Source organism: Chlorocebus sabaeus, chromosome 19, assembly GCF_047675955.1.
Source record: "Chlorocebus sabaeus isolate Y175 chromosome 19, mChlSab1.0.hap1, whole genome shotgun sequence".
In the NCBI taxonomy this organism is placed as follows: Eukaryota; Metazoa; Chordata; class Mammalia; order Primates; family Cercopithecidae; genus Chlorocebus; species Chlorocebus sabaeus.
The window spans coordinates 29,258,444-29,330,532 of NC_132922.1; the positions used below are offsets into that span (position 1 = coordinate 29,258,444).

The 72,089-nt window shown below is 48.3% G+C and overlaps 1 pseudogene and 1 gene segment (V, D, J or C); both read right to left on the reverse strand.

The window, feature by feature from the left end:
• Window positions 1-7,975: 7,975 nt before the first annotated feature.
• LOC119618184 (immunoglobulin lambda variable 6-57-like) lies at window positions 7,976-9,755 on the reverse strand. The segment is given in 2 exon segments: window positions 7,976-9,538; window positions 9,662-9,755. Coding segments are annotated over 2 exon segments (417 nt in total).
• Window positions 9,756-23,490: 13,735 nt separating this feature from the next.
• On the reverse strand, window positions 23,491-33,020 carry LOC119622538 (glutathione hydrolase 5 proenzyme-like; annotated as a pseudogene).
• Window positions 33,021-72,089: the final 39,069 nt, after the last annotated feature.

Sequence of the window (72,089 nt, forward strand, 5' to 3'; positions counted from 1 at the left end):
TGAGCAGAACAGCTCCAACCACAGAATACCAACAGCGTGGGGGTCCAAAACCCTGCTTTAGACTATATCAACCCAAAGATTGATTGTGAATATATTGGAAGATCAGCCATTGGATGTGGAAGAAGAAATTGGTATTTTGAAAAGAAGACTCAGGGTCCAGGTGTGGCTGGGCACAATGGCTCATGCTTGTAATCCCAGCACTTTGGGAGGCCGAGGTGGACGGATCACAAGGTCAGGAGATCGAGACCATCCTGGCTAACACGGTGAAACCCCATCTCTACTAAAAATACAAAAAAAAAAAAAAAAAAAAAAAAAACCCGGGTGTGGTGGCGGGTGCAGGTAGTCCCAGCTACTCGGGAGGCTGAGGCAGGAGAATGGCGTGAACCTGGGAGGCGGAGCTTGCAGTGAGCCGAGATCACGCCACTGCACTCCAGCCTGGGCGACAGAGCAAGCCTCTGTCTCAAAAAGAAAAGAAAAGAAAAAGAAAAAAGGAAAGAAAACTCGGAAAGTCTTGAGCAGACAAGTCCTGCTAAACCAGTCAGGAAAGGGCGACCCTCCGTGGTGGGGCCAGGCTGAGAACAGACCCATGGCAGGGAGGCTCTGGGGAGTTTCATGTGGTTTGATCATTGTTCATCTGATTTCAGTCCCAGCACAGCCAGCGATCTCCATTCCCTTTCCTCATATTCAGAATCTCCCAAGGAGCACACGGGCCTTAGGCTGGCGCTGTAACTGAGTGATTAAGAGATGAGGGTTGTTGTCTTCTGCCCTCATCAACTGTTTAGAAGTCCCCTGATCTGGGTAACAAACCACACCCTGGCAATCTCACACAGGAGCTCAAGGATCTACAGACATCCAGCTCTCTTCACCTCCCTCCATCCTGAGTGTATTTCTGCTCAGAACAGCATCTCCCCCTGGTTTCCTGTTCCTCCAGGAAGATCAGCCCTCACCAGAGAACCTGGGGTCCAGAAGGCAGGAGACCAGCAGGGAGCATGTTTAGCTACAGCTGAGGGTCACGCCCAGCAGACCAGGCTAGAAAGTGATGGCTCATGGCCTCAAAGGGCAAGAAGAGGGATGCCAGCCTGGGGCTGGGGGCAGACAGGGAAAAGCAGGTGTAGCTTTGGGTTCTTGACAGATGCAAGCCTGGGAGGAGATCACATGGCTTCCTGTGGTTGGATTCTATAGGTTCTTTTTCTTTTTCTTTTTCTTTTTTAATTGAGGGACGGAGTCTGGCTCTGTTGCCCAGGCGGGATCTCAGCTCACTGCAACCTGCACCACCCAGGTTCAAGTGATTCTTGCGCCTCAGCCTCCTGAGTAGGTGGGACTGCAGGTGCGTGCCACCACGCCTGTCTAATTTTTGTCTTTATTTTTGCATTTTTAGTAGAGATGGGGTTTTGCCATGTTGGCCACACCAGTCTTGAACTCCTGACCTCAGGTGATCCGCTCACCTCAGTCTCCCAAAGTGCTGGGATTACAGGAGTGAGCCACCACACCCAGCCAAATTTTGTAGGTTCTTAACTACTGACCCAGGCACAACTGGTGTCATCCTCCCTCTGACCATTTCATTGCTTATCCTGAAGGGCTCTGTGCCCTAAGCATGAAGTTGCTCCCTGTGGAGAGGTGACCAGGCTGAGGCTGTGCTGTCAGGAGTGCCTCAGCCATCCTTCAAGCCACAGACTCCTGACAGGGCCTCCGATCCTCAGGTGTTGGCAGCAGATATGAGACAAGAGCAAGGTCTCCTGAGGTGATGCTGGACACAGACATGACTAGAGAATGAGGGACACACAGGGAGAATGGGGGAGGCTTGGGTGTCCCCTCCTCCAGGGTCCAAGGACTGTGTCAAGACCATCCCGTGTCTAGTCATCATGGTCAGCCTCCTCCTAGGAGAGGATGCAAAGGATCTGCAGGAAGCATTTATTACTAGCCTGGGAGCCAGAGACTGCGTCTTTGAGCCTGTGAGGCAGTCACTCGCAGGTCCCACACATCTACGGCTTCTGCCTGGAGGCTTCTGTTTTGGGCCATTTCATTTTTCTCTGTCTCTGCTTTTCCTGCTAGAGATGATGTTTTTAGACCTGAGCCCAGCACTGAAAATGGGTGAGGCAGCCCAGCCTGGAAACAGGAACCTGAAAAGTATTAATAACAGAGATAGGAGAGGGTTGGGGCCCTGCTCGTTTTGTCTGGAGCTTAACTCACTTGAGGTAAAAGTTTGTGGCTGGAAGAGAGGCTGGAAAATGAGGGAGAAAGCGCAAAAAGGAGAGAGTCACTGATTGTAGGAACCCCAAATTCTAAATACAACTGAGGACGAAGCCCTGGCTGCCCCTGCACTGTGTGTGTGGGGGGGAAGACTGTACGGAGCCCAGCTTCCAACTCACTTGGTCAGATGAGGAAACTCTCTGGGAAAAACGCAAAGTCTCTACAGTCAGCACTGCTTGGGGAGGAGAGTGGCTGTGGGTGCTCAAGGAGGTGGAACTTCATTCCCCAGGCCTGGGCCCCGGAGGAGGACGGCCTGTGTGCTGTGCTGGACGGTGATGTTCAGCTTCTTCCCAAGTGGGAGCCAGCAGCTGCTAAGGAAGGGTGATGTGGAACAAAAGAGAGAGCCTGGGTCTGAGGCGTGTGGTGGTTTTAATGGATCTGGGTTTCTACTGAGACACCCCTGGTCTGATGTGACAAAATCACACCATTGTGTCCAGTGCTGTGTCTCCAAGGGCAGCAGATGGTGGTTTCTGTCCTGGGAGCTGAGCCCCTACAGGAGGCTGGACCAGCACAGGGAGATGCAGAGACCTGTGAACACAGGGGAAGGTCCACCCTGGGGTGGGCAGAGGTGGGAGAGAGGCATGCGGGGGCCTATGATTGGGTCATGTGTGAGGACAGTGAGGAAGAGGGGACCCAGGCAGGATGGGGACACCCATGACCCTCCTCCTGAGGACCCAAAGAGAAGGCAGAGCTGCCTCAAATCTTTCCATATGACAGTTCATTTTGTATGTCAAATTAGGTAGGCCACAGAACCCAGTCATATACTCAAACAGAATTCTAGATGTGTCTGTGAAGGTATTTTTTAAGATACGATTCACATTTAAAGCTTTAGACTTTGATTAGCCTTCATCAGCTTTTTGCTTTTTTTGTTGTTGTTGTTTTGTTTTGTTTTTGTTGTTTTTTGTTTTTGTTTTGAGACAGGGTCTTGCTCTGTTACTCAGGCTGGAGTGTGGGAGTGCAATCATGGCTCACTGCAGCCTCAACCTCCTAGGCTCAAACAATCCACCCGCCTCCACCTCCTGAGTAGCTGGGACCACAGGTGTACAGCCTGACATGTGGCTAATTATTTTATTTTATTTTTTGTAGAGACTGGGTTTTGTCATGTTGCCCAAGCTGGTCTCCAATTCCTGAGCTCAAGTGATCCACCCACCTCAGCCTCCCAAATTGCTGGGATTACAGGTGTGAGCCACCGCACCTGGCCAAGCTCATCATTTACAATGTGAGTCACGTCCTTTACCCAATCAGTTGACAACCTTGATAGAAATAAGATGACGACTGAGCTGTTACCTCTGAGATGACAATGAGAAACACATCACCCAGGTGGAGATGACAGAGACTTTGCTTGGGTAAGACCCCATCAGATCCATGTCACCCCAGGTCCATGTTATAGGTGACAGCACGGTTTTAGCCCAGCAACGCTGAGCCCCAGGCCGGCTGCACCCACACTCTGCCCATCAGCCCCAGAGCCGTGTGTCTTGCACGGGTCTGTGCTCTTCCCCAACTGCAGCTGTGCTCCTTGGCTCACCCTCTCTGGTTCCTCTAACTTTCCACCAGCATCCTTCACCTCCCCTTCCTCAGATACAAGGAGGTCAAGTGGACCCAGAATAGGATTCTTTCAGTACTGAAGTTTTACTTCGATTTTTTTTTTTTACCCTTTTCAAACTAAGCTTGGCTTGACCCAAATCAGTCAGCTCAGGGACAGACTGAACAAGACCCTTCACTGCAGGCTGCCTGCTGGGTGTGATGGAACCTCAGCATCCTATATACATCAGGGTAAAATTCCTCTCAGACCCTTGCAATTGTATGGTTGCATTCAGTTAGAAGTTTTAAAAATACTTTGTGTTTATTTGATGAAATATTGGATGACAGTTTTTCACATGGATATTTACTTTTTGTAATAGTAGAAATACATGTTGTTAACATTCATAAAATAACCATCATAAGCTAGCACCTGCAGAGATTGTATCTGTGCTACATTTCCCCATCTTCCTGTGCAATTCTGAGAGTCAGGATGGTACCAGATCGCACAGTAATAGCCTCATCCTCAGGCTGCAGCCCAGAGATGAGCAAAAGCTCGGCATCATCCAAGGCAATTTTGGATGCAGAGAAGTGGCTGGGGAGCCTGAAGCCCTGGTACATATTTGAGTCTGAGTAGTAGGTCAGGAGATAGCTGGGAGGGCTCACTGGCTTTGCTGATGACAGTGTATTGCATAGATACCAGTATTGAGGCTTCTGTGCGGGGCGCAGGAGTCTGGCTCGTGCTCCCAGAGGTGCAGAGAGGGAGGGCGGCTGAGTGGGAAGAGGGAACAGTCTGGGAGAGAGAACCTGGAAACACAGACACTCATGGGTTCTAAATGTCTCTGCAGTGAGAGAGGAGCACAAGGAGAAGAGGAGCCCAGGCCATGGTGGACGTAGGCTTCTGTGGCCCCACCCATGTGGACCTGGGTTGCCTCAGGCCTCTCTTATCCCTGGCTCACTGGTCCCTCAAAGAAGGGGATGCTTATGCAAATGTGTTTCCATGCAACGTCTCTCTCTCCTCCAGGTATTCAGAGTCTGAGGCCTGGGCACAAGTGAGTGCAGCAATCAGCAGGGCCCCTGTTTACTTGAAGGGAAGGACCTGGGAGGAGGCCGATGGGGCCACACAGACCACACACAGAGAGGACATAGCAGCTGAGTCCACGTCAGTGACCACAGGGCCCACCTCCCTCTGCCCACATCCATCCAGATTTGCAGCTTCTATGGGATTTCTCCATCTGTGAACACACTTTCTGGGCCCCCAGCAACTGCTCCCTGATTGCCCCTGTGGAGCGCATGAGTCTGGTCTTTGCCATTCATGTTTCACTGTGAGTCCACACATGTTTATTACAACATTTGATTGCAAGCACCGAGTTCAGCTAATATAGTTCACGTAAATGGGATCTGTGTTTTTGAGAGATTTATAATTTCAAAGTAAAGGTTCACCAGGAATCTCATCCCCTTGAGTGTGAGCAGGACCTACGACTGACTTCTAATAAATAGAATATGATGACAATGATGGAATATATGTAATTATATCACAAAAGATTGTAGCAGCTTCTTGCCAGGAAACCTCCCCTTACTGGCTTGGAGGAAGCACGTGAACACGCTGGGGAGGGCCATGTAGTAGGAACTGAGAGTGACCTCCCACCAGCAATCACCGTAAACTAAGGCCCTGGCTCTAGCAGGCCTCGAGGAACTGAGTTCTGCCAGTAACCACTGGTCTTGAATGCAGACGTTTCTCAGTCAAGCTTTAGCTGAGCCTGCAGCTCCAGTTGGCATCTTGACCGCAGCCTTGTGAGGCTGGAGCAAGAGACTCAACTAAACCACACCCAGACTCCTGACCCGCAGGAACGGTGAAGTGATAAATTTGGGTTGTTTTAAGCTGCTCGTTACACAGTAATAGATAACTAATATGCTGACTATAATCTAGTATTGTCTTATTGGTGCTTAATCTTAAGAATTTTTATTTATCCTGAATGATTTCTAACCGATAAACTATGTAATTTGCCAATTTAAAAACTCACTAGAAATCAATAACAGTGAATATAAAAGTGCCATAAGAGGAATGAATTTAGAAACTCTATTTGAGGCATTTAGAAAAACAAAAATTTAACATGTATATAAATAGAATATTATATTGAATCTTCACACACATCACCAAGATTAAATAAGTATAAATAATTTGACATATCTCCTTTATCATAATCTTTATTTTTATTTTTGGCTCTTTATTCAGAAAGCCCTTGGGGTTGGGCCAAAGCCCCCAGCCTGTATCACATAATGCTGTCACCATCTGACCAGTCCTAGGTCTCCAAGCAAACACAGAAACTCCTAACAGGTAGGAGAGTCCTTGGGGGCTTAGAGAAGGCATCTCAGGAGCCATGGGCAAGGGCCAGGCCTACTTTTTGGAGACGTGAAGTTCTTCATCCCACTGTGGTCTGCCATGTGCCTAGACTATGGCTTGCAAAGTTGGGTGTGTGCTTGAGAGACAATTTCCTCACCAGAGACCAAGGGGAGTGCCACAGCTCCTGGCGTTCTAGTGGACCTGTGAGGACAGGGCGAGAGTGGGCCTTGTTGTAGTCTACACTAAGTGATGGCTGACATAACAGCATCAGACCCCTCAATTCTTAGGGAAAAGGTGACAGAGAAATGGATCCTTCCGCTGCTGTTGTTCACAGGCTATTACAGTGAGTGACTGACAACCCAGGGAGGCAGAGGGCGGGTTTGTGTCTCAGTTTTCCATGTGTCTGGAGCACTGTGTGAGTGTTCATGCTTTTGCCCAAAGTTGAGCAGTAATAGTCAGTCTCATCCTCAGGCTGAGCTGCAGATGGTCAAGGAGGCTCTGTTGCCTGAATGAGAGCTTGAGAATGGAGCCAGAATCCCTGAGGGCTGATCGGTGCTACCATATATGAGGAGTTTGGAGGCAGCACCAGGAAACTTGCAACCAGTCAGCCCCATTGTATCCGGTGTTGCTGCTGTTCCCAGTGCAGGCGATGGTGACCATCTGACTCAGACACCCTAACACCAAGGCTTCCTGGGTCAGCCCAGGTTGTGCCCAGGACCTGGAGTAAAGAAGAGACGGACACGGGGAGGGTGATTCTGGAGTTCCAGCCAAGAGCATAGCCTGGGCACCTGGGGAAGGGCAGAGCTCCTGTGTCCTCCTTGGGCCATGTTCCTAGAATCTGAGGGGTCGGGCACCTCTGTAGGGAGTGAGAAGGGAGAGGAGGAGAGGGGTCCAAGCCATGGCAGGGCACTACTGGGCTCTACCTTCTGAGATTCTCTGCACAGACAGAACACCTCTAATTGCTTTTGTTCCTGCCCATACCTGAGGGGAGGGAAGTGGCCTTCTTGCAAATCTATTCTTCCCCTGACTGTCTCAGCCCAAGCCTGAGCCCTAAATCTGTCATTTTAGGGTGTTTATTTGAAAAATGAAAAATGGGAGGCCGGGCATGGTGGCCCAAGCCTGTAATCCCAGTACTTTGGGAGGCCGAGACGGGCAGATCACGAGGTCAGGAGATCGAGACCATCCTGGCTAACACGGTGAAACTCCGTCTCTACTAAAAAATACAAAAAACAACAACAACAACAAAAAAAAACTAGCTGGGCGAGGTGGCAGGCGCCTGTAGTCCCAGCTACTCAGGAGGCTGAGGCAGGAGAATGGCATGAACCCGGGAGGTGAAGCTTGCAGTGAGCCAAGATCGCGCCACTGGACTCCAGCCTGGGCGACCGAGCGAGACTCCGTCTCAAAAAAAAAAAAAAAAGAAAGAAAAAAGAAAAATGAAAGATGGGAAATACCTGGCCTGGCCCTCCCCAGGGACTCCAGGGAACACCAGGCAGTAGGACCCACACTAGGAGCCAGATGGCTGGTTCCCACTGAGAGCACACCCATCAGACCTCTGAAGGAACTGCTGCATGGCACCCCTTGCTGTCCCAGGCAATGATTGGCTGTGGCTCTGGTTTACTCCATCTTCATTCCAGGATGTGGGCTGGCAAACCAAATTCTCCTGAGAACCCTGATGACATCATGTCGGAGAGACAGGAGAACTTGGAAAAGCACCAGCCTGTCTCCTGCCTCCTGCTCAGAAATGACCCATGTCCTGTCTGTTTATCTCGTTGGCCAAAGCTAGTCACGTGGCCAAGCCTGAGGACAGCAGGGTGAGAAGGCATGACATGCATCTCCAACAAAGAGGGATATTGCCCGTTTTAAGTTAGAGTTTTACTTTATTCCCATTTTGAAGGTGAGGAAACAGAGGTAAAGTTATGCTAAGTAAATTGTCCAAGTCAGCACCGTCCAGTAAGATCCTCTGCCATGATGGGAATGTCCGGTGTCTGCACTCTGGCATGGGAACCACGGGGCACGTGAGTTAATGACGCAATTAAAACACAGTTGGTGGGACTGAGAAATATAATTTTTAATCTCACTCAGGTAATTTAAATTTAGACATCCACATGCAGTTAGTGGGGGTGTACTGGACACTGTAGATTCGAGGGTAAAAAAATAGAGGTGGGACCAAATTTGATCCAGCCCTATGGGAAAAGGAAGGACATCACTGTCCACTCAGCTCTGTGACTGCTCGTTTGTCGTCTCATATACTCTAAAATCTAAACTCCGAGGGTACAAGAACCTGTGTTAGATTATTATTCATCTTTGTATCCTGTGCTTGAGAAGTACTCCCTGGAAGAATAAATAAAGATAGGTCTATATATTTTCATGAACTTTCTCTAAAAATTTTAAGTATTTATGGCACATCTGGTTTGCCAAAAGTTATACTCCACAGTGGGTGAGAGAAGATTCCATTTGAATAGGTAATGGATTTTCTGACCCCATTTTGCGCAGAACATGATCCATCCACGGAGACCGTAATTTGAGTTCTAGGCACCTGTTTTCCTACCAGATGGGAAAGCAGAAGCAGAGAGCTAATGCCTCCAGCCTCACGTCCAGCTGAATGGTACAAATGGGATTCCCTGCCAAAGCCTTCTTAATAGATGCAGCTTTTCCACATTCTCCTGTTTTCAAACTAGTGTGACCCTCCCTGGGCATATAGGGAAATAGTGATTCATTATTGTTTGTCATGACAGGGAGCAGGTTGCTACTGGCGTCTGACTTGTGGACACAAAAGATGTTTCTAAATGAACTGTAATGCAGGGAGCTTCCCTCATCACAAGGGATGATCCAGCCCACAGTGTCAATAGCACTGCTGTTTAGAAACACAGTTTTGAACTACGTGTGTTCCATGAAGTAATCACAAAGGGATTAGAGGATCACCTGTCAAGTCTTGGGAGAAAATATTTGTGTTTTGGAAAGAAAATACAAGAACTATAAACAAAAGTTTAACTCCAAAGTTCAAGCAGGGACAGGAAAATTCAGCCCTCACTGGTGGGGACAGGCTGAGGGCAGATCAAGGTAGGGACATTCTGGGGAGATTTTGTCTCACTTCCCCATGAGGCTGGAGCACTGTGTGATAACCGCTGCTGTCATCAGACTGACAGTAGTAGTCAGCCTCGTCCTCAGACTTCAGCCCAGAGATGGTGAGGGAGGCAGAGTTGGAGGAGCTGTCGATGGAGCCAGAGAACCGATCAGGGACCCCAGAGGGTCTTCGGTTATCATTGTAGATCACAGTGGTGGGGGCGCTGCCCGGGCGCTGCTGGTACCAGTACACAAAGCTGCTGTCAATGCTGCCACTGCTGCGGGTGCAGGAGATGGTGACCGTCTGCCCCGGAGACCCCGACACAGAATGGGGCTGAGTGAACACAACCTCAGCCCAAGACCCTGCAAGAGGAAGCAAAACAGAGATCAGTGAGGACAGGTCAGGCTGGTTCCCAGGGAGAAGGCAGAGGTCATCATCCCAGGTGACATCCAGGAGTCCTCCCTGAATTCCCTGCGGGCAGCCACCTGTGCAGTGAGCGAGGAGGGTGAGGAGGAGTGGAGCCCAGGCCATGGTGGAGACGCTCCAGGCTCTGCTTCCTGAGCCACAGCCAGGAAGGAGCCACCAGCCCTTCTTATCTTTCACTATAATGCTCAGGGTGGGAAATCCCCATGCAAATCTTTCCCATTTTAGAGGTGGTGCAAGCCCCACCTTCGACCTCAGTACGATCTTCAGCTGAGGAAAAGAAAGACTGTAGGAAGGAGGGGACCCAGAGAGGGCACAGAAACACCTGCCAGATGCAGGGGGAAAGGGGCTCACATCTGCGGAGCTGGGGAGCTTGAGCAGGTGAGCAGGTGCTTAGGTCACAGCGCCATCTGGTGGATTCAGGAGACATGTGGACCCTGGGCCCGGGCTGGTGCTCAGGACTCATGCCCCTCCCTACTGCCTTCCTCACAATTCCAGCCTTTTCAGATTGGTTTCTTCCACTTAGCAATATGCATATAGTCTTCCTCCATGTCTTCTTGTGGCCTTAGAACGCCTTTTTCTTGCAGAATGACATCTCACTGTATGCATTATCAGGGCTTGTGTATCCCATTCACCTATTTAAGGACACATTCATTCTTTTCATGTTTTGGCAATTGTCTTCCAAGCAGCTATAAACATTTCTGTGCAGGTTCTTGTGTGATGCAAGTATCTCATGCAGGTAAATATCTAGGAATGTTGTTTCTGAATTGCATGTTAAGAATTTGTTTAACTTTGTCAGAAACTGCTAACCTGTTTTCAAAAGTGGCCACAGCATTTTTCACTTCTCACAGCAATGCATGGATTCCTGTTACTTCACATCCTGTAAAGCATCTGCTATTGTCAGTATATTGAATTTTAAGTTTTCTAATAGGAGCCTATTGTCTTGGTATTTTAATTTGCAGTACCCCAGATATATAACAAATATTTTGATATTTATTTATAATATTATTGATATAAATATAATTGTAAGTATATAACATAAATACAAATAAGATGTATATAAATCATTCATATATAATGTATATTAATATGTACATTATATAAAATAATATAAATCAAATAAATTTCCCCAGAGATAAAAATATATTTTTATGCTTCTTTAAACATCTAATTACTTTTATGCAGTCTGGATTATTTTAACATTATGTTGCAAATTTCTGACTTATGGCCTTTTTTTTTTTTTTTTTTTTTTGAGACGGAGCCTCGCACTGTCACCCAGGCTGGAGTGCAGTGGCCTCGCTGCAAGCTCCGCCTCCCGGGTTCACGCCATTCTCCTGCCTCAGCCTCCCGAGTAGCTGGGACTACAGGCGCCTGCCACCATGCCCGGCTAATTTTTTGTGTTTTTTAGTAGAGACGGGGTTTCACTGTGTGAGCCAGGATGGTCTCAATCTCCTGACCTCGTGATCCGCCCGCCTCAGCCTCCCAAAGTGCTGGGATTACAAGCGTGAACTGCCGCGCCTGGCTGATTTATGGTCTTTCTTTTAATGCTACTATGATTTGTCCTGTACTGTTGTGTGACTTTCAGCTTGATCCTTTAGAGGATTGCTTTTCATTATTCCTAACAGTTGTTCTAAGGGAGCCTATATGCTATATCTAGTTTAGCCTTCCTGACCGTTCAGCTGCTGGGTTCAATAGGCTTTTTCCACTCTGGTGGGTGAAAACCCGGAAGTCTCTGTTTCATCTGAGCTCTAGTCATTTATTGGGTTACTATCCACCAATGGAAGTTAATTCTTTGATAGCAGTTTTCTGCTTACTTTATGAAGTTTAATTATATTTACATTTCTTAAAATGCATCTGAAGGCCAGGGGACCATATGCATATATGTGGGGCCCTTTCTCTGCCTGGCTCCCTCTTCTCTCCTCTTCTGCTGCTGATATACCAATCATTTCAGCTGTAAGATTTGAAATCAGTGCCACGAGACCAGCCTGTTCTTCTTACCACTTGAGGTATAGTCTGGGAATTGCTTCAGGCAGAACACCAGGGTGATCACAGGGCTGGCCTCATTCTCACTCTATCTCCGGGATCACAGTCATGAGCGGCCTAATTTCTGGTGTTCTAAAGTGTTGTATTTTATTATTGTGTCCTTCCTCTTATGGTTTGTGGTGAGAAGACTTCTATTACCTCTTACTTTATTATTATTACCAGCTACAGTCACAGTCTGCTTTTCAGAGTCCTTTTTCCCCCTTAAATTGTAAATCTTCTAAGTCTATCCAAGCCCCAAATTTCACAGTTTTGAAAAAAAGAAAAAAAAAAAAAAAACTCTTGCAGTGAAACCCAGTTCCTTACTTGATTGCCCTGATTAATGTAATCCACCACCCACCTGATCCAAACAGTGTCGGGGTGCTGGAACTAAGTTTGATACAGAGACCCCAAAGGGACTAAGCACCTGCACAGGTGAGCACAGTTCCCAAAAATTCTTCCCTATGGGTTTCCTTGTCCCAGCCATTTTTTCCTATCCAAGGAGATGTCTGATGTCACAAAAGACAAGATTTTGCAATTTTAAGGATCATTTCCAAATTTCCGTTTGAATGATGTCACCTATATTATCATCCTAAGCAAATAACGTATTGTACTATCCAGAAGTAGATTTCCTGGGATTCCATTTTGGAAGGCCTATTTCAGCCATGGGTAAAAGTATGGTCTGTTTTCTGGTCTCTTGTCTCTGGAACAAGATATATAGAGGCTGCAAAGTCTGTCCTATTCCTATTGACATCCTCAGGCTGAGGAATAAAGTTGGGACATTCTTTTCTTAGGACTCGCTCCTGTGTCAAACCCACCTGCATTCCTCAGTCCATGAAAAATGACTGAGGTGCAGGGAAGTTTTGCCCTCCCAGTCAGGACACTAACATCAAGAGGCCACATAGACAAGTGTGGCAAAGTGGTGACCGTCTTTGTGGGGCGCTTCATGCCCCAGTTTAGATTTAGTCCTCAGAAAAGTCCCTTCTGTGATGGCAAATGAGCTCAATATTTCCATAAATGTGTCCTTGGCAGGGGTTGCCTGATGACTGGCTTTGGACCTAAAGGGCCAGGATGCTCCATCCATAAAAAAGCAGACTGAAAAGGATGTATTTTTCCACTTTCTTTTTGAATTTAGAACTCAAAAGAAGTTTCATAATAGAGACGAGCATCTAAGAGATCAGTTCTGTTGTTTCATTAATGTTCTCAAGTACTTCAAAGGGTCTGGACTTCTGAGATGTTCGACATATTCCCCTCACCAGTTTGGCAGTGACGATTTCAACCAATAAAGCTTCCACCAACATAAAGGGGGTGCCTCCTTCCCCCAGAATGGCTCAGGTGGTCCACGCTACCAAAAGCTCACATTCAAGAGAAGCCATTTTCCTCACTGGGTATCACCTACAAATGCAAACACCACAAAGTCACATGGTCTTGACACAAAATGGCCTTTATTGAGGGAAGAGTACAAGAATGGCTCCGCAAACACCACAGCTTTTCCACCCTCTCATGCACCTCACAAGGAGCAAAGTGAGCAGGGCTGGGAGCAGTGGGATGGATGTGGGTAAAGAGCCATCCCTGGAGCTGGTCAGAGGAGCAGCTGGCTTCGTGCCTGCTGGGTCCAAGTGTTCACACTGCATCCCTGCATGTCTACATGCGTGACCCCCATTGACAGTCCTGCGCATCAAGGCCTCATGTAACTTCCTTGGTTGAAACACTACACTCGTGTTGTCACACACACATGCTGGGAATTAGTGTTTGTCCACACAGACTCTGGAGCGGGCACTTGGAAGCTTGCCCCTGATTTCTCCCAGACTCCTCGTCATGGGCCTTTCTGCTGATGTTTAACATGAGTGATCACATTACAATAAACCAACAAAAACCACAACTAGGAGAACAGCTTTTATGAGTTCTGTGAGTCCCGAGGTTTGTCATGGAGCCTGTGGATGGTCTTCAAAACCCAGCACACCACGATACAGGTCCTGTTTGCCAAAACTATTTGTATCCATTTCCCATTGCTTCTGTAACTAATAGGGTGCCCTAAAACAACAGAAACGTATTTTCTTACAGATCTGTCGGTCAGAAGTTTAATGCAGAACTCAGTGGGGTAAACCCAATGTGTCTGCCGGGGTGTGTTTGTCTCTGCAGTTCCTAGATGAGACTTTTGTCTTTTCCAGCATAAAATGGACTAACACAACAGAATATTCTGAAATGTCACACAGGCCATGGAAGTAACCATAGGTGAAAGAATTGCCTTGATATATAAAAAAAATTTAAATGCTAAACTTATGTGCTGCAACTAAAGTATTGTGGGTTTTTTTGTTTTTGTTTTTGTAGAGATGGGGATCTCCTTGTGCTGCCTAGGCTGGTCTTGAACTCCTGGCCTCAAGCAACCCTCCTACAAGGGCCTCCCAAAGCATCAGGATTGAGATTACAGACATGAGCCACCATGCCCAGCAAAAGCACTGTTTAGAGATACAGTTATAGTTATATATGCCCCTATTAATAAAAAGACAGGTCTCAAATAAGTAACCTCGATTTCTACTTTAAAAATCTAGAAAAACAGAAAGGCCAATGAAATATAATGAATGCAAGCAGAAAGAAGAAAATGAAGATTTGAGTAGACATTAATTAAAGAGAACTCTAAAAACAGTAAGAAAAATATCAGAACCAAAGATGATTTAAAGATTAACAAAATTGTCAAACCTTTAATTGGTCTAATACAAAAAATGTGAGTTGAAGAAAAAAATCACTCCAATATTAAAATCAGTAAAAAGAGAAGACATTTCTAACTACCTTGTATAAAGAAGTAAAATAGTGAAAGAATAGCAGAAGCAAACTCATGTTAAAAATTAGATAACTTTGATGAAAGGGACAAATGCCTCGTAAGACACAAACTACCAAAACTAACTCAAGAACAAATGGAGAATCAGAATTGACAAGTTAGAAGATTGAATTAGTAACAATAATAATAGTAACCTCAAAGAAAAGCTGAGGCCCAGTGAGTGTCTTACGTTTAATTCTACCACACATTTAAAAAAAGAATAGTCATTAAATCTTTAAAAGTTCACTGGAGGCTGGGTGCGGTGACTCATGCCTATAATCCCAGCACTTTGGGAGCCTGAAGTGGGAGAATTGCTTGAGCCCAGGGATCTGAGACCATCCTGGGCAACGTGGGTGAAATTCGTCTCTACAAAAAATACACACAAAAATTATCCAGGCTTGGTGGCATGCACCCGTAGTCCTAGTTACTCAGACTGAGGTGGGAGGACAGCTTGAGCCCGGGAAGGGGATGTGGTAGTGAGCCGAGATCACGTCACTGCACTCGAGCCTGGGTGACAGAGCCAGACCCTGTTTCAAACAAATAAACAAAAACAAAAATCCGAAAAGTTTCACTGGGATATATATATTTAAAAAGGCAGATCATAACAATTGTTAATAAGGATATGCAGAAATATACTCAAAACATTGCAGGTGGGAATTTTTAAAAAGACAGCCACTTTAGAAAAAAGTTAGTACTTACTCAACATGTTAAAAATAGAGTTATAATGTGACTGAGGTTTCCTAGGTACATAACTCAGGGAAGTGTGTGCGTGTGCGTGTGTGTGTGTGTGTGTGTGTGTATCAAAATGTATATCATGACTGCCTAATAGCGACAAAGTGGAAACATCTTAAATATCTAATTGAGTTTATAAATGATCAAAATTAGCATATCTATATAATGGAATATTGATGAAAATTTCAGAAGAATTTAGTACTGATATTTTATACAATGTGAAAAAACCTTGAGAACAGTATGCAAACTTTAAAAAGCCAATCACAAAATAATGTATGTTAGATGACTTTATTTGTGTGAAATGTCAGTAACAGGCAGATCCATTAAGAAAAAAAGTAGATTAGTATTCATCAAAATCTGCAGGTGAAAGGAATGGGGACAGATGCTAATGTGTATTGGGTTTATTTTAGGGTGATGCAAATATTCTAAAATTAGATCTTGGTTATGATTGCCCAACACTGGGAATATTATAAGAAAACTGAACTATACATAGAGTATGAGAATTTTATGCCACAAGAAATAAATCTTAATGATAATGTAGAAAATGGCTGACAGACAAAACCCTGTTATTTAAATTTACATTTGAAATCAATTTTCTTAAAAGTTTACAAAGTGAACCTATCACTTCATGGAAAACAATCCACAATTTTATAGGCATGTCAAAATTTCAGCTCACAAGCAAAATTTAGAAAATTTGTTTCCTCACCTATGAGCTGACATCTTGCAGATATTTACATGTTTTCCTGGGTAAAAGCAATGCTCATATGAAGGAATGTGAGTTTTTAATCCTGTCTTAGAAGTTACTATGGCATTATTTGGAAGAACTGCATAACTCAATGTAACAGTATTTTTCAAATGACCAATGCGTAATATTACAAAATCATGTATGAATAAAAGATGCATTCAAATTGCAGGAAAATTCAATTGATTATAATTCAATAGAATCCAAAAAGTTTATTGATATTATTTCTGACCACATGGCAACCAATATTTAAGAACTTTCCATTTGTAAAAGTTTGGTGCAGTATTAAGAGAAATATTCAAAATTATCTGGAAAAGATATTAAGATACACTATTAGAACTATATTTCTATGTGAGGTCACCTTTTCAGTGGCCTTATGCTTACATCACAGTTCCTGGAGGGCAGGGAAAAGAGGGGACTGACCTGATAAGTGTTTGCTAATTAATTAATAGAGGCACATATTTTGTGAATATGAGTTTTGGAAAATAGAGTTTGTTTTATGAAGATATTTGGATGTACTCCATCATTTTTATGACCTCTATATTTGGCACTATCTGACGGGTGTCATTGCCTGTATATCCCTGGATGCAGAATCTCATTCTTGAGCGGTCTGCAGTGCTGGAGCAGGACTGGGCCTAACCCTTGCCCTGAGCAAGGATGTTCATCTTCATCCTTAAGGTGGAATGGAGAGCTGTTGATGGAGACTGACATGAAGGCAAAAAGACAACCAAGATTCTAAAAATATGTGGTTGTTTCAATGATTCCAGAGATATCCTGGATGCTGAGGAGTCCAAGTCACACCATTCCATCCCATGCTGTGTCTTCCAGGGCAGTAGACATTGCCCTCAGTTCTGAGGGCTGAGCCCCAGCAGGAGGCTGGACCAGCCAGGAGAGACACAGAGACCTACAAGCACAGAGCAGGGTCTACTGTGTGGTGGGCAGAGCTGGGAGAGAGACCCACAGGGGTCTCAGGAGCCTGTGCCTGGGTCATGTGTCAGGAGAGTGAGGAAGGGGGGACCCAAGGCAGGATGGGGTCACCCATAGCCTTGCTTTTTAGGACCCAAAGAGAAGGCAGAGCTGCCTCAAATCTTTTTACAATTCTGCTCAGGGAGCAAAGGACAGGATCCTTCATACAACTCCGCATTCCCATCTGATTTTTCTGGCTCTTTTCTGGATTCTGTTCTATGAAACTGTCTGTGATACATATAGGCAGATCATGAATCGTGGACCCTAGGTCCCCAGAAAGACCCTGAGAGTCAGTGACAGGAAGCACAGGTCAAGGAATAAGAGATTCCCCAACATCAAGACTATTGACTCTGCATAACCTCACAAGATCGGCCCAACACACCCCATGTGTGCAGAAACATATGCCCAGTCTGTATGCGACAGGCCAAGGCGAGGAATGGAGGTGATCTACAATATTGTGAGAATGGTTATCATAGTCACTGCATGAGAAATCATGGACGTGAGTTCCACTTTTAAGCCTTTGGAAATGGAGTTAGTGATCCTGAAATTACACTGCACTGTTTCTTAGAAAGGGCCCTCTATGTCCTGAATTCTGAGCAGTAGGTAAGAGGTCTCAGGGTCCTTCACAGGGGGTGGGGGACAATCAGAACCCTATCACCCAGGTGCACGCTGTAGGTGACAGCAGTCTGAGCCCAGCAGCAGTCAGCTTCAGACCTGCTGCACCCACACTCTGTCCATCAGCCACAGAGCAGCACATCCTGCACCGGCTCCCCCCTCTTCCCTAACTGAAGTTGTCATCCCTTGGTTCCTCCTTGTTACACGTCTGAAAAAAATGACCTTCTGGATTTTGAAACCAACATATCACTCACCCATTTCTCAGAAACAGGGCATATGAAAATTGATTAGGATTAACCCAGGGTGATGCCTTTAAAAACTTCAATTTCTTTGTCGAAATGTCTACCTTATCATTCACTGCAAACATATTCTATAGGAAGACCTTGTAGTCAACCTATTTTAAAAAATGGAATGAACTGTTATCTTAAGCACATTGATTGTTTGAAAACACAAATGGGAATACAGAAAAAATAAACTGGGAAAACATTATTCATTTATTTAATATTTCTTTTATTTCCCTTGTAATGTTTTGTTATTTTCAGGTTATAAGACATTGATTTTTTCTCATTTTATGATTAGCATTTTATATTGGTGTTATTATAAATGATATTGCTTTTCTGTTATATTAGATGGTTCATTGCAAGTCTATAGAATGCAATTCCCCCTGCATGTTGGTGTAGGATGATTAAAACCGTACTGAAGCTCTCGGGACAGAGGATTTGTGAGTCACTCCTGGACTCTGAGTGGGGTATGGATGGGATCAACTTGAATTCCGCCAACGAATCCCATGGAATGTTTTTGCTGTGGTGGTGTTGGTGGTTTTGTTTTTGTTTTTGTTTGATTGGTTTCTTGTGTTTGTTTTAATCTCTGGGCAAGAAATTTCCACCTGGGCAAGGTGAATGAAGTAAGGACGTAAGAACAACGCATCAACCTAAAGGTTAAACTTAAGAAAAAAGATAAACATGGTCAGATCTATTCTTCTGATGAAAATCAGGGGCTAACAATAAAAGTCACCCCTGAGCTCCACTTGCCAGAGCCACCAGCAGGGTAACTGAGCAAAGTCCAGATAGAGGAAGGGAGGTTTTGTTTGTTTGCTTTTGTTATTGTTGTTGTTGTTCTGAGATGGAGTCTCGCTCTGTCGCCCAGGCTGGAGTGCTGTGGCGCAGTCTCGACTCACTGCAAGCTCCGCCTCCCGGGTTCACGCCATTCTCCTGCCTCAGCCTCCCGAGTAGCTGGGACTACAGGTACCCACCACCACGCCCGGTTAATTTTTTTGTATTTTTAGTAGAGACGGGGTTTCACTGTGTGAGCCAGGATGGTCTCGATCTCCTGACCTCATGATCAACCCGCCTCAGCCTCCCAAAGTGCTGGGATTACAGGCCTGAGGCACCGCGCCCGGTGAGGAAGAGAGGTTTTTGTGTGATTTCCCCTTGGGTCTAGAACACTCTGTGAGTCTTACAGCTGTCATGTCATGTAGTACGGTAATAGTCAACCTTGTCCTCAGACTGCAGCCCCGTGATGTGTGGAATTCCTGCACTGGAAAGAGCACTGTTGGATCCTGAGGAGCAGCTGGGAACCCCAGAGCCCTGGTGCTTATCTGAGTCTTATTTGAAATTCAGGAGATGCCTGGGAGTGCTCCCTGGCTCCTGTTGGTACCACCATATCAAATAGTATTCAACTTTGAGGCCACTGCCCAGGGTGCAGGGGAGTGTGGCCCTTGCTCCCAGAGATGCAGAGAGGGAGAGAGGCTGAGTCAGCACCTGCTGGGAGAGGGGGCCTGCAGACACAGACACAGCACAGTGGGGAGCAGGGCCAGGCTGCAGCTGCTGAGGGATCTGAGCCATGGGGGGCGGATCAGGCTGGGGCCACCCTGGGCTCAGAGCCCAGTCTCCACTCATGCAGTGAGAGAGGAGCAAGAGGAGGAGAGGAGTCAGGGCCATGCTGGACACAGTTGCCTCTGAGGCCACAGACGGGGGCTGGGCTGCCCCAGGCCTCTCCTATCCCAGCCCCGCCGCGCCCACAGAGGAGGGGCTGCGCATGCAAATGAGTCCCCCATTGCCTCTGCCCCAGGTGCACTCACAGGGTTCAGGCCTTTGGACAGGGAGGCTGGCATGAGGCAAGAGTTTGCCCCATGGGTGCGGCCTAGGAGGAAGCAACTGCTGGGACCACACAGGCCCTTGTTCAGGGGACTCTGTCAGCTCCAGAGGCGACAAAGCTGCAGAGTTCTCAGAGGAAGCAGTGAGTTAGTCCGGGGCATCTGTCAGTTCAAGCTTCCCCAGCTGTGAGCACCTGTCCCGCAGAAGCCGCTAGAGAAAGTCTCACCGCACCCCCTGCCGGCCTCTGGGTGAACTTCTCCTTTCTAATGGTCTGGAATCTCCCCTTCCCTCCTCTCCCTGACTCCAGGATTCAAACACGTGAGAGGAACCCCTAAGGGGAATAATGGAGCTGTGGTCCCGAGGCAGCCGCCCCTGAAATGGGGCCTCTCTCTAGGGCTGGTGGCCCAGTAGGGAGGCCCATGTGGAATCGTGGCCCAGGAGAAAGCTTGATCTGCTGCAAACTGGGCACACAATGCCTGAGCTGAGTGCAGAGGGGCTCTCTCCACAGGGACAGCTCAGAGGAGGAGGCGCTTGCTGGGGATGCTTAGTGTGACTAGGAGTTCACCGAGAAAGAAACAGATCTTCACACAAGGGAAAACAGGCCACGGGGATGCTCAGCCCCTTCCAGGGCAAGGCATTGAGACTGTGGGCACTGGAGCGGCAGCTGCAGGTGTAGAGGTGGGTGTGTGTCCCAGGCCTCCCGCAGGGAGGATGTGCGGGACCCTCAGGTGATTCTCCTCCATCTGCTAGGGAGATGCTGTGCCTATTATCAGTTCTATGAGAGACTCAGCTCTGGGGAAGTTCCAGGACAAGTTCTAGAACTTGGGACAGGAGACCTTGCAAGGGACGTTCCTGGCCATCTGGAGGAAGATGACAGCAGAGGAATTAGGGAGGGAGTGGAGTGGTACGTGTCTCAGAGGTGGGGGACAGGGACAGGGACAACTGAACCGCAGGCTGTGGCAGAGGAGGAGATGGTCCTGAGTGTGTGGGAGGTGGAGGGTGACTTTGAGAGAGGCTGTGAAGCTACCGCTGACAGGGTTGAGGCAGGTGGAGAGAATGTCTGAGGGGCTGCAGTGGGTCTGGTTGTACTTTTGTCACATTGTGGTCATGATACAACAGTGTGGGAACATGTTAGCATAATTTAGAGACAATCAGGGCCACAGGCTTGCTTTTGTCTTCTAAAAGTGTAATACAGGTGTCACCCACCAGACAGTGGACTTGGAATAAGTCATTCATTCATTCTTTAAACACTTATTTAAGGAAAGCCTGACATTTCAGACACTGGGGATGTAACAGAGGTTTGGGGACAAGGCCCAGGCCACTAGAGCAGGAGGAGCTGGGCACAGAATGGGAATAGAGATGACCCCAGAGCATACTCCAGGATTGAAAACTTTCTAATGTCCCCTAGAAGAATTGACTCTAATTTAGAGTAAGGGTTATTCAAAGATCTTTCCCTCCCCAGCATGCAGTTCTGGCTGAAGGGGCATCTCAGTGGCTGCAGGGCCTATGAGTGGCCAAAGCTCCAAGACACCTCGGCTCTGACCTCACATGGGGGCCAGGTGGAAGAGCAGGCAGTGGGGAGAAGGGCACAGCCCCTGTCCCAGTTGAGGATACAGCAGCCATGCTGGTGATGGTAGCCATGGGGATGTCCCAGTCAGACATCCCTCCAGAAGAACCTGCAGGAGGAGCAGAGGTGACTGATGCCCTCCTTCCCATGGGCTGGATCCAGGCAATGAAGAGCCAAGGGGTGGCCATAGCCAGGTCTTCCCGCAGGAAGCAGGGATCTGCTAATGAGTACCCACTATGTAAAGATCTGCTCAGTCTGCTGAGGCTGTTTCTGACCTGCCTGTGGTCTGGGGCTCTTCATACCCCCTTCCTCCACCCTCTGCTTGCACAGGGGTCAGAACTATGAAGCGCCCTTCCTATGCCAGTTCCTTCCCCATGTGTCTTTCACCAGTATCCTTTGCCTCCCCCAAAATAACTTCTGTATGTAATCCCCTCTTGTCATCTGTTTCTCACTGGCTCCACGCTAAGAAGAAAACGCAGGAGGGAGGAAGGGAAGGAAGGGAAGGAAGGGAAGGAAGGGAAGGAAGGGAAGGAAGGGAGGAAGGAAGGAAGGAAGGAAGGAAGGAAGGAAGGAAGGAAGGAAGGAAGGAAGGAAGGAAGGAAGGAAGGAAGGAAGGAAGGAAACGAGAGAGAGAAAGAAAGAGAGAAAGAGGAAAGGAAAGGAAGAATGAAAGAAAGAAGAAAGAAAAAGAAAGAAAGAAAGAGAGAAAGAAAAATTAAGAAAGAAAAGAAAGAAAAAGAAAGAAAGAAAGAAAGGAAAAGAAAAGAAAGAGAAAGAAGGAAGGAAGGAAAGGAAGAAGGAAAGAAGGAAGGAAAGGATGAGAGGAAGGAAGGAAAGTAAGTTGGGGGATGAGGGAGACCTTCAGGAAGAACAGTTAATGGACTTCATACCTAGGTGATGGGTTGATCTGTGCAGCAAACCACCAAGGCACGTGTTTATCTATTTAATAAACCTGCACATCCTGCACATGGACCCCTGAACTTAAAATACAAGTTGGAGAAAAAAAATGAATAAATCTTGTCGGGGTTAGTGGCTCACACCTGTAATCCCAGCATTTTGGGAGGCCAAGGAGGGAGGATGGCTTGAGACCAGGAGTTCAAGACCAACCTGGGCAACATAGCAAGACCCTGTCTGTACAAGAAATTTTAAAAATTGGCCAGGTGTGATGTTGCACACCTGTAGTCCAGCTACTTGGGAGGCTGAGGCAGGAGGATGGCTTGAGCCCAGGAGGTTCAGGGTGCAGTGAGCCATGCTTGCACCACTGCACTCCAGCTGAATGACACAGCAAACCCTGTCTGAAAAAAGAGGGAAGGAAGGAAGGAAGGAAGGAAGGAAGGAAGGAAGGAAGGAAGGAAGGAAGGAAGGAAGGAAGGAAGGAAGGAAGGAAGGAAGGAAGGAAGGAAGGGAGGAAAGGAGGGAGGGAGGTAGGGAGGGAGGGAGGAAGGCTCCTTTCTCGATTTGTAAGTTGTGTGATTTTTTTTTTTTTTTTTTTTTTTTAGATGGAGTCTCGTTCTGTTGCCCAGGCTGGAGTCAGTGATGCAATCTCTGCTTATTGCCCCCTCTGCTTCTCGGGTTCCAGTGATTCTCTTGCCTCAACCTCCTGAGTATCTGGGACTACAGGCATGCGCCACCATGCCTGGCTAATTTTTTTTTGTATTTTTAGTAGTGACGAGGTTTCACCATATTGGCCAGGCTGGTCTCAAACTCCTGACCTCGTGACCCACCCACCTCTGCCTCCCAAAGTGCGGGGATTACAGGCATGAGCCACCGCGCCCGGCCGCTATCACTCTTTTAAATAGTTTTTAACAAAGGGCATCCATCAACCCAAAGATGCTCCAAGGAAGCTGAGTCTCTGTCTATGGATGGAGGGGGAGTCAGCCAGGAGAACTCACCCCCTGGAGCTGCACCATGGGCTTCTGTGGGGAATCAAAAAAATGTTTGTAGGCCAGGCATGGTGGCTCATGTCTATAATTCCAGCATTTTGGGAGGCCAAAGTGGTAAGATTGCTTGAGCTCAGGAGTTCAAGACCAGCCTAGGCAACATGGTGAGAGACCCTGTCTCTACTAAAAACAAAAAAATAAAAACTATCCAGGTGTGGTGCACACACCTATAGTCCTAGCTCCTGGGAGCCTGAGGAGGATCACTTGAGCCCAGGATGTCAAGGCTGTAGTGAGCTGTGATCACAACACTGCACTCCAGCCTGGGCAACAGAGTGAGATGCTGTCTCAAAAAAAAAAAAAAAAAAAAAAATTTATATATATACATATATATATATATATATATATATATATATATATATATATATAGTAAAAATTATCACCAATGCCCTAGTGCCCCAGAAAAAAATTACTTTGTAGACTGCCACAGGTAAAACAACCTCTTTTACAAATAAAGTTGCAAATATAAGTTACAAATCACACAAGGAGAAAGTCACCATGAGGGAGAGTCTGAGAGGCCCCAGCCAGGAAAACTCACTTCTGAAAAATGGCATCAACCACAGAACAAAGACCAAGGTGCTGAGATCCTCAGCCTGGGAGCAGCATAGGCAACACCCTGCTCTCTGTCTTAGAGGCCACAGAACTGGCCTGGGGGCCACTGACGGCCTCACTCATCAAGGTCCCCAACTCCTATGGCCCCCAAAGCTGAAGTGTACCTGGCCTAAGAATCTCAGTGACTGAGTTCCTCTCAGGTGGCTTTGAGCAGCATGGACTTGGGGAGTGGGGTCTGCCCTAGGCATCCAGCTCGGACCTCAGTCTCACCTGGCTGAAGCTGGACTGGTACTCCACACAGCCCTTGCTGTTCACATGCAGGATGGGGATCGCTCTCAGGTCAAAGCCAAGCCATAGCTTGTTCATGATGGCCTGGGGGAGAGATGAGGGATACAGGGAGAAAGGGGATACCCACTACCCTACATCAGCCCTCATATCCCCACTCCAGGGAGAGTCAGACAGTATGCTGCCCAGAGAGGAGACACTGGAGCCCAGAGCCCCCCCCGACTCACCTGGGACACAGCAGAGATGAGCTCCCCGCCAGCCCCGCCAATCACTAGCTTTGACCCCTGGGCTTTGTTGATCAAGATGGAGGGCACCATGGAGGACGGGGAACACTTTCTGGAACTGGGGGCCAGAACCCTCCGGGAGCTCCACCCACCCTGTCTCCATTCACTGCTGAGCAAACAGTGGCTTGGCGAGTGCAGTGACCCATCCAGGGGTCAGCATGCAGCCCCAGCCCAGCCCCCTCCCCCCTCTTCCCTAGTTGGGGGCCTTGTGGACCCCGGGTGGGAAGCCTTGTTCTCACCAGGTTGAGGGGGTGGTGCCGGAACCCTGGGGGCGTCACTCACATAAGTCCAGGACCTCATTGTTGAGGATGATGCCTGTCCATGGTGAATACGCCATTGCTCCAAAGCTGCAGCCGTGGAGGCAGAGCCCGGGCTAGGACCCGGGGTTCCCACCAGACACCGCCTGCCCTGCCCACCTTGCAGGACCCCCTCATTTTACAGCTGCCCCGAAGCATGCTGGAGCCACTATTCTCTCCCTGGCACCAACCAGGAGGGGTCCCCAAAGACCCACCTGTGCCCCCACATCAGGGCACCCTTCTGAGTGAGGCTGCCCATTCCCAGGTAAGTCTTGGCTCAGGGCCACCCCAGCAGCAGCCTTTCCAGCCAGAGATGTCAGGGGTGGCGGCCTCTTTTGAACTAGAGGAGGAGACAAAGGGCAAAAGCAAGGTGCTGCCCCATGGATACAAGTGAGGGGACATGGGGCTGGGGGAGTGCAGGTCTAGGAGAGGAGGAGTGAGGCCACCAGCCTTCCCCCAAGCCCCACGCACAGTGTGTTGATGGTGCTGGTGGCAGCCACGGTGCCGCCATCCTCCTTGTGCACAGACACAGGGGACGTGCCTGTCTCGTGGCCCCAGGCCCCAGCCAAGCTGTAGTGGCTGAGCTGGTGGTCCCCCCGGCCATCGATCTGTTGGCGGATGAGCTGGGCCAGGGTCTCCCCCAGCAAGTCCCGGGAGGCATTCTGGGGTGGGTGGGCAAGTGGCAGGGTCAGTGAGGGGCAAGGCGGGATCCGCAGAACCAAGGGCAGGACAAGCTCAGCCCCCATGGCGGCCACCTCCAGTCTGTCTTCTACCTTGTGGCCAGGCCTCCCTCAAGCCCAGGCTAGGTCTAGACTCTGCCCACCCTCCAGGTCCTTTGAGATATGGTGCCACTCCTGCACCTGACCCCTTTACCTGCCACCCCGGGATCCCTTTCAGTCCTGCCCTGGCCTAGAACCACATACATCTCCCTCCATCCTCCCCCTGCGAGGCCTGACCCTCCTTTCATGCTAAGTCCTGAGCCAGGGAGAAGGAGGACAGCCCCCCAGCCCAGCAACCTCAGCAACCTCACCTAGAGCTTCGGGTGGCTGTGAGGGTCCCCCAGCCTCCACCTCGGCCCCTGGCAAACTTGAGCGTCTCCACAAGGTGGTGGTACATGTTCACCCTCCCCTCAGGCCTGGCCACAGACTCTGCTGAGAAGTTGAACGCTGGAGAGGGGTCGGGGCACAGGTTGGGGTCACCCTATGTAAAGGGTTGAATGTTGCCCCCCCTCTGCAGAAGGATCCACCCACATCCTAATTCCCAAAACCTGTGGATATTACCTTATACAGCACAAGAGTGACTAATACCTTAAGTGGAAAAGTATGTTAAAGATTTTTATTTTTATTTTGAGACAGTCTCACTCTGTTGCCCAGGCTGGAGTGCAATGGCCCCGTCTCAGCTCACTGCAACCTCCACCTCCCAGGTTCCAGTGATTCTTGTGCCTCAGTCTCCTGAAACTACAGGTGTTCACCACCATGCACAACTAATTTTTTTGTATGTTTAATAGGGACGAGGTTTTGCCATGTTGTCCAGGCTGGCCTTGAACTCCTGGCCTCAAGTGATCTGCCTACTTTGGCCTCCCAAAGTGCTGGCATCACAGGTGTGAGCCACCATGCCCGGCCTTTTTTGTGGGTTTTTTTTTTTTTTTTTTTTTTTTTGAGAGGGAGTCTTGCTCTATCACCCAGGCTGGAGTGTGTGGCACGATCTTGGCTCACTGCAATCTCCACCTCCCAGATTCTCCTGCCTCAGTCTCCAGAGTAGCTAGGACTACAGGCACGTGCCACCATGCCCAGCTAATTTTTGTATTTTTAGTAGAGATGGGGTTTCACCATGTTGGCCGGGCTGGTCTCCAACTCCTGACCTCAAGTAATCCACCTGCCTTAGCCTCCCAAAATGCTGGGATTACGGGCATGAGCCACCGCACCCAGCCTAAAGTACGTTAAAGATTTTGAGGGGAGGAGATGATCCTGGATTATCTAGATGTGCCCTAAATGTGATCACAGTGTCCTTATAAGACAGACACACAGAGAGGACACAGAGCAGAGGAGAAACCAGAATGACTATGGAGACAGAGACTAGAGTGAGGCAGCCACAAGCCAAGGAAGGCTGGCAGCCTCCGGAAGTGGGAAGAGGCTGTGAAAATCGTCAAAATAGAGCTGCAGCCAGGCACGGTGGCTCACACCTGTAATCCCAGCACTTTGGGAGGCCAAGGCAGGCGGATCACCTGAGGTCAGGAGTTCGAGACCAGCCTGATCAACATGGTGAAATCCCATCTCTACAAAAATACAAAAGTTATCTGGGCATGATGGCAGGTGCCTGTAATCCCAGCTACTGGGGAGGCTGAGGCAGGAGAATCGCTTGAACCCAGGAGGCAGAGGTTGCAATGAGCCAAGATTGTGCCACTGCACTCCAGCCTGTGCAACAGAGCGAGACTCCATCTCAAAACAAAACAAAATGAAACACCTACCCCACAATCATCCTTCCAGGCTGCCCCAGCTGACAGAAGGGGACATGAAGGCTGACCCAATATTGCTGCCTGCCTGGGTCACATAGGCCTGTCCTGTCACCCACTGCTCTCAAATGGGCTCTGGACAGAACCCACCAGACACACAATTGTGAGATCCTCAATAGCCCTAGGGTGGAGGTGCTATGACCAAACCCTTTCCCTGGCTGTTCCTCCCCATGAAGATCAGGGTGACTGGGAAGATGACAGGGCAGGAACCAAGGCCCCATGACCTGTCCCTGAAGGCTAGACAGCAGACAGGAACCTCAGGGGATTTGGCCCTGCTAAGTGGCTGCATTCCACAGCAGTCAGCTGGGAGGGGTCTAAAGTGGAGAGTCACAGGGCTCCGTCCCCTGCCCTGGCCGGCTCAGCAGTTTCCTCTCTGCCTGAGAGCATATGAGACATGCAGGATTCACAGCAGCAGGTGGGCAGGAAGAATGTCTGAGTGGGCAAACGACGGCCCAGACCCCCGCAGCTGACCCCAAAAGGAAAATCTTGGGCTGGGGAAAGTAGGGAGACAGAGAGCTGCCTGAGACGGGGCACAGAAGAAGCCTGGCAGCAGCTGCGGGTTCCAGAGAGGGGAGAGAGGAGTTGAGGCACTTTATCAAAGGTCATGTCAACAGAGATAGGGCCTACAGAATGAAGGAGGCTTTTCCTGGCATGCTAAGTGTGTCACATTCTGTCCCAGTCAGCCCTCTACCCGCTGAATGCAGAGAGGGCACCTCCAGGGAAGTGGGTCTGGGGAAGCCATGTCACCGGAGGAAAGACTGCAGGGGAGCTGGCCTAGAATTCTTCTCCAGACTCCACAGCTCCTGCCCTGGGCATATAAGGTAGTGAGTTCCCTGTCCCCAGAAATGTGCAAGCCTCACTCACCCAGAGACACTGACTCTGGTGTCAGTACCACACACTTCCAACACACGTGCAAGCACATGCACACACAGACACAACTGAGCCTAATCTCGGCTGAGCTGAGCAGCTTCCCAGGATGCAGCACAGAGAGGAGTATGAGGAAGAGGTAGGCATGGCAGCCAGTCTGAAGTTTCCCTGTTAATCCTTGAACCCAGCTTGACGGCTTTTTCACCACAACCCCAGAGCCACAAGGCTGAAACTGGAGCACAGCCTCAACCCCATTCACCAGCAGGAAACTGAAGCTTAGACAAAAGGGATTTACCGAGGTCAGCTGGCCCCAGGAGGTCTCAGGTGAAGGTGAGCCCAGGACCCACCCACCCCTTACACTGCCAGCCTCCAGCATGGAGTCACTATCTCTGGGTATGAGAACGTACAGATCTCTGGGGCTTCCCCAGGCCTGTCTACACCCCTGGACCGGATGCTCACCATCCAGACCTGGAGTTGGAATCCATCTCCCATACTGTCTACCCTTGCAGTACAGAGTTGAGAATTAGAAAAAACACCCCTTCAGTAAGATTTCATAACTACGACCTGCTGGAAACCTGTCAAAAGAACTATATATATCCCTATACATAGAGCTGAGAGGTGGCAGGCGCCACCTGCAGTTGGGCAATGACCCCTTGCACAACTGGCCCTGTCCCACCCCATTCCACAGCCACACACAGAGCCCAGGAGTGGGACAAGCATGGCCCAAGGACACAGGGTCCCCCAACCCCATCACAGCTCTGGCTCTACTCCAGAGCTGACCCCTCATCCACACTCAAGGCTGCCAGATCCTCCCAGGCCTGTTTCTTCATGCTGCACTTTTCTCTCTCTCTCTCTCTTTTCTTTTTTTTTTTTTTTTTGAGTCGCCCAGGCTGGAGTGTAGTGGTGTGATCTCGGCTCACTGCAATCTCTACCTCCTGGTTCAGGTGATTCTCCTGCCTCAGCCTCCCAAGTAGCTGGGACTACAGGCGTGTACCACCATGCCCAGCTAATTTTTGTGTTTTTAGTAGAAAGGAGGTTTCACCATGTTGGCCAGGATGGTCTTGATCTCTTGACCTCATAATCCACCTACCTTGGCCTCCCAAAGTGCTGGGATTACACGCATGACCATTGCACCCGGCCCACTCTTCCCTCTTAATTCCAAGAAGCCACGGCTCTCTCAAGGGCTTCTTTGAATAAGTCAGGTGACTCCCCCTAGCCCTCCACCCACTAGCATACCTCTCTCAAACCCACTTATCAGCCAAGAAACAGAGACCGCCCCCAGCTCAGATGCAGTTGGATAAAGAACCCAGGGCTCTCCCCACCTGTAGGATCCCTCTGCAGGATGCACCCACGTGAGTCTCATCCCCTTCACCCTGAAGTGCAACTCACTCCCACCGCACAGGTGCATAAACTGAGGCTCCAAGAGGAAAAGGAACTTCTCTAGAGTGCAGAAAGCATATGGCAGAGCTGAGAATGGAACTCAGGCCTCCAGACACTCCTGGGAGTCCCCTGGCCTGAACTTCCCCACCTATGATGCCCAGCAGCTCAGAGAGGGTGAGTGGCTCCTCTGGGTCACACAGCGCTTGGGCACAGCCAGGTGTCCTCACTCACTGGCTCACTGGACTCCGGATCTGGTCATCCAGCAGCACATCAAAACCAAGCTAAGATTCCCCGCTGTGACCCAGCTCCTCTCCCCGCCTCCCCCCGGCAGCCTGGGGGTAGGCAGTGCAGTGCGAGGGAGGCTTTAAAGGCACAAGAACTGCTGCAGGTGGGACACGGGCTGGCTCCTGGTCCCATCCCTGGGGCTGTGTGATCTGGGATGACTGCAGGTCTGAGTCCGGTGGGGTCTCAAACCCTGAATGAGAGACCTCAGCTCTGAAGGCCTTGGTGGGGCTGAATGAGGCTGGGATTCAGCAGGAGGCAGATTAGACCAAAGGCTCCCTGGGAGATGGGGCCACAGAGCTGGGGTGTAGCCAGATGCCCACACCAGGAGGGGCTGGAGATGTAAGCGTCTGAGGCCCCACAAGGTCTGAGGAGCCTAGATCACCTCTACAACCCCAGGGCAGGGATGCCTCTCCTAACAGGCCCTCCCCACAACTTGCAGGGCTACAGGCGGGGGTCTAGGGGATGTCACTCCAAGGACCCTAGTCACCTGGGCTGAAGGGAGTCACATGATCCAGGAGGGTCCTTCCTCAACCCCCAATTTCAGGGTTCTGAGCAGACAGGCTGATGGAGGACCCCAGGCAGTGGAAGCAGGGGGATGAGGCCCATCCATCCATCACAGCCTCACCTGCTCTGCCCCATTCAATGAGATGGGGTGGGTGTCCGCACAGGCCTGGCAGGCCCAAGCCTCTCAGCCCTCAGATGGAGGCCCACACATGGTCAGCAGCCTGCCATAATTGTCTTAGCAAGGCACACGCTTAAATTCCTTCTTTCATTCCATCATTCATTCTCCCATCAAATCCTGGCCCCTCCAGATTCTTCTCTCAAGGAGCCCTGACCTGGCTGGGCATGAGACAGTATGGTCACCCCAGGGGGAAGAGCCCTAGGGGAGGGGCAGACACCAGAATAGGGAATCCAGCCTGAGATGGGATTGGATTTGGGGAGGATCTGCCAGGAAGAAGGAACCACCTGACCCTGAAGGCCAGGAAATGGAGCCTTTTCCAGGAAGTGAGGGCTTCAGGGGACCTCTTGACCACCCTAGGCCCTTCCTGAGCCCTGAGGTGTCAAGTCTGGAAAAGGAGGTTGCTGAACTAAGACCTTCAAGGCCAGGCCAGTCTGGACTTTGAGAGCCCTGGGAAACTGGTCAATGTGTGACCGGGTCCAGTAACCATTAACCCTGGCTCACTCATTAAGACCCTGGTGGGTGTCAATTAGCTCTTTGGCCAGTTCCAGGAGGCAGGCAGAGGGTAGGGGTCATGTGAAGAAGGGAGTGCTGATTGGGGCGCTAGGTGGAGGCTGGCTGAGCTGACTCTCTAGTATCCTTGTTTCTTGAGGAGAGATCCAGGGCCAAGCTGGCCTCCAGCCAGAGGTAGCTACTGACACAGCCTGGGGCGGGTGCTGCCCCACCATCCTAGTGACTTTCACCTCCTTATCACCTCTGTGTACTGGCACCAGCAGCCCACACTGCCTCGGGGGCCTTGGCCAGACAGGAGGAGCAAGGGGCCAGTCCAGTGCCTGGCTCAGCATCCAGCCACACAGCCCTTCTGAGAAATGGGCCCACTGTGGCCTCCAAAGCCCCGTCTGTTTCAATGGACTGGGATCTGCCCCACCTCTGTATCTGGGAAAACAAGGCACTGGTGGGGCAAGAAGGGAGCTCCTGGCATAGGAACCTGCAGCCTGAGAGGGGAAGGGACCTGTTGAAAGCCACTCGACAAGACAGTGACCCATGACACCAGGAAGGCTGTACAAACCACTTCCTGCAACTGGTGTCTCATTGCAGCCCCACCCCACTGGCAGGTCCAGGAAGCTGACCACACTGAGTACCAGGAATGACCCAGAAAGCCTCATGCCCTGAGTGGGCCATGGTGAGGGCCATGGTGGGGCGGGGTAGGGGGGCACATGGGTGGTGACATCCCAAACTGCAGTCATGAGGCTGACAATAAACAAGCAATGCGGATGGGTCCAGATGCCAGCCGTGCCTGGCCCATACTCCAGAACTGCTAGAACAACATCTCAGGGACCCCTGGGAACCAGAAACCCAATATTATCCAGGACATTTTATATCCCCTGGTGTCCTGCACCAAGGAGACACTTGGTAAACTGGCTAAATGAAACTGACTTCAAATCCAAGCATCATAGCATTTGACTCAATATTAGGATCACAGAATCTCAAGTGTTTGGTCTCTGATCTTCCATCATCCCAGAAAGGTCGGCTTACATACCTTCCCCAATGGGGAGCTCACTACCTTCAAAGACAGCGGAACTGTAGTTGGTTGGCAAGTTCTTCCCAACATTAAGCCCCAATTTGCCTCTTTGTAACACCTGCTGCAAGTGGGCCTGACCTCAGATCCTGCCTACTGTCTAAGGCCACAGAGCAGAGAATCAGGGGCCACCCCAGATCCTGTACCTGGCCACAACCTCTCTGAGCCACAAAGACCACACTGAAGGGATGGAAGGAAGACTTCAGCTCAATGAAGGGGCGGGTGCCACTCAGTTGTGATGGAGGAGGTCAGCACAGGCCAACTGTGGGCATGGGCAGAGCTCCTGTGCCCCCAGAGCCTGGCCAACACCCCCAGTGCCATCTGCAGCATTTGTTATTCTAGCACCCACCTTTGATGTGAGGACATAGGCTGGAGCATGGCCAAGTGCTTGGGCCCTTCAGAATTGTCAGCTTGTGCATGCCTGGGAGCACTCAGCAGCAGGGCTGGCCTGGCACTTGATGGACCAAGTCCAACTCCCAAACTCAGAGGCAGGATGGCAGAGGCATGGGCCCTAGAGTCCCTGGGTTCAAACTCAACCCCAGCCACTGAAAGTGTGGGTAATCTTGGTAATCTTTCCTTTCCTGGCCTCAGTTTCCTACCTGAAGAACAGGGATAACTAGAACAGTTGCTGGGTGGATTCCCTGAGATGGCCACGCGCAGACTGTAGGAGGCACCTGCTACTTTCAAGGCCTCACAGGGTCTCGCCAGGCTCCAACACCGGGCCTGTAGGAGCTTCTCTACTTTCCTGATAAGCAGCTCAGAGCAGGGGCCCAAAGGGCGCCCCTCCTGGCTGCCCTGTCCTCCCTGCCCAAGGCACCCTCCACAGGTAGTATTTATCACATCACCTGCTAATTATCTGCAGTGTCTCAAAGCTCCAAGTAGAGGTTGGAGGTGGAGGAAGACTGTCCATGCCCCAGTCCTGACACTATCCCATAGCCTGGTCTCCAGGAGAACCAACCTGCTCCTGTCTCAAGGCGTCCCTGGTGATGCCCAAGCCCACCTGTTCACACACAGCCCCCCGTGACTTCACTGATGCCAAAACTGCCCAGCACTTTCCACGCACACCATGCTCTCACCTGGACTTTTGGGGGCTCCCCTTACCTCCTCCTGCCTCGTAGCAGCACCTTCTCAAGCTCCCTTGCTTCTTGGATGCTGGGCTCAGGAATGCTCTCACTGACGAGTCTGCACCCCTGCTGGCTGTTTCAGACATGCCGGGTGGACGTGCCCAAGCCTGAGCTAAGCAGCTGCCTCCCCAGACCTCCAACGGCCAGAGAAGCCAGAGTCTAGCCCAGGGCAGCTGCCCCTGCATCCTCACTGGTCCTGTCCAGCTGCTCCCGCCTCTACACCTCACTCCCAGCTCACCTGACCGCCAGTCCCCATGGGCCACCACTCTTACCTGAAGACTCCCAATCACAGGTCTCAGCCCCACTGCTATCTCCCTACTATAACCCTGGCAATCGGCATGCAATCTGAGCACACCCCTCCCCCACTGGAAAATAAAACACTCCAGCGGCCCCCCTTGTCCTACCTTGCTGGCGCCTGTCCTTTCCTCTTTTTTTTTTTTTTTTTTTTTGGAGTGGGGCAGCTGGATATGAACTGTCCTTCCTATTGTTCCTTCCGGGTCTTTGGGACTTTGCACTGACTCCATTATCATGGAGGCACTCTCGGACACCGATCACAATGCCACCTCCTCCTGAAGCCCTCCGGCACTGCACCTCACTCTGCAGGCCGGCTGCTACTGCTGCCTCTTCCGCAGTATCCACAGTGCCCAACAATCTTCACTGAATGGATGGATGCCAGCTTTCAGGTGGCTGTTTTTACTAAAATGCATCTTCTAGGACTTTACACTGACTCCACCTAGCCACCTGACAGCTGGCATCTCTAATCTTGTAATCCCAGCACTATGGGAGGACGAGGTGGGTGGATCACTTGAGACCAGGAGTTTAAGACCAGTGTAGGCAACATAGTGAGACCCTGTCTTTAATTTTTAAATTATATTTTTGAAAAGGCCAAAGGGGGCAGTTTGGGGAGCTTCATGTGGAGGTTGACAGGAAGGTGAATAAGAACTCATCCACGGCCAGCTGCAGTGGCCCATACCTATAATCCCAGCACTTCAGGAGGGCAAGGCAGGTGGATGGCTTGAGCCCAGGAGTTCACTACTGGCCTGGGCAAGATAGACAGACCCTATCTCTACAAAAACAAAAAAAAATTACCTGGGTGTGGTGGCACATGCCTGTGGTCCCAGCTACTTGGGAGGCTGAGGGGGATGATCACTTGAGCATGGGAGGCAGAGGCTGCAGTGAGCTCAGCTAGAGCCACTGAACTCCAGCCTGGGCAACAACAAAAAAACCCAACTCATCCATGTGTCCAACTCCAGCAGGACAGAAACTTCTGTACCTGGGAGTCTTCCAGTCCTCACCTTATATTATCTCTTCATCTGACTGTTTATTTGTAGCCTTTATTTACTTTATCTTTTTTGTGATCCACCCACCTCAGCTTCCCAAAGTGCTGGGATTACAGGTGTGAGCCCCCGTGCCCAGCCTGTTTTTAAAAAATATTTTAGTTTTTACAATAACCCTTCATTGAGGTATAATTGAAACACAGTGAAGTGGACATTCCAAGCATTTACTGGATTTAAGTGTGCAATATGATACATTTTGCCACATATATACATCCATGAAGCCACTATCACAATCAAGGTAGTAAATGTACCTGTCACCCTAAAGTTTCCTCATGCCTCTTGGTAATCCCTCCCTCCTGCTTCTCCCTGCCCACCGCCATCCAAAAGCAACAATTGATCTGCTTTCTGTTTCCATAGTTTGCATTTTATAGGTTTTGAAATATATAAAATCATATAAAATATACTTTGTGTGTGTGTGTGTGTGAGGTGGGGTCTCACTCTGTCACCCACACTGGAGTGGAGTCTCAGCTCACTGCAACTTCCACCTCCCAGATTCAAGCTCTTCTCATGCTTCAGCCTCCTAGGTACCTGGGACTACAGGCGCATGCCACCATGCCCAGCTAATTTTTGTATTTTTAGTACAGATGGGGTTTCACCATGTTGGCCAGGTTCATCTTGAACTCCTGACCTCAAGTGATCTGCCTGCCTCGACCTCCCAAAGTGCTGGGATTACAGGTGTGAGACACTGCACCTGGCCAAATGTACTCTTTTCTATATGGCTTTTCACTTAGCATAATGATTTTGAGACTGACTCACGTGTACCAGTAGTTCCTTTTTATTGCGGAGTATTCTGCTGGACGGTGTGCCACAATTTATCTATTCATCTGCTGATGGACGTTTGAGTTGTTTCCAGTTTTTGGCTATTACAAATAAACTGCTATGAAAATTAATGCATAAGTTTTTACATGGACACATATTTCCTTTTCTCTTGGGTAAATACCTAGGAGTGGAATGCGGGGATCATAAGGTAGATGCATTTTTAATGTTTTAAGAAACCATCAAACTGTTTTCCAAAGTGGTGCTGCAGTTTTACATCCCCATCAGCAGTGTTTGGGAGTTCCTCTTGCTTTACATCTTCAACAGCACATAGCATGGTGAGTTTTTTAAACATTAGCCATTCTTCTGGGTGTGTAGCAGTATCTCTGTGGCTTTAATTTGGCATCTCCCTAATGACTAATGATGTTGAACATCTTTTCATGTGTGTGTTTGCCATCTGTATCTTCTTAAGTCTGTTCAATTTTTTCCCTATGTTTTATTATTGAGCTTTGCGAATTTTTTTTTTTTTTTTTTTTTTTTTTTTTTTTTTTTTGAGATGGAGTTTCACTCTTATTGCCCAGACTAGAGTGTAATGGGGTGATCTCGGCTCTCCACAACCTCTGCCTCTGGGGTTCAAGTGATTCTCCTCCCTCAGCATTCTTGAGTAGCTGGGATTAGAAGCATGCACCACCACTTATACACTGTTGGTGTGATTGCAAATTCTTTCAGCCATGGTGGGAAGCAGTTTGAAGATTTTTCAAAGAACTTAGAAAAGAACTACCATTCAACACAGCAATCCCATGACTGGGTGTATCTGCAAAGGCAGATACATCATTCTAAAAAAAAAAAGTCACTTGCACCTGTACGTTCATCACAGCACTATTCACAAGAGCAAAGACATGGAATCAACTTAGATGCTCATTAACAGTGGATTGGATAAAGAAAATGTGGTACATATACACTGTGGGATACCACTCAGCCATGAAAATGAATGAAATTATGTCCATTGCAGTATCATGGATACAGCTGGAGGTCATATCTAAAGCACATTAAGCAGAAACAGAAAACCAAATACCACATGTTCTCACTTACAAGTGGAAGCTAAGCACTGGGTACACATGAACATCAAGATGGAACAATAGACACTGGGGACAACCACAGGGGAGAGAGGGAGAGGGACAAATGCTGAAAACCTACATATTGGGTCCTATCTGGGTGCTGGGGATCATTCATACCCCAAACCTTAGCATTGCACAATATACCCATATAACAAACCTGCACATGTACCCCTTGAATCTAAAGTGAAAGTTTTTAAAAAAACCTCATGGGATTCATTGGCGCAATTAAAAGAGGTTGAGTCCATCCATGCCCCATTCAAAATCCAGAAGTGGCTCACAAATGCTCTGGTCTTAGAGTTTCATTATGGGTTTTCTGATACAACACAAACAGGCAGAAGGGAATTGTATTTAATAAACTTGAAATGAACCATCGTATATAAAATAAAACAATACCACTTGTGGCCAGGCATGGTGGCTCATGTCTGTAATCTCAGCAGCACTGTGGGAAGCTGAGGAGTCCGGCAGATCATTTGAGGTCAGGGGTTTACATGCCCACCAACAGTGTTTGAGGGTTCCCCTCTCTCCACATCCTCACCAGCATTCAATATTGCCTGTCTTTTTGACAAAGTCCTATTTTAACTGGGTTGAGATATCTCATTGTGGTTTTGATTTGTGTTTCTCTGATGATTAGTGACATTGACACACCCACCATGCCTTCGGTTGACCATAGCTCAATTATACATCTAACATTGACATGACTAAAATAGTCCCTATGAAGCCAATAGTGCCATTGGTATCATGTAGAAGGATACAAGACATGAAACACCGTGTGCCAGCAGACTGGTATCATGCCTGTGTCTTTAGCAGGAGTCCTCACGGCTGTCCACACTTCAGTCCAGGGGCTATTCTCTGGATTCTGCTCCCCAAGTGACACCTCAGGTGCAAAGGAACAAGGTCACATGGGTGGGCACAGGGCTGCCCGGCTTAGAAGCCTGTGTCCCAAAAAGGAACTGAGATTTCTTTTAACAGTCCCATGGTCAAAGTTTTCAAGAGTCCCAGCAATGGACACGCCTAGTTACAAACACCACTGCACTCAGGGAAACCCAAAGTATGGTTTACCTCTTGATTTTTTCTCCAAAGTAAACCACCAAAAAGTTGACCACAGACTTCAAAACATTTCTAACAATAGCAAAACCAACTGATGGCAGACTTCAACAATTGCAATTACTCTTCTCTAACTCTAGACGCCCCCATTGTTTACAATTCATTCATAGCTCTCCCAATTCAGATAATGATGACCAACTATGGGCCATTTTTATATGTAGTCTGGTAACCCAACACAGATGACATTCCGCCTTTTCCAGGTTTCCAAGGGAGCCAACTCAGAAAGTTAACCCAAGTTCATATTTGTTTCTAGAGAAAGATAAAAAAATTTTTTTCTAACTTTATTCGTGCATACACAATACAAGGGTACATGAAATTTCTGAGAGACCTTCAGCCTCACTGCCAAATTTTCAAGAGCTGTGACAAACCCTAATGTCAAACCAAGACTGATTTTATAGCAGAACTGCCATCACATCTGTCAGCTGGATCTGCCATGGACTTTTTTGTGTCGTATCAACTGCTTGCCCATGTCTCTGAGTTGTTGAAAGTATCATAGCCCCAAACACATTTGTTTTCCTTTCGCTTTTTTTTTTTTTTTTTTTTGGAGATGGAGTCTCACTCTATCTCCCAGGCTGGAGAGCAGTGGCACAATCTCGGCTCACTGCAACCTCCGCCTCCTGAGTTCAAGCGATTCTCCTGCCTCAGCCTCCAGAGTAGCTGGGACTACAGGCATGTGCCACCAAGCCCGGCTAATTTTTAGAGATGGGGTTTCACCAAGTTGGCCAGACTGGTCTTGAACTCCTGACCTCAGGTGATCCACCCGCCTTGGCCTCCCAAAGTGCTGGGATTATAGGCATGAGCCACTGCGCCCGGCAGGCAAACACATTTCTAGTTCATGCATACATATGCCAGGTGGGATGAACCTGCCCCAGGGCCCCCGATGGTGCTCATGGGTAGAGCAGGGTGATCCCAGGCCCAAAGATGGCAGGCTTGGATGCTGGCAGCAGGTGGTCTGGCCTGTTGTTAGGCCCCCTGCTGGTGCAAGCATGTGCCAGAAGTGGCAGGAAGGGCAGGTCTATCCCCAGGTCCCTGGCTGGAGTACTTGGGCACTTGTGGGGTAGGGGTTCTTTGGGAGGGGTTAGCCTGTCCTCAGGCCCTGTGGGAGCCTACATGGACACAGGTTGTGGTGGGTGGGCTGGGGTGATCCCCAGGTCCCTGAATGTCATCCTTGGGCACCAGGGGCAGATGGCCTGGGTCTGTTGTCAGTCCTCCCTGTGGTATGTGTCTGTACCCATGGCAACAGGTGGGCAGAGCAATTTCCAGGCTCCCGGGTGGTTTGCTTGGGTGGCAGTGGTGCTGACTGGTTGTGAGCGGGGTGAGCCTGCATTCAATAGTCAACTCAGACCCCAGATGCCATTTTCCATGCCAACTGGCCTGTCTGGACATTGTGCCATGTGGCTGGCCCCGCACTGGGCCAGGCCTCCATGAGGATAAGGAAACATGGGAGGCAGGAGGTCTGGGCCCTGCCCTGGGGAGGGAGAAGAATGGGTCACAGGCAGTGGTCATTGAGCAGAAGAGATGGAATGAGCAGAGGATGCTGCGAGGCAGTGAGTATAAGGAATCATATAGCTGAAGGTATTCATCTGACATATACCAGAAACTAATACAGAGTAAGAAAATACAAAAACCAAATAATCCAACAAAACTTGGGCAAAGAACCTATAGACATTGCTGAAAAGAAGGCAGGAAATGAACTAACAGGTAAAGGAAAAGCTTGTCCACATCACTAATCATCAAAAAAATTTAAAGCAAAGCCACACTAAGAGAGTGTCCCCATCCACATAAGATGTATGTTGCCAAAAACAAAAACAGAATTTTGAAAAGGCAATCACCAGTGTAGATTTGCAGAGAGGGAAACTCTTTGACACTACTGGTGGGAATGTAAATTGGTGTACACACTATGAGCAATAGTCGGCAGTTCATCCTTAAATGAAAAATACAACTACTATGTCATCCAGCAATCTCAGCACTGGGAAATACAAAGTACATGGATGTATTATGCTCCCTGATTAAAAATGACATAGAAGAGCTATAGTGATCCAAACAATATGGTATTGGCATTAACACAAAAATACAGAACAGACACAATGAGGGAGCCAAATACCAAACCCAAATTCATATATGATAGATACATTAAAAAAAAATACACCCAGGGAATGGGAGACTCCAGGCTGCCTTTTGCTGGGATGCTGAAGTGTCCTGGGGTCTACGGATGCCGCTCACCTGGGCTCTGGATGGTTTCTATTCCATGAGGATTTCCAGAGTTTCCGCTCAGCCACCGTCAGAGTCAGGGGGGCTCCCATGGGCCAGTGACCATCTGTCCCAGTCTTTCCTGTCTCCATGACACACTGTGTGACCTATGTATACTGCAATATGTAGGTGCGTGTATTGAAAGTGTACAGTTAAGATGACCTACAACCGATGCTACTCGAAGTCTTCCAGAGATTTTTCAGATATCCCCAGACCTAAACAAACTAGTGACATTCCATGGTTTTGCAAACCAGAACCAACAACTGCACATAAACAGCTCCTCATGCACCATCAGACACTCTCCAGACCTGCCCCAAGCTCAAATGTAACACAGGAGCATGAACCCAGGCAGTCTTCACTCCTAAGGGCCACTTAACAACCTCCATCAGTCATGCAGCCTTTGATCTGGGCCAGGCTGCCGACACACGGGGTGAATTTTGCCTCTAATGCTGAGTGTTGCTTCCCCTCACTGGGCTAACCCCCACCCTTGCATCAAGAAGGGTCCCTAGGGAAACTGCTGTTCGACATCCAGGAGCCCATGTGGAATGTTCCAGCAACCTGGATGACCTCGGCCACCTGTAGTACCAGCCTTTCCCTCTGTGGGGCTCCCTTCCTGGCTCTTGCTCATGAAGGCTGATCTAAAGTGGCCGAGACGTCCTGCTCCCTTAGCCACCCAGGTCACCCTGATGGCATCACACTGGCCAGAGGCAGATGTCTGCATTCAAGAATGAGGTATTCACAGTCCGACTTCCCTGGTGCAGGGAACAATGCCTGGCACTTCCAGACAGCCAGAACCAGGTAAGGAATCCAGCTCTGACACAACTCAAAGACTGTGTGGCAGACCTGGAGAGATTCTCCGGGCCTGGGTCCTCTCCTGGCTCACTGGATTCTTAGGAGGATTATTGAGACACTGGGCTTAAAGCTCTCAGCCTAGGGCCCAGAATGCCACAGGGAATCAAATCAGGGTGACCAAAGACTGAAGATGTGTCCTTGGCTGGGAATGGGGGATCAGGGTTGCAGAGACCAGGGGCACAGAGTGATGTCTGTACCATCGGAGGATCGGGTCCACCCCGGGCTCATCAACCTGAGTGTGAGGCCTTGCTGGAACCTGAGCTCACCTGCCCCTTGGAAATCCATTGTGACTGCAGTCCAGCGGGATCAATGTCCTCACTGATGCCAGACAGAAGTCCTGGGAGATGCGGAGGGCATCCTGTAGCAGCAGCCAGTCTGGGTGGTCTACAGGTGTGCGCTTCAGCAGGTCCTGGAAAGGGACGAGCTGGTGAATTGAGGGATGTGTTTCCAGGGATCGGTGAGAAGCCCCTGGGGAATGCTCAGTCCTCACCGAAAGAATTCAAAGGGCAGGCACTCAGGGACCCACACTCATGCCTGCAAAATCTGAACTGAAAATTAGAATGGGAGCAGCAGGGTTGACTCTAAAAGGGCCCCAGCTGGCTTTTCTCCCCGCTGTAGTCTTTACTCTTTTCCCCTGGCAGAGGCAGCCAGGTGGAGGCTCATCTCACCATGCAGCTGGGAGACACCCCTCTACCCACCCTGCAGCTGCTCCAAGGATCCTGGAGACCGAAAGACAGGGGTCGGGGAAGCAAGACCTTCCTGCCTCCACTGAGAGCAATTGGCCAAATGCCAAGCTCAGTAGCTAAGCTCTATTGAGGCCCTGGCCCTGTTGGCATGGTTACCTCAGACCAGGGAGGCATACTCAGGGCCCAGGATACTTCTGCCTGACTTTTCAAATGATCTGTTCTCAGTGACTCTGGTGCCCTCCCACCCCGGGCTCAGTCTTCTGAGAAACTCCTAAGCCCTTTCTGGCACTTCAGGGGCCTTAACACTGGTGTGAAGGACCAGGATGCTCTGAGTGACTTCCTTGGTCAATGGGCTGGTACCGCAGAGCTGTTGGGGACAGCAGAGAGAAAAAGGACAATGACATACAAAAAAACCACTCAACACCTCAGAGACCAGTTTTTTCCCCCACCCGCCTTGCTCCCCACGTGAACACCTGCTTGCAGGAAGCCAAAGAGGGTCCACAGCAGCCTTCACCTCTGTTCTCACTCCCAGGGCAGACCAAGCAGCAAGAACAGGTGACACACAGCGCTGGTGACTGTGTCCCCTCTCTACCCGTGCCTATTCTCCCATCAGACTTGGCTTCTTCGAGGGCTGCCCCAGTCCTGTCCAGGCCTTACCTGGCTCAGAGCAGATGATCCCATGCACCTCCCACCCTGAATCACATGGCTACACCCAGCACATGCTACAGAGGCCCAGCACACTCTGGGTCACATCCAGAAACTCTACAGTAGGAGAGGGGACATGCTGTTTCCCAGGAAGGGCAGCTCTCCAAGCCTGGTCATTCTCAGACTCCTCCAGTCAAAGGCCGGGCACAGCCAGCTGGGATCGCCATGCTTCACTCTGACCCACATGGCTGGCCTTGTCTCCCCTATGGGAAGAGACCCATCCACACAGCCTCAAACCCAGACATAACAGTACAGGACAGGCTGGGCGCCAGGGAGGCCAGCCAGATCTCCACACAAAGGCTCTGCTCTTAAGCAGGAGGCAGCCTCAGGGGCAAAAGTTTCCTGAAGCAACTCAGGTCAGGCCTCACATACAAGAGCCCCAGAGGCTGCAAAAGCACCAGCTCGGCCAGCCAAGAACCCAGGGCCACACCCTTCTGAAACCCAGACACCAAGTGAGGATCGCTGGGATTCAGGAGGAACAGGAGGACGTGACAGCTGGCAGACCAACACTTCCCAACACCCTTCCAGCAAGCAGCTGCACCCCTCCTGATGCGAGTCACCCCACTTCGGTCCTGCACCTGGATGCCTCTGTCCAGGGGAGCATGATATTTGGCCTCCTGTCATAGGAGCAGTGAGGCAGGATGGTGGTCTGGGAAGAAGGATCCTAGACTGGGTGTCCCATAGGACCAGGTTGTGACAGATCCCACAGCCAACACTCATGCCCCAGCCAACCCCCAAACCCAATAGTTCCCCAAAGCCCTCGATGTAAACAGCCTGTGCACTGCTAAGCAGACACTTCAGGGAACAATCTGACGGCTGTGAAGAAGATGCAGCCTCAACAGGGTTCCACGAGCCTCTGCAAGCAAAGCCTTCTTTGCTTGGGTGCCTCTTCAAAGCACTAGGGAAGCTCTTAAAAGATACAGGACCAGGCACAGTAGCTCACGTCTGTAAACTCAGCATTGTGGGAGGCAGAGGCAGGCGGACAGATTGAGGTTAGAACTTTAAGACCAGCCTGGGTAGAATAGTGAGACCCTGTCTCTACAAAACACAAACATTAGCATGGCATGGTGGTATATGCCCATAGTCTCACCCACTTGGGAGGCTGAGAAGGGAGGATTCCTTGAGCCTGGGAGGTCAAGGTTGCAGTGCCCATATCATGCCACTGTGCTACAACCTGGGCCACAGCACAAGATCCTGTTACAATCAAACAAACAAACAAAAAACCAAAGATGCCTGTCTTCTGCCCCATCAAATAAATTCAAATCTCCGCAGGGTGACACAGGGTATTCACATTTTAAAATATTTCCTCTGCTGAAGTAAATGTAATGGCTGAAAACCACTGACTTATGTAAATACACTTCCTATGACTTCTTTGTAGCCCTTTCGTATCTAGCAATTTCTACAGACCCTCTCTGTGGGTTTCAGAAGCCAGAATGGGCAGGGCCAGGTGTGAGGTGTCCTAGCACACTGAGGCTAGAGCACAGCTCCCAGCTCAGGGGGACCCATTTCTGAGGCTAAGGCACCCACCAGGGGCTCAGCCTGTCTTCAGAGGGAAAGTCACACCTCAGAATCCCAGAGAACCAAAAGAAAGCTTGAATTTGGCAGATACCTGCCAGTGGACCCGGGAGCGACACCCCAGGGAAAACTGCCATTGCACTGTCAGCTCCCTCCAGCCCTCTCTCAGGTCCCAGCAGGAGGCGGTTTCTGAGTAAGCTCAGAGGTCTCAACAAACGGCAGGTTGAACCTCAGAGGAGTTATTAATAGGTGTACAGTTACCTCAAGACTCCACCTGATCAGGGCCAAAAATGAGTCCTGGGAGGGCAGCCAGGAAGAAAGCAGGGCAGAGAGGAAACACAGGGAGAGGGGTCCTGGGACCAAATCAGATATGGAGGGAACCAGGGGAACGAGGGCAGCCCTGATGATTGCGCTCCCCACAGGCCCTGCATGCGTGTGTCCCCTGAGAATTCAGGGTGAGGAGCTCACTCTTGCCCCTCACCTGTTCCTGGGCTCTGGCAGGCTGGCCTGCTTCCTGCCCCAGCCTCACCCACTCTTCGCACTCCTCACCACTGCTGTGGGCAAGCTGATCTCTCTGGTTTGCTGGCCTCTCACTCTCTGCCCAATGGCACCGAGTTAACTTCTTTGCCTGCTTAATTTTCTGTGATTAAAAAGGGAAGCAATTCTCACTAATACCATTTCTCAGAGGAGAAAACAGGCACAGGGATGTTCTATGACTTCCTCACGATCACCAAGCTACAAGTGGGAGCTGGGCTTTGAATGGAGGTCCACCCATGCTCCTGAAGTTGAGCCGTCCTCCAAAGAAAGGACAGCACTGTAAAAGCTCAGTGAATGGGACGGGAGACTTCACTAAGGCCTGACCAGGCTGGTACCCTGATATCCAACTTCCAGCCTCAAGAACTGGGAGAAACATAATTCTGTTTTTGATGAGCTCCCCAGGCTATGGCTCTTTGTTGTAACATCCTGAACTAGCCCAGAAGTGCGATTCCATCACCTGTGTCATACCCCATCATTCAGAAGGGAGTCATTAACCCCTCAGTGCTGTCTTTGTGGATGTTGCCCACCCTAGGCTGAGATGGAACACAGGGTCTGGGTCTAAATAAAACGGGAAGGAACTGGAAGGTGCAATGTCAGAGGAGGATGATGTCTGAATTTCACTTAATCTCAACCTCTACTGATGCAGCATGAAAGAGGAGGCACAGAGCAAAAGTGTCTTCTCCTGAGACCACACTGTGGACCCCAGGCCCACTGCAGTTATATTCCATGCTACTTCTCACTCCTTCTTGTATTTCTTCCATCTGTAAGTGTGTGCAATATCTACAGGGAACACCACACCATGAGTTTTATAAGATCTATCTCAAACACACCTCATGAGTTCCCTAGGAAGGAGATGCTATCATAACCCCCATTGTGCATGCTGGGGAGGCCCCAAAACACCAAAGGAGTTCTCTAGGGTCTCACAACTGCTAAGATAAAGGTTGTTTGACCAAGAACTGTCTCCTCAAAACTGGGACCCTGTTTACATCCAGGTCTTACACCCAAGGTGCTGAAGGGGCACACTTTGGCATAATGGTGAAAGGTAAGGAGTTGATGGGGGAGGGTGAGCGGCTAGAAGCCCAGTGGGGCCTTTGAGTAGGTCTGATGGAAAGGAGGTGCTTACAGGATGGAACCTACAAGATGTGACCTCACTTCCTTACTGATAGACCCCAACAGAACTTAGAATTCTGGTAACTAGGCACCCATATTATATACACAGCCCCATTTCCAGTTCAGTTGGTAGTCGACACTGGAGAGAACATGTTCTCCTGCTGTGTCCCGACATGCTGTCGACCTCCTCGTCACAGAAGAGGCCAAAATGAGAGTCTTTCTCGAGAACATAGACATTGGTTCAACCCTCATCCTCAACGCCTCTGGCCCTTTGCCAGAAGGCACCCACAGGTAACACAGGACCCAGGGCAGGCCCATCGAGGCCAGGCCTCAGATGTATCCATCAGGGCAGTGCTGAGCCCCTCCCCATGTGTTTGGGGGAAACAGGAGAAGAGGGGCCCACCCTGGACAGGAGCAGGTAGGTTGTCGGGGGTTGGGAGCCTGGTCAGTATGTCAGGTTCACAGCCCAGGCCATGCCTTCAGGATGGGAAGGTGAGTTTCGAGGACAGTTTGTCTGCTCAGATCTGAATCCCAAGACCTCAAGCTTCATCGGCCAGAGACGTCAACCTCCTCTGGCTGGAGGTCTATGTAGATGCTCCTGTGTGCCGAATCCTGTTGGGGAAGGGGGTGCCAGGGAGGAGTTCTAATGGGGTATCCCACTATGGGGTCAGCCAGGCAGGCCACTGACACCTCTTCGCCCGGCTCTTGGGCACTCTCTTTGCAGAGCTCCACACGGCAGATCAAGCAGGAGCTGTTGGATGGATTCCATTTCTCCATCTTCTTCAAAGAAGGGCAGGGGCCCCCTGCTACCAACCACGGCCAGTGCTGGTCTAGGGTGAGACTGGACACAGAAGGGTCTCCATAGACAGGGACTCCAGAAAACCAGGGTGGGCCCAGGACTCAAACATGAATATGGGGACTCGCTAGGCTCTGTCCTAGGGCTTTCACACTTGAGTGAGCCACTGTCCTCTCCCAAAGGAATCTGGCTGCCATTAGTCCCCAGTGGCAACTTGGTTACCGGCAAAGTCCCTTTCACCTATCAGAGGAAGAGCAGAGAAAATCCTTCTGTTTTCACTTGCTGCTATGCCAGGAGTATCTTAGCATGTTGCTACAAGAACTGGGTACAATGGTAACACTGTAGCAACATACTCATACTGTTATCATTTTAACTCCCCACCCTAAGTGTATCTCCGGCAACAGGCAGCTCCTCTGCCCTGCCGACCTCTTCCAGGACTTAAAATCCACCACTTCTACACGAACGAGTTGGGGGCGGTGGTGATTACAACAAAAGAAGGTGAAGCTACTCTATGCATCTGTCTTTAAAGTGTCATCTCAGAGAACTCATCCCTGCAGACCCACCGGGCAGGAGCTGCACCCTCGCATGTCACTGTAATATTCCTTAAGGGAGGCCATGTTCCACAGCGGGTCAGCCTCTCAGTGCCGGTGGAGCCTGTCATGATAAAATTCCGTTTCTAGGCAGCCTTTCTACAGGGAGCATAATCCTAAGTGTGTCCTAATAGGCTGGAGCAGTTTCCCTGGGCTGCCATAACATGCCACCCTCACTGAAGGGCTTAACCACAGAAATCTGGTTCCTCACAATTCTGGAGACTAGAAGCCCAATGTCAAGCTGTCAGTCTGGGGTGATTTCTCTGGGCCTCTCTCCTTGCCGTGGAGATGGCTGACTTCTATCTCGGTCAGCACAGGGTCTTCTCTTGAACTTCTCTGTGCGCTGACCACCTCTCCTTGTAAGAACCCCAGGCATATTAAATTAGGGGCCACCCTAATGAACTCACTTCTCCTGAATTACCTCTTGGAGAACTCTGTGTCCAAACACAGTCACATCCTGAGTCTCTGGGGTTGAGAGCAGAAACAGTTACATTTGGGGGAGGGGACACAATTCAACCCATAAAATACACAAATCCCCTGCGGAAGACACACACCCAGGAAAGGGAAATCTGGGTGAAAGGATGTGCAGATAGCAAGTTTCTACAGGTGTAGCCAGTTGACTTTCCAAAAGGGCTCCAGCTGCTCACAGGGTCACCAGCAGCCTCTGAAGGTAGCTGCTTCTATGAACACAACCTCCCCTGAATACTAACATGCTCTTAACTTTGTGCCAATCTGCTGTCTGTGTGGCAGAGAAAATCACCTTGTTTCGTTTCCACTTTAAAACATACATTTCTGTAACCTTTCCCGGTTTCAATACCTGCCTGCGTTTTCTCTTCCACAAGTCACCTGGCAGATCCTAGGCCTTGGGATGCGCTTCCTCCCACCCTGGAGTCTTCCGGCATTTTCCCCTTGGCCAGGGCTGGGATGGCCATAGCTGTTTCTCCAGACTCACATTCATGTTAAAGAACAAAAACAATCATATCCTTTTAAGTCAAAGGGTTCTTCTAGAGCATCTTGCCCAGTGCGCTGTCACTAAAATAAGAAGTGGATGAGACCTCCCCAGGCCCTTCCCTTCCATATCAGAAGTGGAGCCTCAGGTGGCCTAGAGGGAATTTCATCCAGTCCTCCCTGTGGAAGGTGCTCTCTTCTGACCCAGGTGCTGCTGAGCAAGCATCTGACATCCAAAAGCCCGCAACTCCTCTTCTCCACCATGAGGGTGATTTTTGAGGATTGCAGGGATGATGCTCTTCATGCAGGCTGTTGATACAGAGGGTGCTATTGCCCCACAGCTGACATTCACCGTGCCGATGCCTTGAAGGCATGAATCATTTTATCCTTCCCCATCCTCACATGCAATTTTACCTTGAAAGCCTAGAACCCTTTTCACCATGGGCACCCAGGTTCTCCACATGCACAAGTCCCTGAAGGGTTGATGCTTCTTGGTGTGATTTCCAGATCCCGATCCTCTGGTGGTTCATGGCGTTACCACTGACTCGCATGTCCCTCCTTGTCCCCCTAGTATGGAACTGAGATCTGCAGGATGCCAACTTTCCAGCCCGGCACAGGGGAGAAGCTGTTGGAGTCCCTGGTTCCAGCCTTTCTAACTAAACCCATCTCCTCCTATGCCACCTGCCTGGGTCCCTCCTGGGACTTTATCACAGTGCCACACTTTTTGGAACTACTGCTTAGAAGGTGAGTGTCCATCCCCTTTTCTCTTCCCCCTCACTGAAGCAGCTCTCAGCATTCTGCCGCAATGGCCCATCTCTCTTACTGCTTGAAAAGGCACATAAAAAGCAAGTCTGCAATGGTATTGGTAAAGGATGTCTGAGTTTCCTTCTGGCTGGACTTTCTCCTTGATACAGAGAGAAGAGGGGTCCCTTCATGCTGAAAAAGGAGCCACAGGCCCACTCAGACATCTGGAGAGGCTCACTGGGCTTCTCCAACCGTTGGGGTTCACTCTTTCAACACATACATACAAAACACCTCATTTGTGCATCGTTCTTCTTGTGACTTGGCCTAATTTCATAAACAAGGCAGATGACAATCCCTGGGACTCAATTCTACTCAGAGTCAGGTGCTCACAGTAGACAGAATAAACAAATCATATCTACACAATGTTAGAGGTGAAACCCTCATGGCCTCCTCTACGTATGGTGGCATCCTCCCAGATTCTGACTAGAATGACGGAGCCCAACAACAAGTATAAACTGGGGGGGTCTTAGGGTTCTGAAGGGCCTCTTCACCCACAAAACATGGGGGGAAATATGTGGACTCTGGCTGGGGAGAGACTAAAGGAGCCCTGGGGTTCATATGTCGTATAATTCCCACAACAACGTTGACATCTGGGGACTTCCCCTACAAGAGGCAAATAGTGAGTTCTGTAAATGGAGACTTAGGTCCCCTGCAAAGGAGAGGTGAGGCTGGGGCCACAAGTGGCCACTGAGAGACCCATCCCCAGCACCGTGGCTTCCCAGCTCTCCCTGTCCTCCTCCACCCAACATCTGCCTCTACCCTCCTAACCCCAGGACCAGGGAAACCAAAGCGGGAGCTCTGATGAGCAAGCTGCTCACAAATCTGCCTGGAGCTGCAGTCTTGAGTGCCCGGGTGCACAGTGCTCTGCTCTAGGGCCACTGGGAAGAGAATGTCAGTGGGACGCTAGGGAGCACAAGGGTCTGTACAGCCCCGCTACATGGCCAGGTCTGCCCCTTCCAGGACAGCACTGATGGCTTGGGGTAGGGTGGGGCTGTCCTCTACACAGGCAGCAAGAGGCCAGGGATCCGGATCCACACAAGGGTGCCCTGGAGGGTTGTGTGGGAGAAGGCCAGGCCTCTGACTCAGCTCTCCACTCCATCACCAGCACCACCACCTCCATTTTGTTCACCTGGCCCCCTGAAAACAGTTCAGTTTGCTGCCAGACCCTGCAACGGTCATCTTTCTGGATAATGCTGGCCTTCAGAACCTTCGCCTGGCCTGGACTGGGCTTGGAGGACCATCAGGAAATTGTCCTAGGCCAGTTGGTGCTTCCGGAGCCCAAGGAGGCCAAGCCAGATGGTGAGGAGGCTTGCAGTCTGGAAGACTTTCTGGGGGTGGTGTTTTGGGGCTACAATTCCCTTAAATTCCATCCAGTCATTTCTATACTTGGAAATCCCAGTGAACAGTGACTGGAATGGTGACCTTTTCTCTTTTTCCAGATCCTGCTCCACCTCCTGGGCAACACGCATCAACAATGCTGGCCCTGGAGCCAGCACCACCACTGCTGGCAGACCCGCGGCCTGCTCTGGAGCCAGAGTCACCTGTAGCCCTGGATGCACCAGGATATCTACATTCAGCATCAGCACCAGCACCAGGGGAAGGGCCCCCTCCAGGAACAGTGCTGGAGCCCCACTCAGCCCCAGAGTCCCCCTGTCCATCTCCCGGGACTGTCAAGAGCCAACACACTGAGGAGCTGCCAGACATCACGACCTTCCCTCCCAGGCTGCTGGCAGAGCAGCTGACCCTTATGGATGCGGTGAGCAGCTGGGCTTTGCAGGCTGTGCCTCTGGCACCAGCTGTTTCAGACCAGCCTTTCTCTGAGGAGCGGCCAATGCCCTGGGTCCAGTTTCAGCCCCACTTCTTACCAACCATGGGATCTGGATGAGTTTCCTCACCCACAAGCCTTCCCTGTCTGCATGTGGACAGCAGAGATGGGACATCACCCGTGCCAGCTGCACAGAGTGACTGTGCAGACTGAATGACAGGGGATGGACAGAAAGCAGGACAGGGCAGGTGATCACTGAGGGGCAGGCAGGGCCATGGGTCGCTCACCCAGCTGCTCAGGAGCCTCACGACCCTCAGCACTTATTAGGTACCTGATGCATACTAGATTCTAAGGCAGACAACCAAACAGAGCCCAAGGTTGCAGCTGCTGCAAGGAAACTGCACCAGTAGGGAGAGAAGGAGTAGAGGGCTGATTGGGATGGGAGGAAGACAAGGCCTCAGGATGGGGAGGCCTGAGCCACCTTCTAGTTCTTGGAGTGAGGATGGCCTGGGAGAAAATGTCACTCTCTCTTCCCACCCTTGTTGGTCTCTGGGGCATGATGCATTCAGGGCTCTCGGTGGGCAGAAAACTAAATCCAGGGACTCCCACAAGTCTGGAGCATATTTTAAAGTTTTCTGAGCTCCAGCTCGGTTCCTGCCAGAGACTGTGGATGACTGTGAGCTCAGTCCCTGCCTGGGACTGTGGGTGACTCTGAGCTGGGGTGTGCTGTGTCCATGACACTCTCCTCCTTCCCCAAAGGATCTGTTCAAGAAGGTGGAGCTCTACGAATGCTTGGGCTCCATCTGGGGCCAACGACATCAGAAGGGGAGTGAGCACGTGGCACCCACAGTTTGTGCCACCATTGCACACTTCAACAGGCTCACCAACTGTGTCACCACCTCCTGCCTCGGGGACCACAGCATGAGGGCCCAGGACAGGGCCAGGGTGGTGGAGCACTGGATCAAGGTGGCCAGGGTAAGCCATGGTTGGGCCTTAGGGTTCCCTCTTTAAAAATGGGCAACTGCCTCTTCTCCTCCATCGGCTTTCAGGATTGGCATCTGTATCTCTAGCCTGAGCCCTGCACATCCCCTAAGCCCTTCTTCCCAGAGCTTCCCTGACCTTGACTCCCATGGCCCAGTGGTGGCTGCTCACTTCTGACCTGGGATCTTCCTTGGGTTGAACTGAAGTCTTTCTAGATGAGTGACATTCACTCAGCCAGTGTACCCAGTGTACCCTCCTGAGGCTCCCTGGGCCTCTGCTTCATTCACGAAGGGAGATTTCAGCAGAGGGGCCTGAGGCTGAAGTGGGTCTGACTCCAACTCTGGACCTCACAGCTCACTCTTCTCTCTCCAGGAGTGCCTAAGCCTCAACAACTTCTCTTCGGTGCACGCCATCGTCTCTGCTCTGCGCAGCAACCCAATACATCGGCTACACAAGACTTGGGCAGGAGTGTCCAGGTGAGGAGCTCCCTCCACGGGAGCACTAGTGTTGACTTAGGGACCCATAGGTCTCCCCATGTGCCCTCAACGACTCTGAAAGGTTCTTGGAGAACAAGGAGACTGGAGGCAGGGATGGGCTGGTGGGTGTGGTCACTAAGCTGCCCTGGACTCCCAGGCAAGGATTTTTTACTCAGGAGTAAGGTTTTTTAACCATCAGGAACAGACTGGAGCCAACTGGAGGGTGTCAGGTGTTGGTACCCAGCAGTGGAACTGTGTCCAGCTGGAAGCTAACTGTGAACACGCAGGGGCTCATGTGAAGTGGAGATGCGCCAGGGGAGGAGCATGACAGTCCCACCCTGGTGCTCTGGAGCCCTTGTCATCAGAGGACCCCACTGGAAACTCTCATGCAGGAAGCTGAGATTCACTGGGTTTTCAAACAAAAGAGATTGGAACTCACAAATCTCCCCCGTGATTCCCAAATTTACCCTTTTTTCTTTCCTCTGTCCATAGCAAAAGCACAAAATATCTGAAACAACTCTGCAAAAAAGACACTGCAGTGAAGAGGGACGTGCTGATCAAGGTACAGTGGAGTCTGGGAGATGCGGGACAACTGTTTAAGGGTCAGAGAAAAGAGTGAGTTTGGAAGGGCATTGGACCTGGTGTACAGTGGTTATTTTGTAATGTTTTGACTTACCTACAAAAAGTGGACTTGAAAAATGCCCTCCATGCCTACTTTGGGCAAACAGGAGGAGAAGTCGATGGGCACGTGGAGGCACGGGGGCAGGAGGCCCTGGAAGTGGGATGTGGCAATGGCTGCTGGGCTTCTGAGTGGGGGTGATGAGCTGCAGCATTAGCAGGACTCTGGCTCCCATGCTGGTCCATGCTGCTGGCATGGAGCTTCCTCCAGGCTGGGGGGTGGTCATTGTAGGCGGGACTTTCTTCCTTCCTCAAACTGGCAGCAATTCCTCAGGAAGCCAGGCCTCTGCTGCTGCTTCTGTCTGCAGCGCACCTCCATGGGCAGGGGGCATCTGCCCACACTGGGGGAAAGAGGGAACAACAACAGAGGAAGCTCATGTGCCAGGGAGTCCAGGAGACTGCCCAGCTATGGGTACCAATGGGCAACCTCAGGACAGATGTATGTGCTTGCTGGGATTCCCTGCTCTGCCCTTTGCAGACATCTGAAAATGGTCATGTCACGGGATTCTCACCAATTAGCAGTGACACATGCTCATGACAAGTATCTGGGGGATTCATGCATTCCTAGGGGATCCTCCCTGACCAGATCGCAGAATCTTCCATGCAAATGAGAAGGCAACATGTCACCCCACCCAGGATTCTGGAAAACCCTGCCATGTCCATCAGAGGTGTCGCCTCAGGAGGCCACATCCTGAGTGGAGGAAGAGAGTTCTGTGCACGGATCTCCACTGGGGGATCACCGGCGAGGCCAACCATGGATTTGGCATGGCACAAACCCAGTTTGTGTGGCAGAGACTCCAGTGGGGCTCAGATAGGCAGGTGCCACTTAACCAGGTCTCCTAAAATGCCCTGCCCCTTTTCCATCACGACTCTGCAAGGCTGGAGACCTAGACACTCAGAGACTCCAGAGAACAAGACCCTGATGGGTGGTGGTGCTGGGATGTGGGCTGAAGGCAGCCGAGACAGAGCCTCCAGGAAGGGGAGGAGGTGCCCTCTCTTTTGGAGCCCTGGGGAGTCACTGCCGACTCTGGGTCTCTGTTTCCTTATATGGCAAATGAAGGGATGCTGAGTCTGTAGTGCAGGCCTCATAGGGTGGAAATGAGGTTCGAGAAAAGAAAGCAATTTGAGGATGCTCATGCCTGGTTTTTCCTCAGAGGGATGAGGGGGAGAACAATGACAACAGCTACAGGTAACAGTACTCAGGAGGTCCTGTGAGGTAGCTGTGGTTTTCATGGCTCTTTTCAGAAGAGGAAACAGTCTCAGGGAGGCCTGGCTGCATGATCTGGTAACACACACACGGAGTGTGGAGCTGGCCAGTGGTATGAGCACTGTGCCAGGTGACTCACGCCAGTCCCTGGGGATCCAAGTGTGGGGTGGCTGGGGTGTAACTGGGGGAAGGGAAGAGAGCCTCACTGTCCCTGTCCCTGACACCTGGCAGGCGGGGAGCTTTAAGGTGGCCACCCAGGAGAGGAACCCCCAGAGAGCCCAGATGAGGCTGCGGAGGCAAAAGAAGGTGAGTGAGACTGTCGCATGGAGGGATCACAGGGGATCAGAGGACAGGGCTCTTTTCCCCACCAGCTGGAGACCTCCATATCAACACAGCGGGGGCTTCCTCCCCAGCCCTGCCCTCCTATGGCCATTGGGCCTGGAAAACCTCCATTGGAGAGACCAGAGCAAGGGTCTGGGAAAGCAGGACTCAGAGTGCATGTGGGGAAGGGTAAGGCTGGGACCACAGGTCCTTGTGACTTGTTAAAATGCCACCATAGAAGTAACTAGAAGTGATTGCCAGACTTGAAGGTCAGCTGGAATAGAGGAGGCAGAGAATTGGGAAAGGCAGCTGAGGGTCTTTGACTGCTACAACTAGGAGACCTCGGGAGGGGGTTCTGGGAGACAGGGGCTGATGGGATTTCATGGGACAGGGCCTTGGGCAGGCAGGTGAGGGTCAATACTCATCACCACTACCCCTCCCACCTCCCTACCCCTCCATGGCACAGGGCGTGGTCCCCTTCCTGGGGGATTTTCTGACTGAGTTACACAGGTTGGATTCGGCCATCCCGGATGATCTGGATGTGAGTGAGCCTGGGGCAGGCTGCTTGGGAACCAGGATCCTGAGGCTTGGGAGGAGAGGGGCCTGGACGGAGCCCTTAGATCTTAGCCCTTGGGAAACCTCCTCTCCTGAGAGCCTCACAGCTGCTCCTGTGGGAGGGGGTGCCAGGCCCATCTCATTACCTCTGACTGACAGGGGCTCCATGGCAGTCACCAGTCCCTATCCCTGAGTGGTGAGGCTGCAGAGCTGCCTGACTGCAACGCTGCTGAGCTGTGGGCTGAGCTGGACTCAGCCTCTCCCTAGGGTAGTCCCATAATAGGAGCGTGAAAATGAGCCTTTCCAAGGGCAGGCAATTCCAGGGTCACTGAGCACTTTCTTTCTACGAGAAACCTCAGTTTGTCTGTCTGTCATCTCAGAGGGTTGGGGCAGAAGGTCCCTGAGCCCCAGCTCCCATGCCCCCTGCCCTAGAGCCCGGAGCCTGAGACAGGTTCAAGTTCTGTCATGTGCACATCCCCTGACCCTGGTGGCCCTGGCAGTAGTGCAGCATGGGAAGGGATGGGGTGGGGCTGTTGTGGGCCAGGGACCTTTCTGATGGGCTCTATCTGACTTCCAGGGCAACAGCAACAAGAGAAGAAAGGTGAGCAGCTGGGCCATTCACGTTGGATGAGGGTAGGAATGTGGATGTCACAGTCCACACCCTGGGCTGGACACTCCGTAGCTCCATCCTCTACATCTTAGGTTTACTGGGAGGGTTTGACACACACAGGAGGAGGAGACCTATCCCAGTGGAGAGAGTGGGAAAGGCACTGGAATCAAAGACCAGTTCCTGCAGGAGGGGCTGTTTACATCCAACTCTGAGGAGAGGCTGGGGACTGCATGGGGCCCCTTCACAGAATGGCCCCAGGAACCAGCCCCTTCTCCCTGCCTGCCAAAGGTCCCCTTAGCGTCTTCCACCCAGACCCTGTCAGCATCCTGTCCTCTGTCTCTAGGAGGTTCGAGTTCTGCAGGAAATGCAGCTGCTCCAAGTGGCTGCCATGAATTACAAACTTCGGCCTCTGGAGAAATTTGTCACTTGTTTCTCAAGAATGGAGCAGCTCAGTGACAAGGAGAGGTGAGGGCCTGGCACATTGAAAGAGGGTAGGAGAAAGCTCTCCATTCTTTTTTAACGTGGTCTGGCTCTGCCGCCCAGGCTGCACTGCAGTGTCACCATCTCTGCTCACTGCAACATCTGCCTCCTGGGCTCAAGCCCTTCCTCAGCCTCCCAAGCAGCTGGGATTACTGCTATGCACCACCATGTCCGGTTGTTCTTCTGTTGTTGTTCTGGTACAGGTGGGGTTTCACGATGATGTCCAGGCTGGTCTCAAACTCCTGGCCTCAAGCAATCCACCCACCTCAGCCTCCCAAAGTACTCACAGTACAGGTGGGAGCCACCTAACCTGGCCTAGAGAAGGCTCTCCTGTGGACAGCTGCAGAGAGCCTATGGCCATGACTCCACCACCAGCATCAAGCCCTGTTGCATGGGGACTGCTGGGGACCCAGGATTCCAGCTAGGCAGGCAATGAGAGGGGACCCGATGTGTGGCTCACGGTGGCCTCACAGCTGCCTCTCTGTCCTGCAGCTACAAGCTATCCTGTCAGCTGGAGCCCGAATCCCAGTAGGCTGGAAACATCCTGCAGTGGCTGGGGCCCTATTGGGATGCTTCCTAGAACACCAGCTCTGCATCATCCTTCACCCAGACCGGAGACACCAGGAAACCACATCTAGGTGGCTGGCAGCTCAGCTGCATCTTGACCCCGCTCCTCAACTCCAGCTGCTCCTGCTGGCCAGGGTCAGGCCATGGGACTTTTGCATGTCAGGCGGGAAACCATTTTATGTTTATTTTCTTTAGTGTATAAGTACCGGATTTTTCCTTAGCTTTCGTTAAAATAAAATTTTAAAACACTATTCAGAATGTTCTATAGTTGTTGGAATGAGAACAGTAACTCCAGTGCAGTAACCGTATACCAACCTTTAGGATTCATAGTCTAGCATGTCAAATTGAGGCTATGGCTGAACAAGTCATGGAATAGCGTTCACGTTACACCTGCCAACCATTTAATGTTTTCCTTCTTGATTCAAATTAATTATTGCTAACTCTGTTTAAGGAAAACAAAAAATAAAACAAACAAACAAAAAAACACTTAAAAACCACAGTATGTCACCCAATCTATGTCACTTGTTCTACTGACCAGTTACTCTCAAACTTATATTCTAGTTAAATTCAAGTTCCACTGGGTTACTCTATTGTTTTAAGTTGTAAATATTTAATGAATCACTTACATATTTACTGAAGGGCTAGAGATGGGAGGTATTTATGCAAGTGGTAGGGCTGGCCTTCTCCAGAAGTCCTGTGCACAAGGGAGCTGGCCATGAGTCTCCAGGAAATACAGATAAACTTTTCCCACTATGGATCTTCCCAGACTTTCTGACACCTCTCCCCTAAGGGAACATCAAGGAAGGAGAGAATTGTTTGAACCCAGTATCTAAAGGATGTCCCACAGCTTAATTTGAACACAAGCCCCATTGTGGTATATCAGACAAAAACAACTCAAAGAAATCAACATTTCAGGGTCTGAAATATGATACCCCCAAATCAACACAAAATAAACACTTAAATCCAGTCCTGGAGCCACAAAGCTCCTATAAGAAAAGTGGGAGTTTATTTCAGCAAAATTTATATCTATGCATGCAGTTTGCAAAAAAGAAAGAAAACAAAAGCAAAAATTATCTATGGCAACAAACCCTTAGGCCATGCAATTGATTTGGTATTACTTTTTCTTTCTTATTTTTTGTTCTTTTTGGATGGGATACAAAAATCACTGCTAACAAATATGAATACAAACACGTGGGATTATACATCACTTTAGAGCTTCTGCATGGGAAAGAGAAACAATGAACCATTAAAGAAGGCATCCTGATGAGTTCATGTCCTTTGTACGGACATGGATGAAGCTGGAAACCATCATTCTCAGCAAACTATTGCAAGAACAGAAAACCAAACACCGCATGTTCTCACTCATAGGTAGGAAATGAACAGTGAGAACACTTGGACACGGGAAGGGGAACATCACACACTGGGGCCTGTGGTGGGTTCGGGGGTTGGGGGAGGGATAGAATAGGAGATATACCTAATGTAAATGATGAGTTAATGGGTGCAGCACATCAACATGGCACATGTATGCATATGTAACAAACCTGCACGTTGTGCACATGTACCCTAGAACATAAAGTGTAATAATAATAATAAAAAGAAGGCATCCTACACATTGAAAGAAAGTTCAGCAGAATCATATCTGTGAAAGGGGTTGCAATCTAACATTTATGAGAAACTAACACTACTCTGGGAAAATGAACAAAATCTAATACCCAAGCTAAAACTGGGCAAAGAACCTGAACAGGCACATCTGAAAAGTAATCACGAAACTGACTGACAGGTCAAAGAGAAGCTGCTCAACTTCACTAATCATCACACACGTCTAAGTGCAAACCACACTCAGATACCTCTCACTCTAATTAGGATGACACTTACCAAAAACAACAAAAAACCCATACATTCACAGGCAGTGGCCAACGTAGAAGTGCAGAAAAAGAGATTTTATACACTACTGGTGAGAATGTACATTACCGTACACACGAAGGAAAACAGTTGAAGGTGCCTTAAACATTTTACAACTACTCGTTCACCTAGGAATACCACCACTGGTTATACACAGAAAGCACATGAAATCTGTTATGTTGAAGAGATATCGGCCTTCTTATGGCAATTGAAGCACTATGCACAATAGCGAAGGTATCCAATCAACCTACCTGTTCGTGCATAGATAAAGGGATAAAGAAACTGCAGTACACAATGGAATCCTCCTCGACCATAGAAATTCATGAAACCATGTCATCTGCAGCAACGTACAGAAACCTGGAGGACATGATCTTCCATGAAATGAGCCAGGAAGAGAGAAACAAACACGGCATGATTCCATGCCTAAGAGAATGAGATCAACTTGGTCTCTAAATGACTTTATCTCCTAGTAGAACATTCCACAGTAGTGAAGAGAGCCTGGGGGTTGGGGAGGCAGCACAGGAACTGGGAAATGGATGCAATGTTACACTCAGATGACAGGAATAAATTCAGCTGTTCTACTCCACAGCTGGATGTCTAGAGTTAACTGTATCCTACCATATTTTCCAAAAAAGGCTGAAAAAAAGGATTCTGAAGATTGCAACCACAGAGAACTAATAAATAATTACTACACAAGGTAACAGAGACAGTCAGTCAATGCCTTGCTTTCATCATTACATAAGGTGCACATGCATGGATTAAAATGTCCCACTCTACTCTTTAATTGTATAACTTTAGTAGAGAGCAAATTGGTTTTAAGGACATAGAAATAAACAATGCTGAAGTTCATGTGAGACCAGGAAATGCCCTGCATTTCCAAAGAAATTCTGAGAAATCCAAACTACATTGGATGCATGACACTCCCTGATGTGAAATTGCACTCAAACTCTAGGGACCTGCTTCCACATGGATGAGTGGAACAGAACAGAGAACCTGTAAACCCACACACCTCATACCACCTGATGCTGGATGAAATACACAATGATGAGTAATGGGAAAAGAACTCCCTTTTCAATAGTCTTGGGATAAATGGCGAGCCATATGCAGAAGAGTAAGTAACACTAGGCCTCTACTTCTCACTATGTACCAAAGTTCACTCAGATGAATGAAAGATGTAAACGGAAGACCTCAAAGTACAAAAATCCTACAAGAGACTCTAGGAAATACCCTTCTTGACATCAGCTTTGACAAAGCATTTTTATGCCTAAGACCCCACATGACACTGCAACAACAGCAGTAATTGATATGTGGGACCTAATACACTAAAGAGCCACCACACAACACAAGAAATTACCCACAGAGTAGACAGACGACATACAAGATGAGAGAAAATGTTCCCAAACTATGCACCAGACCAAGTTCTAATATCCAGAATCTACCTTAAAGACCTTACACAAATCAATTAGCAAAACCACCCTAATAATTAATAGGCAATGGATATAAACACAGACTTCTCAAAAGATGATGGTGAGCAACCAACAAATTGAAAATATGCTCAACCTAATTATCAGAGAAATATAACTCAAAAGCACAATGAGATAAATCTCACGCTGGTCAGAATGGGGATAACGCAGTTAAAAAAAAAAAAAGGACACTGGTGAGGCAGCAGAGAAACAGGACACTGGTCCACTTTTGGTGAAAATGCAAAGTAGTTCAGACACCATGGAAAGCACTTTGGAGATTGCTTAAAGAACTTGAACCAGAACTACCATCTGACCCAGCAATCTCACCACTGGGGTATACACAGAGGAAAATAAATCCTTCTCTCCAAAACACACACACACACAAATGGTCATGGCAGCAGTATTTACAATGGCAAACACATGAAATCAGCCTAGGCACCCATCAACAGTGGATCAGAAAAGGAAAATGTGGTACATACATACCACAAAAAACTAGGCAGCCATTGGAAAAAAAAAAAAGAGAAGGAAATCATGTCCTTGGCAGCAACATGAAAGGAGCTGGAGGTCATTATCTAAAGAGAAATAAGGAAAAAACAGAACACCAAATACCACATGTTCTCACTTATAAGGTGGAGCTAACATTGAATACACCCTACCGTAAAAGTGAAAACAACAGACACTGGTGACTATCCGATGAAAAAGGATGAAGGCATGAGGTTTGTGCTGAAGACCTACCTGGTGGGTACACTCACTGCCTGCATGATAAGGTTGCTTGGACCCCAACTCTCAGTGTCATGGAATATATCAAAGGCAGTAACTAATCTGCATTTGTACCCTTTAGTCTATAATAAACATAGAAATTATGTTAAAAAATGCAAACTTAGAAGCTAAAAGCATGAATGAAAAACACAAACTTTTAAAATTATCCAAACAATGTTTTATTGGCATAAACTAAGAAAGTGGACAGAATGAGGAAACCAAATATTCAACCCCAATTTACATATAGTGAACACGTTTTTCAAAAGAACACCAAAAAGATGCAATCGGAAAAAAAAGAGCCTGTTCAATAGATGATTTTGAGCAAACTGAATATTCACATACAAAACACTGAAATAGGACCCTTATGTCACGCAACACAAAAATCAATGCAAAATACATTAAAGACCTAAAACTCAATTCTGAAACCACAAAACTCCTACAAGAAAACATAGGGTGTGCATTATTTTAGAAAAGAAATCCATACATGTAGGCTGCTAAAGGTATTTGAAAAACATTAAAACAAAGGAAACACTCCAAGAAAACACCCATAGACAAGGTAATGGCTTGGCATTTTCACTGAAAAGCTGGAGACCCGGTTCCCCAGAACAGTGGAACACATTAGAAGACCCAGATATAAACCTGCACACCTGAAACCATCGATATTTGAAAAAAAATCAACAAAAATAAGCAATGGAGAAAGGACTCCCTATCAGCAAGTAGTGCTGAGATAAGTGGCCTAGCTAGATGTAGAAGAAATAACACTGGGCCCCTATGTCTCACCATGTACAGAAAGCAACTCAGAATGAATCAAAGATTGAAATGTGAAATGCTGGCCTGGACACAGTGGCTCATTCCTGGAATCCAAGCACTCTGGGAGGTCGAAGCAGGCAGATGACTTGAGGTCCTGGAGTTTGAGATCACCCTGGCCGACACGGTGAAGCTGATGTCTACGAAAAAAACAAAAGCTGGCTGGGCTTGGTGGCACGTGCCTGTACTCCCAGCTACTCAGGAGAATGAGGCAGAAGAATCACTTGAACCCAGAAGCTGGAAGGTGCAGTGAGCCGAGATCGCTCCATTGCATTCCAGCCTGTAAGAGAGAGTGAGACTCGGTCTGTAAATAAATACGTAAATACATAAAAATCCAATACCTGAAACTATAAAAAAAAGTCCTGCATGAGAATCTAGCAAATACCCTTCTTGACAGAGGCTTTGGCAAAGCATTTATATGTCAAGTCCCCAAAAGCAACGGCAACAAAAACAATTACTGGTAAGTAGGACCTAAAACACAAAAGAGCTGCTGCACAGAACAAGAACAACCACAGAGTCAGCACACAGCCTATAGAATGAGGGAAAACATTCCCCAACTACGCATCTGAAAAACAGCTAATATCTACGATTTACCGTAAAGACCTTAAACAAATAAAATCAGAAAGAAAAAAAAAACAACTTATAAAAGGGCAAGGAACATGAACACTTAAAAGGAGGTATACCAGTAACTAACGAGCATGAAAACATGTTCGATCTCACTGATCATCAGAGAAATGCAAATCAGAAACATACTGAGATACCATCTCACACTGGTCAGAATGGCAATTATGACACACAGTCCACAATAACAGAGGCTGGGGGGCAGATGAGCAAAGAAATGCAGGTCCACTGTTGGGGGAAATGCAAACTAGTTCAGATCCCATGGGGAGCAGTGTGGACATTTCTCGAAGAACCTAAAAGAGAACTACCACCCAACGCTGCAACCCCACTCCTAAGGATCTACCCGAAGGAAAATTCTTCCATGAAAAACACACATGCACTCGTATGTTCATGGCAGTACTACTCACAACGGTAAAGACATGGAATCAGCCTTGGTGCCCATCAGCAGTGGATCAGAGAAAGGAAATGTGGTACATACACACCACGGAACACTACACAGTCATAAAAAAAGATCCATGCTCTTACCAGAAACCTGCACAGAGCCGTAGGCCATTATGAACAAAAGGCAAGAACAGAAAATCAAAATTTTCAAAACAGCTGCAAAGGTCAGTTGTGAATATTCTCTCCACAGAGAAATCATAACTCTGGAGCTCACAGAGGTGCCAGATACTGCAATTTCATTATGATGCTACCTTTACACAGATCAAATTGTCCCTTGCACCCGCTGGTTATACACACGTACTCTACGACAATGAAATTGCCGTCCCATTTTGGTAACGTTCATTCTCACCGGAGTGAGATGATATCTGAGTGTGGTTTTGATTGACTTCTCGTGAGGATCAGTAATGTTGATTCAGAATCTTTTACCTGTGCATCCTTCTCAGGCCTTCAGGTTCTTTGCCCAGTCTTACACATCAAATTGAAACAAGTTCATGATAACTTGCCAAACATCTCTAACCACAGCAAAATGTAAATCAAAACCACACTTAGATATTGGTAACAGGTACAGAGTGACACTGAGACACAATGAATCTGTTCTGGTTCTATTGCACAGCAGGGTGACTAGGTGACTAGGGTCAACAGAATCTAGAAAATTTTTTCAAAATCAGCTGAAAAATATGGTTCTGAATATTCTCTCCACGGAGAAATAATAATGATGGAAGGTCACAGAGATGGCAGATACGATAATTTGATCATGATGCTACACATACATATGTGAAAACGTCCCTTGCACCCTTGGGTTGTGTACATACACACACACACACACACACACACACACTATAGAAACAAAACTGCTATCAAACATTGGTAGTATTCATTCTAACTGGAGTGAGATGAAATCTGAGTGTGATTTTCACTTACACTTTCGTGTGCATCATCAATGGTGAGAATCTTCTCTTTGACCTGTGCATCATCCTCATGTCTTCAGGTCCTCTGCCCAGTCCTACACAACAAATTAACAACAAATTCACAATAACATAGCAAGTACCACTTACCATACACACACAAAAATAAAAAACACACTCAAGATTCCATCTCACCCTACATGCAATGGATGCTACAAAAAAAGTTGAAACATATTAAAACACAATCAAATCAAGGTGTGGATTTCCGGAGGAGGCACTTGTCTCCACATCTGGTGGGAAATGGTAAACTAGTATGTACACTAAAGAAACCACTTGGGGCCGGGCGCGGTGGCTCAAGCCTGTAATCCCAGCACTTTGGGAGGCTGAGACGGGCGGATCACGAGGTCAGGAGATTGAGACCATCCTGGCTAACACGGGTGAAACCCCGTCTCTACTAAAAAATACAAAAAACTAGCCGGGCGAGGTGGCGGGCGCCTGTAGTCCCAGCTACTCGGGAGGCTGAGGCAGGAGAATGGCAGGAATCCGGGAGGTGGAGCTTGCAGTGAGCTGAGATCCGGCCACTGCACTCCAGCCTGGGCGACAGAGCGAGACTCCCTCTCAAAAACAAACAAACAAAAAAAAAGAAACCACTTGGATGTTCCTTGAAATCCTAAAACTACAACTACCATTTTCTCCAGCAATTCTATTCCTATGTATACACACACAGCACATGATCAGGACATGGAAGAGATTATCTGTCATCCCAGGTGGCATTCAGCCCTATGCCCAAAAGCCAAGAAAAGAAATCAGCCTACCTGTCTATCCACAGATGAAGGGATAAAGAATCTCTTGTACACAGACACAATGGAATACTTTTGCGCCATCAAAATTCATGGAATCCTATCATTTCCAGCAACATGCTGCACCTGCAGATATTATGTTCAATCAAATCAGAAAGGCAGACAAAGACCAAGCCTGTATGTTCTCACTCATGTGGGGGTTGAAAAATTTAACTCCCCAAAGGTGAAAATACAGTAGCGGTCACCACAGACTAGGTGGAGGAGAGGACATCAAGGATTGGCAATAGGTACACAGAGAGTTACAGGAGAGGAATACATTCTGGTATTCCACTCCAAAGCAGGGCGATGATACTTAACAATATGGTCATGCTGATTTCCAAGTAGCTATCAAGGAGGATATTGAATGTTCACACATTGAAGATATCAAACTTACACGTGGTCACAAGCATGGGAAACTCCCTGATTTTATCCATACTCAAGGTATACAAACAAGTATCACAATGTCCCAATGCACCCCTAATTCTGGACATGAAGTATAAAACAAACCTTTTATGAAATGTTAACAATACATGGCTAAAAATTCACATGGAACCACCAAAGACCCAAAGAACCTGAATATGCAAAGCAATTCTAGGGAATACAAACTCAATTGGAGGCCGCACACTCCCCAATTTCAAATTACATGTAACACCTCCACTCATCCAAAAATTACAGTAGTGGCATAAAAATGAATCCATGAACCTAGGGACAGAAGAGAAACTAAACACACACCTGTATGTAGTCAACACATTTTTTTCAAAGAAGGCCTAGAAGATGCAATGAGGCCATGTGCTGTGGCACCTGTACTCCTAGCGCTTTCAGAGAAGGGGAAAAAGGATGAGATGAGGAGTCAGCAGTCTGGTTCAATTGAGCAGTCTGAAACGACTGGATAGCCACATACAAAAGAATGAAATAAGACGTTGATGTTATACAATACACAAACACAAACTCAAAATACAATAAACCCTAAACACAAGACCTAAAAGCATAAAACTGCTAAAGGAAAACACAGAGTGATCTTAAGTTTAGGAAAACCTTAATCTAAGCTCACAGAATGTAAAAGCCACCAATAGAAAAAAGAGAAAAACAGAAAAAAACCACTTCCAACAACAGAAGTCAAAAACCCTAGTTTTTGTTATTGACTTTACCTTACAAAAACAATCACTGCTAGCCAGTCGTGCTGGCTCACACCTGTAAACCCAGGACATTGGGAGGGCGAGGCAGGTGGATCACCTGAGGTCAGGCGTTCAAGACCAGCCTGGCCAACATGGTGAAACCCTGTCTCTACTAAAAATACAAAAATTAGCCAGGAGTGGTTGCATACACCTGTAGTCCCAGCTACTCGGGAGGCTCAGACAAGAGAATCGCTCAAACCTGCGTAGCGGACATTGCAGTGAGCCAAGATCATGACACCCCACTCCAGCCTGGGCAACACAGCGAGACTCCATTTCAAAAAATAAATAAATAAATAAAAATTTAAAAATCACAACTAAAATAATCAAGAAACAAAAACAAAAACAAAAAAACCTGAAGAAGTTCTGCACATTAAAGGAAACAATGCACCAACCAACACTCAGAAGGCATTCTTCAGATACAAAGGACATTATAAGGAATCATGTATCTGATACTACCACACCACTGAGGAGCAAAACACACAAAACCAAGTAACCCAGCCAAAACTGGGACACAATCCTGAACAGACATTACTAAAAAAAAATACACAATTCACTAACATGTAAAAAGGGAGGTTCTCAACATTACTAGTCATCTCTAAACTGTAAATGAAAACCACGCTCAGATACACACTCACCCTAATTTGAACAAATCAAAGAAACCAATTATTTCAAACAAATTCCCCGGAGGAAGTTGTATAAACAGATACTCTCACACACTGTTGGGAGAAATCACTGTTACTACAGGCACTATGAAAACCTCTTGGAGCTTCCCAAACAATCAAAAAGAAAACTACCATTTCATCTGGCAATTCCAGCAGTGGGTATATACTTAGGGACAGTGAAATCACTGCATGGAAGCCATAGCTGCCTTCCCAGGTTGACCGAAGCACTACACACAATAGCCAAGGTATGCAATCAACCTACCTGTCCATCAACTGATGAAGGGATGAAGGAACTTCAGTATACAGACACAACAAAATACGCCCCAACAACAAAGACGGATGACATAATGTCCTTTGTGGCAACACGGATAAACCTGGATCTCTTTCAATAGAGCTAGAAAAGAGAGGAACACTGAAGGTTCACACCACAAACAAATAAAAACTAGACATGGAAATACATGTGCAGAACACCCTGACTTCATCATTCCTCGAAGTACGCAAGTAAAACAAATCCCACTGTACCCCTTAATTTTGGACATGTATGACAAACCCAATTTTAAAACTATAAATGGACAATGGCAAAATTCAGAGAACCATAGAAGACCCTGAAAATCCAAAGCACTTCCCAGAAAGAAAAATCACTTGAATGCCTCACACTCCCCGATGTCAAATTACATCGAAAAGCTATACTTACTGAGGCAGCAAGGAACTGGCATAAAAATAGAAACATATATCATTGGACAGTATCAGGTAGAAAACAGACAAACCTGAATGCACTCACAGTCAACAGATTTCTCAAAAGACCAGATGCAGTGGCTCACGCCTGTAATTCCAACATTTTGGGACACAATGGCAGGTGGACCACTTGATGTCAGGGGTTTGGGATCAGCCTGGCTAACACGGTGAAACACCATCTCTTATAATAAAAATAGAAAAATTAGCCGGCATGGTGGTATGTGACTGTAATTCCAGCTACTTGGGGGCTAAGGCAGGAGAATCACTTGGATCTGGGAGGCAGAGGTTGCAGTGAGCCAAGATCACATCACTTCACTCTAGCCTGGGCAAAAAAGCAACACTCTATCAAAACAAACAAACAAACAAACCCCAAACAAAATGGGAAACGACTATTCTGTAAATGACCTTGAGAAAACTGGAAACCCACACACAAAACATGGAAACCTCCTTGAGCTTATCCTTAACCCTTATGCAAGGGACACAAGTACTGCAATGTCCCCATTGCACCCCTCATTCTGGACATGCAGTATGAACCAAACTTGTCATGAAATGTAACTATACACAGCTAAAAATTCACATGGAACTACCATAGACTCTGAACATGCAAAGCAATCCTAGGAAATATAAACTCATTTGGACGCCTCACACTGTTTAATTTCAAATTACATGGAAAAGATCTACTCATCCAAAGACTATGGCAGTGGCCTAACAATGAAACCATACAGACGTAACACAACCTAAACGTACATCTGTATGGAGTCAACACACTGTTTTCAAGAGAATGCCTGGAAGATGCAATGAGGAGTAGGATGTCTGTTCAATTAATGAATCTGAAAATACTGGGTATTGACATGAAAAAGAACGAAATAGGACCTTTATGTTACACAATACACAAATACCAATTCAAAATAAATGAAAACCTAAACACAAGACCCAAAAGCATAAAACTTCTACAGGAAAACACAGGGCAACTTCATCTATGCTGATAGGTTGCAAAAAGAAAAAACAGGAAATATATGGAAAATACACTCAAAATCAATGAAATGCATCCAAATTGTGATTTTTCTTTCTGGCCTGACCCAAAATCACTGCTAACAAAAGGAAAACTAAACACATATAAAAGAAAACTCAAGAACTACGGCATGGTAAAGGGAGCAATGAACCAATCAACAATGAGAAAGCATTCTTCATATAGGGAGGGCATGATGAGGAATCATTTATCTGAAAGAGGTTGTTACATGGTATGCACGAGAAACTAATGCTACTAAGAAGCAAAACATGCAAAATCAAGTATCCCAGCCAGAGTTGGGCAATGAACTTGAAGAGACATTCCTCCAAAGTCCCAGCTACTCGGGAAGCTGAGGTGGGAGTGAGCTGAGATTGCACCCCTGCACTCCAGCCTGAGCAACCAAAGCCAGACACTATCTCAAAAAAAAAAAAAAAAAAAAAAAAAAAAAGGAAAAAAGAAATAAACTAAGCTGAGAAAGACAAACATCACATTGTCTTACTCAGGAGGAATCCACAAAACTTTATTTCATAGAACTAGTAAGCATAACTGTTCTAAATGGGTTGGGGTTCAAAGGTGGGGCATGGTCAGGGATTGGAAACAGGTATAAAGTTACGTATTCCATGAGAGGAATGAAGCCTGTAGCTCTTTTCCACAGCAGCAGGATGACTAGGTCTAACGTTATCAGAATGTACTTTTCAAGAAAGCTAGAAAAAAGGATTCGGAATGTCTTCACCTCAAAGGAATAACAACTCTGTGAGGAAAGACAGATGCTAAATACCCTGATTTCATCATTACACAATGTACACACGGACCAAAGTGTCTCATTCTACCTTCTGGTAGAACACCTTTACCACAGGGTAAATTTTTGTAAAGAAATGTAAGGGAACAGGCTGAGCATGGTGGCTCATGCCTGCAATCCCAGCACTTTCAGAGGCTGGGGCAGGTGCATAGCTTGGGTCCAGGAGTTCAAGATCAGCCTGGCCAACATGCTGAAACCCCGTCACCACTAAAAATACAAAAATTAGCTGGGCATGGTGGTGCTTGCCTGTAATCCCAGGTACTTGGGAGGCTGAGGCAGGAGTATCGCTTGAACCCAGTAGGCGGAGGCTGCAGTGAGCCAAGATTGCACCACTGCACTCCAGTCTGGGCAACAAAGTGAGATACTGCCTTAAAAAAAAAAAAAAAAAAAAAAGAGGACGTTCAAGTGATCAACCAACATGAAAAAATGCACAACCTCAGCGCAATGCAGCTCCCAAACACAATGAGATATCATCTCACGTTGGTCACAATGGGTAATTTTCCAAAGTGAAAACAACATGCTGGCGAGGCAGCAAAGGAAAGGGAACGCTGCTACACTCTTGGTCAATGTGAAAACTAGCCCTCACTGCCCCTGCCCCAGCTCGGCTCACTCCACCACTTCTTCACATAGGTTTTATTTCTGTTTGTTTTCAAGTGGAAATTCACAAAATTTATTACACTTATTATCTGTCTATATTTTCCCCGTGTAAGTGTCTATTTCTTTCATTTGGTTTAGATTGTTGTGGTGGTGGTTGTTGCCAATTTGCAAATGTTTCCTATGAATCCTAGATGATGCCTTTTCACAGGGTAACGGTAACTTCCTGGTCTGTTGCCTCTCTGACAAACATTCCACTAAATTTCTTCCTTTAGTGTTTATTAATATGTAGTAGTCGAACACTTTTGTGTAATTTTTTTTTGAGACGGAGTCTCGCTCTGTCACCCAGGTTGGAATGCAATGGCATAATCTCATCTCACTTCAATCTCTGCCTCACAAGTTCAAGTGATTCTCCTGCCTCGGTCTCCAGAGTAGCTGGGACTACAGTCGCCCGCCACCGCGCCCAGCTAATTTTTTGTATTTTTAGTAGAGAAGGGGTTTCACCGTGTTAGCCAGATGGTCTCAGTCTCCTGACCACATGATCTGCCTGCCTCAGCCTCCCAAAATTTTTAAAGGTTATGTAAACATAAAATCCCACTTTTGGTTTAAAAACTATCACATATACACTTTTAGGATCTATTACTTTTTTCCTCAGGTTTGTAAAATTACTTTGTTTTCATAGCAGTTTTATGTGTAAAGAAAAAATTGAGCAGTAAGTATAGAGTTCACACACATTTCCTTTTATCCTATCCTTCCAGAGCCTCCTGTTTTAACACCTTGCATCTATGTTGTACATTGGATAAAATTGTATAATTCAGTATTGATAGATGAATGTTGATACTTTATCATTAACCATAGCTCCTCATTTATATCAGGGCTCACTCTCTGCGCTGCACAGTCCTATGGGTTCTGCCTCCTGCTTAATGTCATGGCGACACCATCAAAATCACACACTGAACAGATTCACTGCCCTAAAAATGTGCTTTGATCCAGTCAGCCATCCCTCCTTCTCTACTCTGGAACTCTTGATCTTTTTTCCTGTATCTCTAGTTTTACCTTTTCTATAGTGTTACATTGTTGGAATAATAAGAGTATGTGGCATTTTCACATTGACTTTTTCATTCAGCAGTATGTATTCAGGTTGCCTCCATTTATTTCTGTGCCCCACTTGCTGATTTTTGTTTGGCTGGTTTGAGACAAGAGATTCGCTCTTGTTGCCCAGGCTGGAATGCAGTGGCATGATCTTGGCTCACTGCAACCTCTGCCTCCGGGGTTCAAGCAATCCTCCTGCCTCAGCCTCCTGAGTAGTTGGGATTATAGGCACCTGCCATCACGCCTGGCTAATTTTTGTATTTTTAGTAGAGACGGTTTCACCACGTTGGCCAGGCTGGTCTTGAACCCCTGACCTCAGGTGATCCACCCACCTCAGCCTCCTAAAGCGCTGGCATTACAGGCATGAGTTACCATGCCCGGCCTACCTGATTTATTTTTAATCACTAAATAATCATAGTGTAAGTAGAGCAGTTTATTCGTTCATCCATTGAACAGCATTTTGACTGCTTCCAGGCTTTAGAAATTATGAATAAAGCTGCTATAAGCATTTATATGCAGGTTTGTGTGAACGCAGATTTCCAGCTCATTGAGCTAAATAATGGGATTGCTAGGTGGTAATGCAAAAGTGTGCTTAGCTGTGTAAGATCTGCCGGTCTGTCTTCCAAAGTGGCTGACAACATTTTACATCCTCACCAGCCATGAATGAGAGTTACTCTATGGATGGTTTATCACTTGTTTGTTGAGACACAGTCACTCTGTCGCCCAGGCTGAAGTGCAGTGGTACCATCTCAGCTCACTGCAACCTCCGCCTCCTGGGTTCAAGTGATTCTCCTGCCTGAGCCTCCTGAGTAGCTGAGACTACAGATGCAAACCACAACACCTGGCTAATTTTTGTGTTTTTAGTAAAAATGGGGTTTTGTCACATTGGCCGGGCTGGTCGTGAACTCCTGGTTCAAGCAATCCACCCACCTCAGCTTCTCGAAGATTCTATGGCTAGTTTAGCACTATTACTAGTATAGCTCATGTGTTCAACAGAATTTCTTTACTTGGGCAAGTTAAAACTCAAATATTCTATAAAATTTTGATGAAATTATTAAGGATAGAGATAGCTACTTACCTGACTTCCCACCATTTCTCCTGCCCATCATGTCTGTGTAATTTTCTCTGACCTGGACAGCGGCTTTCTCATGTACAAATGTATTCAATAAATTCCCAAGGTGTGTCAGGAACTGCAGAAGTTTTCACATTAAACTAAATCGCCTTACATTCCTTGTCCAATACCATAATTTTTGTATCATTACCTTTCTGATGTCCTACAAGAAACAATAAAGTAATTATAATTTACTAATTATACTTTGTAATAATTCAACTTTATTACAATTATAAGAAGAGAAATTGGTCTACCACCCACAGTTGAAAATGTCAGACTTCATTTTGAAGATCTGTTTCAGTTCAGAGTGAAAATCTGGTCCACTTTTCTGATCTTTTGTCTCTGGAACAAGAGATAGAGAATCCAGAGGACTATCTCATACCTCCCCATAGTCTCAGGCTGAGGAACAAAGTCAGAACCTTCTTGTATTTAAAATCACCCATGTGACTACTCCACCTGCATTCCCCAGTCCATGGTTAACGGCGGAGTTGGGGGAAAGTTTTTACCTTCTTACAAAAAGATTGACACAACAACAGGCAAGTGTCATTAAATGGGGACAGCTTGGTGGGAGGGTGATCAGTTTGAATCTAGTCTCCAGAGAAGTCCCGTCTATGACCGCATCTGGGCCTAGTGCACGCACAAAGATCCCCTGACAGGACGCTGCATGGTAACAGGCTTCCAAATCACAAGAGCCAGGGTGCTAGAACCACGAGTACAGTGTCCTGCAAGGGACTCAAAACATTGTCAAAACTACTGAGGAGGATCAAGTAAATGACATCCTATCTCTAACCAAAGTTCCCCAGCACATCTGAAGGTCCAGGACATCTCTAAGAGGCAACATAACCCTATCACCACGTGGTCAGTAGCAATCCCAACCCAACAGGCTGTGTCCCAAACCAGGGAGTGCCTCCCCTCCCCAGCTCAGCTGGTCCATGCTTCCAAATATCCATATTCAGGAATGAGAATTGTCCTCAATGGGCTCCATCTGCAAATGCAAACAGCACACTGTCCTGTGGTGTTGGCACCAATCGGGCTTTACTGGGACATTTCCAAGAATAGCAAGGCTCACGGCTCTTCTGCCTCTCATAAACCTCATAAGGAGAAGAGATGGGCTGGGCCAGGGCAGCTGAGTAGTTTGGGGTTTGTACTCTGGGAGAAAAAACCCTCAGATTCTCTATCTTTTAATAAATTAAGCGGATGAGAAATCATGCAAGGAGGGCGGTTATATGGAGGAAGAATCTGTAGCTGCTCAGGGGAGATGCAGGACAAGACGGGAATCAATGTTCACGGCACCTGGGGAACTCGGGGAAAGCTGAGGTCATGGGATGAGGAGCACGTGCAGTCACGACAAGCCCAAGTCAGTTAACTTTGAGAGGGGCTTTGGAGTCACCCACAGATTACCCCTTTTGACTCTCACAATTATTTGAAGCCAGTACAAAGACTCCATTCTGTCCTGGGTATGGAAAAGAGGGAAAATGAAGGAGCTTTTGATG